At 32.3% G+C, this 72,089-nt stretch overlaps 2 protein-coding genes and 1 long non-coding RNA gene across 5 annotated transcripts; 1 reads left to right on the forward strand and 2 right to left on the reverse strand.

Moving 5' to 3' along the window:
• The first annotated feature begins 20,778 nt into the window (after positions 1-20,778).
• On the forward strand, positions 20,779-25,330 carry LOC108336432 (two-component response regulator ARR11). The gene is made up of 5 exons (XM_017572885.2): positions 20,779-21,000; positions 22,676-22,828; positions 22,961-23,347; positions 23,504-23,580; positions 24,107-25,330. The coding sequence occupies exons 1-5, from the start codon at positions 20,850-20,852 to the stop codon at positions 25,073-25,075; spliced, it is 1,737 nt and encodes a 578-aa protein (XP_017428374.1). The 5' UTR covers positions 20,779-20,849; the 3' UTR covers positions 25,076-25,330.
• Positions 25,331-26,122: 792 nt separating this feature from the next.
• LOC108339537 (uncharacterized) lies at positions 26,123-28,000 on the reverse strand. 3 transcript variants are annotated; one of them, XR_001833099.2, is made up of 3 exons: positions 27,108-27,980; positions 26,885-26,945; positions 26,123-26,787 (listed from the first exon to the last, which is right to left on the reverse strand). It is a non-coding gene; the product is annotated as an uncharacterized LOC108339537 (long non-coding RNA). The 3 variants fall into 3 exon arrangements; XR_008250399.1 differs by having other exon boundaries at positions 26,123-26,945; positions 27,108-28,000; XR_008250400.1 differs by having other exon boundaries at positions 26,123-26,945; positions 27,064-28,000.
• Positions 28,001-35,077: 7,077 nt separating this feature from the next.
• Positions 35,078-36,403, reverse strand: LOC108326929 (stemmadenine O-acetyltransferase). Its single transcript, XM_017560547.1, has one exon. The coding sequence runs from the start codon at positions 36,401-36,403 to the stop codon at positions 35,078-35,080; it is 1,326 nt and encodes a 441-aa protein (XP_017416036.1).
• Positions 36,404-72,089: the final 35,686 nt, after the last annotated feature.

Genomic DNA, 72,089 nt, shown 5'->3' on the forward strand with positions numbered 1-72,089 from the left:
ACAAGTCTAAGAATAAATGGGAAAAAGAAGGGAAAGAAGTGCGCATTGCTCTAGTAGTATATAATATAATATATATAATGTGGGTTATAGCTTTTCTTGATTGGATCATCTTATGTCATGGTGTAGCACGTAATGGGTCTATTGATTGTAATGCGATGGGATAATTAGATACCTATTGATTTTTATTTTGGTTTTGTTTTAGTGCAACCTCCATTAATATTTAGTAATCATCTATGGTGACTTCCAATTTCAACCCTTTATTTATTTATTTTTTATCAAATTAAGTTTATTATTTGATTTAAAGAATATATTTTACACTTGTTAGTGGTCATCATCACCTTTATTTTTGGTTTTGGTGATTAAGTTTCCACCACAACATTTACTTTTAGTTTTACAAATGATGAAGGTAGTTTGGAACCCCATAGGAGTTACATAAAAGCATCACACACTCCAATCTGCTCATAGCTTTAATTAATCTTCATATAACGTCTTGTCAAATACTGTTAATTCATTTTTATAAATTATAAATTAATATATATTTCTTTATTTATATTTTTTCAAAATTATATTTTGTCTTTCTATTAAATTATATATCTTTTTCGTTTTTATACCTATTCTCTGAAGATGATATGTGAAGCGTTTTTACGTCACAAATACAGTTTCACAATGTATTAATATAAGATATTGCAATATGACTTTCAGTATAAAAAAACTAAATAAATATATAATTTAGTTTAAGAATGAAATATAGTTCTTTTAAATAATTTGAAAATGAAAAATGTATTTAATTCAAAAATTAAAACAATTAAAAAAATATTTAGAACATGTATTACGTGGTAAGATGGCTGATTCTATAAGGTTTTGTTCATTCATTAAAATGAATTTAATCTTAATTTTTTTTATCCAATCTAATTAAATTTAATTGTATTAGGTTGAGTGAATTTAGATTTTTTTTTATCAATCCTATGCAATTAGATTATAATTGGATTGTATTGAATTCAACTATTGTGTTGAATAATTTAATTGAAAATTATCAACTCTTAAAAAAGTTATTTTAGAATAAATGTTTTTAATATATATATCGAATTTGAATTTCATAAGGCACTGTAGATTCCAATTCTAAGTGAGTTTCCTACAAAAAAATTAAATACAAACCAATACTTAGAATGTTGTTCCCATACATAGAAACAACTTAGAGATGATAAAGTGATAAAATAATCAACGTAATTCTTAAGCATGATTTTATAAACGAATATTATTTATCTGAAGAAAATATTGAATATAATAATAATAATTATTATTATTATTATAATATAGATTTATAGAAATATTAAGAATAGCTTGAATAAATTTTTCTATAAAAAAATTATATAACGAAAAAGTTAAATAAATATTTTAAAAGTTAAAATTTAATTTGATTTAAAGAGATTTAGTTTTTCATTTTTATGATTAGTTTATATATATAATAAGTTTCAATTCTACTTGTTTTAGATTATATAGTTTTTAGAAGAAAATTTATTTTTATATATTTTTTGAGTTTGATTTGTTCTTTTTGTGTTTTAATTTTTATTTATTTTAATAGATTGATTCGTCTAATGATAAAAGATAAAGGAAGTCTAGGATATAAGTGTAGTTGAAATATTTATTTAAAAGAAATGAATTTATAGAAATTATATTTTAAAGATTTTTATGTTTTTGTGTATACATAAAATTAAATTTACTTTATAAAAAACATACTGATCTTCTTAAAAAATTGATAAAGAAAAATTTGCATAGAAAGTGAAAGTATGTTACAAATTTTGAGAGTGTAAGTGTGATGATTGTTGTAAAGAGGGTCTAGAATCCTGATTTCGTCATATTTACGTAGATAGTTACAGTGAAAAAGGTTACTATTAAAGAAGAGAAAAGAGAGAAAAAAGAGACACCAATGGTTTGGAGACAAACACTCGGTAGGATATTAGTGTGCCCTGACCTGACACTGATGTTTTGTCCCTCTTCCTTTTGATGTTGTGTTCTGTCTTGGTTAGAATTAGAATGCTTCTTTTTGGAACCCATCATTTAGGGTTTGACAACATCATCGGCTTCTAAACCTGTAAATGTTGGATGCCAAAACATTTATGTCCAATAAAATTCCACCATTTAACCATAAAATAAACTTCCAAGTACGTAAAGTTGATCAGACAATAAAAATAATAATTATAATAATAATAATAATTAATAATAAGGTTTTCATGCACCCACTTTAATATTTTAATGTTTTTGGACCCAAATCATTGAGTTATTGAAATTAATTAGGGACTCAACTCAATTATTCTATTCTCCTTCTATCTCATATTAATTATGTTTATTCAATACTAGTAGTACTGGAGTGAAAGAAATGGGAAACTTTTTCAGTGATTATTTTATTAGAAGAACATAGTATGTGGTAAGAGAAAAAAAGAAAAAAGATTTTAGCATGGCATAAGCATATTGGCTAACAAGGGCATTAATATTTGTCCAATTAAATGTGGTGGGGATGCTTCATTTGCTCCATTGCCTGATTACTTTTTTGCTTAAATATATCATTCTATTTCAATTTAATTTTATCATATTATATTAGCTATGGATTATAATATCTTCAGAAAATATTATAGCCGTTTGTTTTTTTTTTTTGTGTATTTAAACATGACTTGTCTTTTTTATTTTTTTTAATATTTGTGTAAAAACAAATTTATAAAAACATAAATATGCATAAAAATATCCATTAAATATGATTGTATTATATGATTAAAAAGTAATTGGGATTCCTTTGATCGTTTTTTGAAAATTTACAAATTAGATCAAAATGGATCAAGCTAATCTTTAAATATAATAGGTTTGACGTATTTTTCAAATCTAAGCCTTAATGTATTGACACAAAATTCTTTTAAGGGTTATTCTAAATGCATGGCCCAGATTAAAACGTTACTTTAAATTCTACTTTATACTTGGAGCTTTTAACTAAAAAGATAATTATTACTAATTCGCTAATGGACCTAATTATCTTAATGTAAAAGTAGCATGACAGTACCTATAAATAAGTTAATGAAAATATAATCTAAAATAGTAAAAATTATTGTAATGATATCATAATAAAAGTTTTAAACAATAATAATAACAACTAATACAATATTACTAATTGGCTAATGGACCTAATTATCCTTAATATAAAACTAGTATGTTGTGCTGTCAAAACTGGTCATTCGGTCCAATCCAATCCGGTCCAATCCAATCCGGTCTACCAGAGGTTAGTCATTTAATAAGTCAATCCAGTTTATTTAGCGAACCGAAAAAATTTGAACTCAGTTTAATCCATCACGGGTTAGTGGTTAAACGGGTTGGTTCACTCACTCACTTAATTACAAGTCTTTTTTTTTAAATTAAAAAAATTATAATTTTTTTGTAATTCAAATTTAAATAATTTCACTCTAAAATGATGTTAAATTTCAAAGACAATTCAAAATAAAATAAAAACTAACATACAACTCAAATGTAATATAAAAATAAACCAAAAAGCGAATAGATAAGTTTATAATATTGATAATTTTGTGTAACTTATCCATTTATAAAATTAGAGTCTTGAATGGATAAATTTATGATATTTTGCTCTCTTGAAACATCTTTTTCTTTATTCTCATTTATAATACAATAAAAATATATTAACTAATAATATTGAAACAAAATTGGTCCGTATCAAAAAATTTCATTTTTTTCAAACTCAACCCAATCTGAATCCGTGGTGGATCGTATTGACTTACATGTTCTAACTCATTTTGACAACACTACTAAACAATACCTATAAATAAGTTAATGAAAATATAATCTAAAGTAGTAAAAATTATTGTAATGATATCATATATAAAAATTTAAAACGAATAACAATTACAACAATAACACAATATTGAACATTATGTTTAAGATTTTTTTTTCCTTTACAATTGTTGTAGAACACGTGAACATTGCTCCAAACTTTATGGTATTTTTTTTATGGTCTTAGGAGAAATTGTTAAGACAAATACACATGAAATTCTTAAATATTTCAAGTCTTATAATTTAATATTCAAGTTTAGGTAATTATAAATAAATATTTAATATGTTTATCTAACATGTAACAAGCTTAAGCATATTACTGAAAGTGATATTTAATCATGGCAACAAAAAAAAATAAGTCGTTGATTCAATATATAAATAATGATTAAAATACAAAAGACAAAGCAAACATAGCCATCTTAGACAACCTCACAAAAGAAGGAAATATGTGTTATAAGAATAGACACTACAAAAGTAAGAAATTGTTTGATGATCTTTTTATCCACACACAACCATATTTTTCATGATAGAAAGAAATATCCTATGTTAAGAAATATGTGTCATTTTAAGTTATAGAGAATGAAATTTGAGAAAATCTTATAGAAACAAACTTTCCTCAAAAGCATCTAAGATATAAAAAAAGTAATTTGCATTCATTTAACTTTTTAGTTGGTTTGTGTGCTTTAAAATATTATTTTAATGAGTATTTATTTTAACTATACTTATTGAACATGAGTTACCAAAATATATTAAAAATAAATTTTTAGAAACAAGTATGCTTTTTTTTATATATATTATGAGATGTGTTGACACATCTAAAGATAAAAAAAGCTCATGAGAGGTGTAGAATAAATTGATCAAAATTTTATGATAACTTTAAGACAGCCAATAATAATGAATAATCAAAACCACAAAACAAAGTCAAACATCACATGAAGATAGCAAATAAGAGCATGAAAGAGTGAAAAAAAAAGAAAAAAAAAGTCTAAAAACAAAGTCATGCATCACATGAATATGGCAAAACAATGTCAATAATAACGAATAATCAAAACAAAGTCAATAATAGCGAACAATTTCATGACATCTTTAAGACAAAGCCAATAATAACGAATTATCAAAATCAAAAAACAAAGTCAAGCCTCACCTGAAGATGGCAAAAAAGAGCATGAAAATGTGAGAAAAAAAGATAAAAGTGTAAAAACATGTCACATCCAACGCTTACAAAAAATGGCTTAGTGCGGTGAAAAGTGGCTCAATCAGAAATGATGGAAAAATGGTGTAGAGCCAACAAAAATTGAATTGCAAAAGTTTTTTCATATTTTCCACTACATGACTTTTTTGATGCAATAATCTTTATGATAATGAATAATTTAAGACAAATATACCTCTAGATATTTGATTAGATATTGCTTAAAAATATTCTCTAAATGAGTTATAAGTCATTATCTTCATGTCCTTTGAGTTTCTAGCGGCATGTAGCATCATGAGCTTCAAAAAGATTTGTTCTTCCATGCTTTTGGTCCTTGATCTTGTCAAATGTCTTTTGAATTGTAACAGTTCCTCTTCAATTTTTTCTTGTATTGGACCATCTCCTCTAGGTAGGAGTTTATATTTTCTTTTGGAAGAAAACATTTCCTTCCTAAAGTGAACCCACACCTAATCTTCGAGTTCAAACTTGATCTTCTTTCTCCCTTGGTTAGCATTAGAAGTCTACTTTTCCATTTTCTTTTCTATTTGAGCCTTTACGTTATGCAAGTTTTTGACAAAAGTATTTTTGGCAAGACCATCTTTTTTAGTCATAAAATCATATTAGGTAAAGCCAACAAATGTAAGGGATTTAGAGGATTAAAACCATATACCACTTCAAAGGGAGTCATTTGAGTAGTAGAATGAACTACCCTATTATAAGCAAACTCCACATGAGGTAACACTAGTGCAAAACTAGCGTATAACGTCACGCGTTCAACGTCCAACCACTGAATAACCAACGTTAAAAATGATCGATGACATTTTTGTAAATAAATACAATTATTAAACATCGTTAAGAATTGTAATTCGACGTAAATTTGTTATACTGGGTAAATCTTGAGAAAATGTTTGGCGCGAAGGTGAAAATATATTTACGTATGACGTCGAATTCCCTAGCGTTAGACGTCAAAAGTAAATTCAATAAAAATTTGAGCAGGAGATTGAAAATTCATTCACTTTATCTTAGCGCGTGATACCCTCTTCTCTGCTCAAACTTTTCTAGAATGAAGTTTGACGACCATCACATGTAATCTTTCTTTCATTTGTTATAAATGCATGTTAATTAACTACTTTAGGTATGATTTTCATTTGTTTTGACCGATTATTTTCGTGTTCTTGTCCTTCATAGGCGCATTCTGCTTTCTCTCTCACTGGTGGCATTACTTTATTTCGAAGAACCCACTTTTGAAGGTTAGTTTTCGTTTTCGTTTTGAAGAACTTATTTGTTGAACTTGTTGTTTTTTTTAACTTGTTTGTTGTTTTTGTTTGGTTGAACCCGTTTGTTATCGTTGTTTGTTATTGTTTATTGTTGATAATACACTACATGTTCATAGTTCATGCTTTATAAAATATCAAAAACTGAAATTTGTTGTTTTCCTTCTTTTCAAGTCTCGTAAAGTTGTAAAAAATGATCACAATTAATTTAAAAAAACAAAAAAATTGATTTACATGGAATATTGACAAAAGTCGACGTTAATTTGATTAACGTCGAATTGTTCTATGTTCGATGTCAATTTAACGTCTCTCGATATGACGTCGATCTCGAATTCGACGTGAAAGGCCAAAAACCAACGATGTTATACGATGTTTTTGTACTAGTGTAACCAATCCTCCGAAGTTCTCAATTTCTTATTTACAAAACATCTAAGCAGTTGTGACAAAGTTCTACTTACGACTTCAATTTTTCCATCCGTTTGACTATGATAAGTTGTAGATAAGAGAATTTTTGTACCTAACTTACCCACGACACTTTCCAAAAATGGCTAACAAATTTTAAATCTCTATTTGATACAATGTTCCTTGGAATGCCATATATTCTCACAACTTCCTTTAAAAATAGGTTGGTCACATGGTTGGCATTATCATTCTTGTGGCAAGGAATGAAATGGGCCATCTTTGAGAACTTGTCAACCATAACAAAAACAAAACCTTTTCCAACCAAAAACAATATTCATAGAAATGTCGGTCCAAGGAGAGTTAGGAACAAGTAAAGGCGTAAATATCCTATTGAATATAAAAGATAAAGAAAATATAAAGATAATATATCTAAAATATCCCATGTACATAGATTTAGATTAAGCTTGCTTACAAGTAAGGCCTCTATCACAAAAGGACAATGATGTTTCATTTGAGGCTAAAAGAAATAAACATGCAATATATTGGATCCCATGTTAAGACAAGATCCACTAGTGCAAAAACAGCATATAACGTCACGCGTTTTGTAAATAAATGCAATTGTAGAACGTCGAAACCCGAGTCAATTCGACGTTCTATGATGGTAATTATTTAAACCAACACGTCATTCTCTTTCTTCTTTCTTTTAAACCACCAATAGTACGTCGAATCCTATAGGAGTTCGACGTAATATTTGTCAGTCAGAAGCCAAAGAGTCACCCTTCTTAATTCTTTTTTCTTTTTACTTTTAAACAACAAATAATACGTCAAATTCTGTAAGGGCTTCGACATATTATTTGTGAGCAAGAAGCCAAAAAGTAACCCCTTTTTAATTCTTTTTTTCTTTTTTCTTTTAAACCACATATAATACGTTGAATTTTGTAAGAGCTCCGATGTATTATTTGTCAGCAAAAATTTTCCCCTTTTTAATTTGAGCGGGACATTGAAAATTCGTTTACTTTATCTTACCGTGCGAGACCCTCTTCTCTTCTCAAACTTTTCTCGAACGAAGTTTGACGACCATCACATGTAATCTTTCTTTCATTTGATACAAATGCATGTTAATTAACTACTTTATGTATAATTTTCGTTTGTTTTGACCAATTATTTTCGTGTTCTTGTCCTTCATAGGCGCATTCTGCTTTCTCTCTCACTGGTGGAAACACTTTATTCCGACGAACCCACCTTTTGAAGGTTAGTTTTCGTTTTTGTTTTCGTTTTGAAGAACTTATTTGTTGAACTTGTTTGTTGTTGTTTTTTGTTGAACTTGTTTGTTGTTGTTATTTGGTTAAACTTGTTTGTTGTTGTTGTTGTTGTTTGATTGAACTTGTTTGTTGTTTGTTATTGATACTATACTACACGTTCATAGTTCATGCTTTATAAAATACCAAAAAACTGAAATTTGTTGATTTTCTGCTTTTGAGGTCTCGTAGAATTGTAAAAAAGGATTACAATTAATTAAAAAAAATAAAAAAATTTCTTAACGTCGAATATTAACAAAATTTTATGTCAATTTGATTAACATCGAATTTTTTTAAATTCGATGTCAATTTAACGTCTCCCGATATGACGTCGACTTCGAATTCGACGTGAAAAGCCAAAAAACAACAACGTTATACAATATTTTTGTACTAGGGATCGTTTAGAGACTAGACCATCTGACAACTCAGGTTTTGAAGTTTAACAAAAAGCATTAAACAAAATATCATTTTGAATGAAAGCTTATTTTAAAGAAATAATGTCTAAGAGAAAAATATTTTGGAACATCTTTACTAGACCAAAACTAGCTTATAATAATAATTTCTAGACTATAGTGTCTGACCGACAAAGCTTTATAAACAATGTCTAATGAAAGGAAGCGTCTTTATTAAAGAATCATCTAATAGACGGTATGTGTTACAAACAATGTTTTACTTGCAAGCATCTTACTAAAAGAAATGTCTACCTCAATGCTAACACTGAAGCTTAAAATATGTTTTATTCAAACAATGTTAATTCAAGCAAGCGTCTTATGGAATGTATTATATAAAGAATGGTCGTTGAATGCTATAACTCTCAAACAGTTTTTCAACATAAAGCATCTAATGTTTTTACATCATATGTTGAATGCTTTATTAAACGATACATTTATTAATGAGATGACAAAAGATAAAATGTTTTGAACATGCAATACAACTTAACATTTATCAATGTTCAAAATATTTAATGCATGTACGATAAAGTGTTTCGATGCTTGTATACCTTGTTATTGATATTTGTATAGATCACAAAAAGTACAAAGACTTGATCAAAATCACTACACATAAGATAAAAGGCATTAAGAGATGAAGAATATTTTGGGAGTGTTTCCTTTAAAGTCTTCTACTTTAACACATCTTACAAGATCTGTTTTGATAAAGCACTATATCTTTACAAAGTAGACTTGAGTCTGACTTCTCACCTAAAAAGGCTACCAGCTCTACATGAAGTCAACCTCTTTGCCCAACGAGTAAAGCCCAACCAATGACTCGTCACCCATCGAGTGAAGATCACCCAACGAATGTTTTAAATTGTGATGACTCAAAACTAAACCCTCACCTAGCAAACTTACAAAATTAAAAACGATTACAAATGCACTTAAATTGCTTTAAATTATTCTATAAGTGAGCTATAAGTTATGATCTTCATATAATTTGAGTTTTAATAACATGTAGAGTCTTAAACTTTAAAGAGATATGTTCTTCCAGAATTTTGGTCCTTGAACTTTTCATAAGTTCTTTGAATTGTAATGGTTTCTCCTCAAGTTAGTGATTCCACAAAGGTGACTTCTTAGAGAACCAAAACTCGTGGAACAACTCCCAACCATGCATAACACCTTTTTTTCACACTTCTTTTCATCTTTTCTTTAATTTTTTTAAATTACCATTCATTTAAGATGTGTAATGCCCATCCATGAAGTGTTAAGCCTTTAGGGTTGATTCTGCTATAATTTCTTAACTATAATATGAGGGTAGATGGAATAAATTGTTCTTTTGAATCTTATTGGGATTTACTTTTATCTATGTATTTTATCTCCTAATAAAATAAAAGTAATGATGTATACATTATACCAAGTTAGTATAGTGTTAAATCTACCTAACATAACAATCATGAGTAAAAGAGTTTTAAATTTTAATTGAGAAGTTACTTTAGTTAAAGTTATAAATTTCATGTGATTAGATGACTTTTGACCAATAATTCATAATTTACTTTGATTAAAGGTGAAGACTTTAACAAGAATTAAAAAAAATTACTTTAGTTAATTAACGTTTTACTTGATAAAAGAATAAACATGATTACGTATAATAATATTTAATTGAGAAATTACTTTGGTTAAATTTGGTTAGATTTATTCTTTTCTTTGAGCTCTTTTCTCTGTTTTTCTCTTTAGGATGGATATGTCGTTGTATGTTTTGCGCACTTTGGCTATCCTCTATTCTATCCTATTGATTTTCTTCTTGAGAGATCTTCTATTTATAGGCTTTATGAAGATTTGTCCGTTAGACTATGTTTGTAGTTCGTAGCCTTAATGCTTGTGTTTTCTCTTACTTCTTTTCATAGCAGCCGTTGTGTAAGTCAACTTTGTCAGAGCAGACATGCTTTTTCAATCCTTTGATTGAAGTAGGTTGTACGATCTTTTTAGACTTTGCTTCAAGTGAGGAACATTCCATGATTATCTCTTTTGTCTATAACATCCACATTTGATATTTATTCTGTAGCACTATGGATGCGTGTAGAATAACTTATATGCAAAATTAGAGTAAATTTTGCATGCAACAGATATGACTTTTCTTATCACTTTTGTTGTTTTTGAACGTTGGACATTTAATGTCATTTAATGCTCGCTTAGAACAACAAAATGCTTTCTGATTTCCTACCGTCAGGTAGCGTTTTACAATTAAGCTTTGTTAATTTGAAGATACCAAACATATAGATACTTCATCACAATATGACGTGTCTGTTTAGCTCATGGTATCATCTTAACTCAAGTAAACGCTTCTTTTTCTTTTGTCTCTTTGTAGAGAGATAATGTTGAGCTTGCTCAGGCTTTATGTCTTTTAACAATTATGTCTTTTAATTGAGCATTGAGCGTTGAACTTAGTACTCTCTTAGACATCTTTAGACAAGACATCATTTAGTCAAACGTCTAATTGTTTTAGCCTAAGTGTTTTTCTATTTCCTAGGACCTAAGTGTTTTCCTATGATTTCTATGTTTGGGGTTCAGGTTCCTATTTTTGTTTGTTTGGGGTTTTCGCTCTATGTTTTTATCCTAGGTTACTTTCTAATCTCTAACCCATTTTAATGTTATTTGATTAAACTTCAAAACATGAGATCATTTGTTCATATAGATAATTTTGTCTTTAACACCGAGTTTCCTTATTATTAGGACCGAACTCTTTATGGACCACCATTAGATGTAGAGTTGAAGGTAATATATGACCATGATAGATTACGCAGTGTTAGAACCCTTTTGGGTTACCGTTACATATTTTTGAGTAGTTTATCATAAGGTTATGATATGTTAATGTTGTGTAGGGATTGGTTAAAATGATGTTATAATGTTTTGGGGTTGGTTGAGCTATATAAATATTGCTATCATGATGTGAAAGGTTGATATCAAGTATATATGTTATTATGATGGTTGCCATATTGATTATTTTGTGTTATGTGGTTTTACCGGGTTGTTCCCTATATTACAATATGTTTTCGGTGTGGCTAGGTGTTCCCATGCATGTCCACAAAATAATTGAGTTGTGTGTGGTTGTTGTATAGTGATTTTAGTAAATGTAATGTTGATTCTGGATGTTTTGGGTGCATTCTAGAGTACTGCCATGCTGAAATGATGATTGTCAACTTGTGTTCCTATGTTATCATGATGTTTAATGATTGTATTAATGGTTAATTAGTGTGTTATAGTGTTTCTATGCATTGTTGGGTTGTTATGGGTTAGATGGGGTGAGGTACCGGGCTGACCGAGCTATGGTTGGGCTGTCCATTGTGTCTGGTTGAGCTGATTGGGTTGTCCAGGTCTAGGATTTTTTGGACCTCCATTTTGAGGTATTGGAGCTCGAATTTGGACGTTCTTAGGATTGTTTGGGACATTTTTTATGTTGGTTGTCCTCTTGGTGATGTGGGAGGTGTTGTGTGTATTATTTGTGTTTTGGTCGAGTTGTATGGTCCTGTTGTTTGGTGACCTCAGTTTCGAGGGTTTTGAAATTGTGTTTTAGTGTGGTTTAGGTTAGCTTGGGGTTTTTTAACACCTAGACGAGCTTTTTAAGGTGTTGGCGAGCTCTTTGAGTAATTTGTCGAGCTAGTATAGGTGAGGTCGAGTTGTTTAAATTACTTTCTGAGTTGTGTGATGTGATTGTCAAGTTATTGTAGGTGTGTGCCAATTTTTTTGGAGTTTATGTGGAGTTGGTTAAATTTTTTTTCCTTATTATTATCCAATAAGCCATGTTATATGTAGACAGTGTTGAGACGATGGATTATATATTGTCTTACGTACTCCCTAGCCGTCATGTGAGAAAGTCCTTGGTTTGGTGAGCATGCCTTGTTTTAATGAACTAGCAAGCCCCGTGTTAGTGTGTTGGCCTTGTTTTGGAGAACAAGTAAGACCCAAGTTGGTGTGTGGGCCCCATTTTGGTGAACGGGAAAGTCCTACATTGGTGCGTAGGCCCGATTTTAGTGAACTGGTCGTGTGTGCTAGAGTACGGAAGATGACATATAGTGATAATGATTGGTGGTTGTGACATGGTTTGTTTGGATTAGAGTTTGGATTAACAATGTGTTATTGTGCTGTGAATTTGATTTAAGTAGGAGTGTTATGAGCTTATACTTTAATGAATAATTGCATTATTATATGTATTTTTTATGTTGATTTTTAGCTCACTCTTGCATTTGTGGTGACGGTTTCCATATACGATGATCGTATCCATATGGGAGCATATGATGTTACAGAGAATGTTGCTGATGTTGATAGATCGAACTACAAGTGGGGAATTATTTTTTGGGTTTTCAAAACATTGTTTCTTTTAAATAAATTATGTTGAGGAGTTTTCGTACGTTGTTTCAAGTGGTATTGAGATTGTTTATTATTTCCGCAAGTTTTATTTAATTTTTCGATGACGTAATAAAGTTTTAAATTTTTCACTATATTTTAATGGTATTATCTTTGTATTTATATTGATCAAATAACATTCTTATACTTTCAAGTGGTATCCTAAATCGGGGTGTTATATATGGTTTGAAGAGGCTTTGTGTACTTGGCCTGAAGAGACTATACTAAGTGTCAAGCTCAAAAGGAGTTTAATGAGCAACCTATACACTTTACATACTTTACCTAGAGAGGTCTTATGTAGCTAAATAACTAAATGACTTTATGATATCGATTATAAGCCAAAAGTGACATTAATAATACTTGTAATTTATCTTGAATAATGGAATACATTGTTGTTTAGCTTTGGAGAACTGGATATAGTCCTGTTTGCATAAACTAATATAAAATTACATTATTGATTTAGTTCTCTTACTCATGTATTGTCTCCTAGTTATTCCTCCAAAAAAGATTATGGAAAACATTATAATACAATTAACAACCTCAATTACATATGATAGACTCTTGCAAAAGTTTTCCAAATTTGTTTTAAAATAAATCTAACCCCTCCTCCTAGATTTTTTTTTCTTCAAACTTTGTTTTGCCAAAGGTTGAATGAATGTACACAACATTTAATCTAGGAGCAAATAGTTTGTCCTTCCATAAATGCATGTAGCATGGTAAAACATGCTTTTCTTCATCTAGAAACATAGAAAAAGTTGTATCAAGTGTATGATTGAGACAAAAGAAGATCTATCAAAGTATATATCATAAGTTTCTTTACTAGACTATTTATTCACATATATTTCTAGGAAACACTACAAGATATCAAGAGATAAAAAGTTTAAAGGAAGACACACAACATCCAATACAAAAATTATTTTCATATTTATTAAACTATGATTTCAAGAAAGGTTTTAACTACACGTCTTTCTAAAAGGATATTAACATAACATTGAACCTTGCAGTTAAAGCACCTTTTACTTGAATGCTAAAAATGGTTATGTCAGAACAAAAAAATATGTTTATAAAGAAATTTGAACTACACACAAGAACAAATTATTATATACTATGCATAAAATAACTTTGTAATGCTTAATATAAAGTATGCGTAAAAAGTCTTAGATTGTCTTATAAGTGAGTGTTATTTGTAAATCCTTCACTTTGTGAAATTTTTTATTATTTTTTTTTCAAAATGGAGCATAGATCATATGTATATTCTCTTTTCAAGTTTTGAATCCTTGTTTTTCAAACATATTTTTCTTTTTTTGTATAATAAGGAATGATAGTTTGAATAAACTTAAGAAATCTTACAATAGCTTATATTCAAAGAATAATTTTTTTATTTATATTAGGGAGAGATAAATGAGTAAGCCAAGAATGACTTAATGTATTCATGTAAGTCAAAAGTAGTAGTGAAAATATGTTAGTGTAAAATCCAACAATTATAGTTTTGATTTAGTGTTTTTTACAACAAAGGATAAAACTTGAACATACTTAGTCTATAAGAGCATGTATTTTATAAATAATATATCATGTTATATATACAAGTGTTTTGACTGAGAGACGATACAACACCTTGTATTATTTTCTTTGTTTGATAAGTGAAGTCTTCATTAGAAGAGAAGCACACAATCTTAAGCTTACCTTGTACTTAACTAAAATATTCTTCAAGTTTATTTTATGTCGCAAAGAATGTTTATGTCTTCTATTTACCAAGAAGATACACTAAAGCACATGTCAACATCAATATCTCTTAGGATACGAGGCTAAAGCTAGTTTAAACCAACAATTGTTATGATACAAGAATATGTCAATTCTAGTCTATTTATTTGTCACGTGTGATTTCTACTTGTGCTATGATTTGAGTACAAAGTTGTCTAACCTAGGATTGATAAGTATTGTAAACTATTAGGATTTTGTTTGAAGAGGAGTTTAACATTAATGTTGTATAGAGTGCCTTTAGTTTACCTCTACATTCTAGCTTAATTAGGCGGTGGTCATTTGAGTTTGAAGCTCTCAATGTCCAAAAAAAGGGATTTGCAATGGCTATTTCTTCTACATTATATATAGCTAACCTTTCAAAGAAGAAGATAAGAGAATAAATTGCATAGTGTTGAAACTTTGCTGAAATCATAACTCTTATCCTCTTAAGATCATAAAAGTTCTATAAGAACACTTGATGGAAACCATTCATCCACAGAACTATTGGTTAAGTGGATAAAAGAAGATGAAGCCTTATGTAAGAAGACTCTACACTTGAATAATAGAATACTTGGATTTTCTTCTTCTTCTTAGTCTTATACAAATTATATAGTTGTAATTTCTTCTTATATATTTTAAGGATTTTGTAGAGGCATAAGTGGGTTTCCTTTGGGTCTTAATTGAGCTTTGATTTGGACTTACAAGTCAACCAAATAACCCTAGAGAAATTTGACCAAAGCATGAAGAACTTTCTGCTTGAAGTAACAATCGAAAAGAGAAGCACAATCAGAGGAGCATGCGAAGGAACACAATAAGAGCATTGTCTGCTTGCAAAGGAGCATAATTGGAGGAGCATGCAAAAGAGCACAGTCTGCTTCAAATCTACGAAGGAGCACAATCTGTATTGCTTCAAATCAAATCAGTAGAAACATTTAGGTTTATGATTTTTCTTTTCTTAATATAATTTAATATTTAGAATTTGTGGGTGGGTTGGTGAGCCAACCTGACTCACCACGGGTTCAACCCAAGTGATCCGAGTTTTTAGTAGGCCAGGTTCATTTTTAGCCCATGTCAAAATTTGCAACTTCTTTTAAATTCAACCCGGCTCAAACACATAGTGAGCAGATTAACTCATGAATTTTAATCCTGACACTTTAATTATTATTTTATACTTAAATGCTTTATATTAAGACTTTTCAACTTTGTATTCAATCAATTCAATTAATCTTTTTACATAATTTTACATTTAATCTATTATAGTTAAATATAATATATTATCTTTAGAACTTTTCAACTTTATTTATTACATATTTTACCATTAACTGATTAAATTATGATATAATCAATTATCAGTTCATCATGAAATTAATCGATTATGTTAAAACATAACTAATTATTATGTTTAGATTTTGTTTGGTTATTCGTGGAACAAAATAATCTATTAGTGTTAAAAATAATGGATTATATTAACTTTGATTTGTTTTATAAATAAACTTGTAGATTTGATTATTATCAATCAATAATTATCTTACTCTAAAAATCAAGAATCTATTCAAGAAGCAAGCATATGTGTGAAAACATTCTAGTTATTAAAAGATCTTTTGAAAGATTGTGTGCAGTATATGTTTTTCCCTCAAAAGTCATTGTTCTACATTGTTTTGATTCATTACTTTAAGTTAATATGATTTTCACTATCTTGTAATATGTTTTTAAAGAGTTGTTTGGTAAGTTTCTCTAAAGTTTTGTGATATCTTTTCAGATTTGTTCAAGAGATCGGTAAGTACAATAATTGAAAATATAATTACATGTTTATCAAATTGTTGTGGTTATAATCTTGATATTCGTAAATAGTTGAATCAATCATTTTAAGGTTTTTGTTAGAAATATTATATCTTTTATCTTTCAGTTTATCTTTCAGTTAGTTTGTTATTATATATTATTTGTATTTTGGGCTTATCCCATATTTTTTTCTATTATAAATAGAGAACCCTATGTGTGTTTAACACAAGGGAGATTAATCCCATATATAATTTTCATTATATTTAACATGGTATCAGAGCAAGTTTTCTGATATCTTCCGGTGGTCTTTGCTGCCTGCCGGCGGCCGGCCGTCATGGCTGCCGGCAGTCCCTAAAAATTTCATAAGATTCATTTTCTCTTCTTCTTAAATCTCAGCACCCAGAATCAGAGACAAGTCTCCTGGGAACCACTGCCTCCTCTGAATCATCGGACCTCCCTCATCTTCGGACCTCCTTCTTCTTTCTGCGTAATTTGCCGTAGAGGGTTTCGCCTCTATATTGATGTTCTTGCCTTGTTCTTCCTTTCTTATTGTATTTGTCGCACAGATCTGTTGCGTTTATTGCATCCTTCTCCGCTGCTCTCCTTCATCCACTTCTGAAGTTGAAGTGTTTATTGCCTCCTTCTCCGCTGCTCTCCTTCATCCACTTCTGAAGTTGAAGTGTTTATTGCCTCCTTCTCCATTATTCTCCTTCATACAATTTTGAAGTTGAAGTTGAAGTGTTTATTGTCTCACTCTTGAAGAAAAATCATCTAGTTCAAAACCTAGTTTAGTTATTTCAAGCTTGGTTCATACAATTTGTATCCTCCAGCTTGAGGAGGAGTGTTAGAAATATTATATCTTTTATCTTTCAGTTTATCTTTCAGTTAGTTTGTTATTATTTATTATTTGTATTTTGGGCTTATCCCATATTTTTTTCTATTATAAATAGAGAACCCTATGTATGTTTAACACAAGGGAGATTAATCCCATATATAATTTTCACTATATTTAACATGTTAAATATACTTCCTTGTGAAGTTGAAGTTTCACAAGCACACATGTTAAATATAGTGAAAATTATATATGGGATTAATCTCCCTTGTGTTAAACATACATAGGGTTCTCTATTTATAATAGAAAAAAATATGGAATAAGCCCAAAATACAAATAATAAATAATAACAAACTAACTGAAAGATAAACTGAAAGATAAAAGATATAATATTTCTAACAGTTTTGAATAATTAATAGAATTACATGAATTTAAATGAACTTGAAACTTAACATTGTTTTTATCTATTTATTGTATTTTTTATTTCTTTGATGGAAACAAACTTACTTTCATATTAAACTTTCCACAAAAGATATTTTTTTAAAAAATATTAATATTTAAAAAAATTAAAATGTCAATTTATCCATTTTTTAATCAATAATCCAATTTTATTTACACATTCTAAATATTTTTTAAACAAAATACTTTCTTCTCTTTTAAGAGTTGCTAATTGATCGTATATTAGGAAGTAGTTGTTCTACCATTTCTACTATAAAACACAATTTTTATGTGTTTTTTCTTTTATACAAATATTGGTCAAAGTAGAAGTTATTAAAAAGGAAACATACAATCACTGAAATTAAAAGAAAAATGAATTTCTAAAAAGAAAGGGTTAGTTTTTTGGTATCTGTTTGATAGCTTGAACTAGACTTATATAAGATTGAAAATAAGTAAATTTTGAAAACAAAATCTGTTAATTTATTATAACTTATCATTAAATAAACTATACATTATAGTTAACACACAGTAAATACATTTATAACACAACTAATTCTTTTAATTTTTCTTTCTTGCATTTTATAGTGAAAATCATGTGGCTTATTCTCTTCCATAGATGTTTCTAGTGACCTTCTTGACACTTGTCTAAGCCATATTAACCAATTTTTTTCCCATACTTTTTCTTAGTTGATTGATGTTACATCCTTCTCTATCTCTTCATCTTATATTTTATCATTTTTTAGAACTACAAATTAATCATTAACGTTCTTATTTTCAGTGCTATTGCATTTTATTTTTATCTTTTTCTTATAGAACTCAACATTTTTTTATTAATTACAGAAAATAACTAGTCAAACAATAATATAACAAATCTTTCTTTTAAGTTTGGAAAGTAATTTCTTATTTCAAATATATGATGGAAACTTTAATTTACTAGTTGATTTTTACAGATTAAATTAGACTTTAAATATAATATAACAAAAAATTTCTTTATTAAATTTATTATTTATTATTATATAATTATTTATTAATATATAATCTCCTATAAAATATAGATATCTTGACATAAAAAAATGTGTTGAAAATTAAAAAAAAAATTATATATTATTAATAAAGTTAGTATAAGTTTAAATTAAACAAAACCTCATATTTAAACTCTTAAATATATATATATATATATTCGATTTACATTCTTTTTTTATTTTTTAACATAAATTTGATTTGATTTTTTTTTTTGTTTTTGAATAACATATTTCATGGTAAATAATAGATAAATTTTGGACCGCTAAAAATACATAATAATGTTTAGGGTAAATTTATGGAAAAAAACTAACTCTTACATCCATTTTTTTTCTTAAAAGAAATTTGTAATTTTCAACTCGTATAATTATCACATTAATAGTAACATCATAATAGATTCTTTTATAACTTAGATGTATATTATTTAAAATATTGTTTTAAAATTTTTAAACAAATATCTTTTTGGAGACTATCAATCATATTATTTTTCTTTAATATAAATTATATTTAGGCTCTCATAAAGGGTAAGTGATTTTTGTTATACATATTCAGCACAAAATCAAATTGATTATTCTCTTAATGTGTGATCAACTCAATCATCTTATCTCAATTTCATAGCGTGTTTCATAAATATTATTCCTTTATAATATTACAAAATTCTAAAAATGTTCTTTAGCTTTGCATCTAAGAATGTTTCATATATTTTCTTCAATCTTAAAATCCCATTAAAATAGATCAACACGTTAAATGACACTTTTTTCTTGAACACTATGTACAAGCTAACCAAAAAGAAAAATTAAATAGAAATAAACAATTTTTTTCATCTACATCAATCTGTGGTTCATATAAAAAATAGAAACCTAAAATAAGTGAATTTTTAAAAAAAAAATTATTTTGATAAGTTTTCTTATAAAATAGATTAGGAAGTGTTGATAAAAATGTATTGGGTTGTCTAACCATATTCTCTTGTCTCTGGAATGCATTCCACGTGCCTTTCTACAAACGGTTTATCTTCCTATTTTTCGTTTTCACAAAGATACTACTAAGCAGACAAACACAGAGGTGATGTCGTCTTTATGCATACTTCTTGTCCCCTTTTCTATTAAATTCCTTTTTCCAAAAACACTATTGCTTCATGTTTCCTTTCTTCACTCTCTTCAACCTCATCATCAACAAATTCAAAACAGTTCAGTTTTTCATAACAAGGGAAAACAATTTTTCATTTTAATATATAATATATATGTTTATTAAAGAAAAAGTAAAATTAGTTTATACAAGTTACTCTAGTGCTTTCATCTAAGGTTTAAACATATATCTTTCACAAATTGTCTTAATATTTTTTATTTTATTTTTATCTCTAAATTTGTTTTCAAAACACTTTAAACTATCAAATAAAAACATGGGTAATAGGCTAAAGAAAAATAACTAAAAAAACATTAAAAATGAAAAAGTAAAAAATAAAAATAGAAATCAAAGTTTAAATAGTTAAGTTCCTCATTTAACCTTTTGAAAAAGTAGATTTTAACATGAATAAACTTTTTTTTTTCGTGAAAAGCTATTTCTCACTTTTATATTTTTAACAATATTTTATAGAAAACAAAAACTTTTTAACAAAAAAAAATTATACAGACACTTTTTATTTTGGCTCCATTTTGCAGCACAAATTATTTTTTTATTCCGTTTCTTAAAAGTTTGATTCTGTCTTCTTCCCTTGGATATGACATTTTGATATTTGAACAAATCTTCTGATACTTTTTTTTTTTTCAATCTGAACATGGCAATGCAAAACCAACCCAATGTTCTCTTCTTAGTCCATTTCTAAATTTGGCATTTTTACAGAAAAATTAATCTCATTCTCACCATGCATTCATATCCTCTTTACCCTCTTAAACTCAAAACAACTTCCTTGTTCCTATTATACACTATTCTCTTCATAACAAAAATTGGAAGATCATAACCCAAAGGCCGCATGAGCTAATGTGCGCCACTGGGACCGTTAATATTCGTCAGTGCTTTTTTGTCACAGTGCATGAAAATTTATACACACACACACACACACACACATATATATATATATATATATATATATATATATATATATATACCTGTATAATATATACATACACACACATATATTCCCTTCACCTCAAATTTTAATTTAAACCCAAAGAAGGCAAACCCATTTTTTTCTTGAACTGAGAAGCAGTGATCCTTATGACTCTTCTCTCCAAAAGCATGGACAATGGTTGCTTCTCTTCGCCACGCCATGAGGCTTTTCCAGCTGGTCTGCGAGTTCTTGTTGTTGATGATGATCCAACATGGTTGAGGATCCTTGAAAAGATGCTCAAGAAGTGTTTGTATGAAGGTTGGTTTGTTTTACTCATCATCACTGCTAATTATTATGTTACCCTTTTGTTTCTCCACTCTGCTACTGTTGTTGTGGCGTTGATTTGTTGCACAAAAGGGCTTTGACATCTATAAGCTGGATGTGATTGGATAAACTTCTCTGTAACAAACTTTTGGAAGAGAAACATAACAAGGAATAAAAGTAACTTCTCTCTAAGCTAAAATTTGTTAGTTCTTAAGTTAATTTGTATAAATTTAACCATATAAGCTCTCTAAATTTTATTTTTTAACGTTTTGATAAGCTGGTTTTAACTTGTGAAGAAACTCATTTCCTATTTTTTAGAGCTTGTGTTACGCTATTTGTCTTCTATAGCTGGATTCTGGTTTTTTACTTGCTGCATCTGAATCTTTAGTCTGTGATGGGATGTGTTCATGCTGAGCTATATTTGATAGTTGCATGCGTCTCAGTAGTGTTTTGTTTGGTCCGTTTAATTCGTTTGTTTATAATTTTGAACTGAAGTGTTTCTCAGAGTACGAAGCTGTTTTTTTTATTCCATTTTTCAGTAAGAAAAAAGTTGGGAAATTTGGATGATAGAACTTATCAAGATTGAAGGGGCTTAATCAAAAGTATCTGGGTTTGTATGTTGCCAAGAGGCTTCTGCAACACATGGATCCCTGTTATACCAATTGATTTTGAGATAAAATCTAACCTGATAGACTATTTATTAACTCATCTCAGGAATCACCAATTCTATTATGATAGGTTCGCCTATTAATCTGAACAAACAAAACTTTGTGTACACTTTCTGTGGCGTTCTGAAATGCCCAATATGTCACTACTTAGTTTAACACGACAATGGAAACACTGACAACTTAGTTGAGTTCAAATTTTCCTGTTTCTATATGGTGGTAGGTAGAGAAGAGTTTAAGCCTTCTGCTAACTTCTGTTCGTTATGCATCTTTTTGCACTTTGGGTTCAATTTATTTGCACAAAGTTGAGCTGAGCTTCAACTATTAGTCTCAGTAATTAAAGAATAGAAATCAAGAATAAGGTTTCTTCTTAATTGATGCCATGATGTTTATTGAAAGATGGCATATTAATGAACCCAAGTTACCAATATGAGGCAATTTGAATTGCCACAGTTAAGCAAAAGAACTCATTGGCATTTACATACTTTATATGTCACAAATAAAAACCCCACGCAAGTTGAAATATAATCCAACCAGTTATGTGACTCCACATAGAAAGAATGATTTAGAAGCCCTGTCCAACCAGAGATGTGACTCCATACTGAAGGAATGATTTAGAAGTCATACGAGTGTTAGTCTAAATGTCAATGGTATCAGTAAAAGCTTTCATAACATGGACAGTTCTTTTTTTTTACATTATTTAAGTCAAGTACTCTAGCAGTTTATGGAATTAGATTGGATTGAGCTATGCAAAAGCTCGAGCTCAACGATTTGTAAATGTAACATAAGGTCTTTCATGTATTTAATTCATTCGACATCTTTAGTAACTTTGAAATTCAAATCCTCCTCCTACCTCTTTATAATAATTTCTTGTTACTCTGTTCATACAAATTTTCATGAAATTAGCAAATTTTGGAAGCAAGCACATCTTATGTCCATTGTGAGCGCTCTGGTTAGGACAACAATTACTTATTTTCTTCTGACTCAGTTATTATATGTTTCAGTGACTACATGTTGTTTAGCAACAGAGGCTCTGAAAAAACTTCGAGAAAGGAAAGATGCATATGACATAGTGATCAGCGATGTGAACATGCCTGACATGGATGGCTTCAAACTTCTTGAGCAAGTTGGACTTGAGATGGATCTTCCTGTCATCAGTCAGTTCTCTTTTAATTTTATATGTTAATATTTTTCATTAAGTGATATCAAGTAATCTTTTTTATCACATTGAGTTGAAGTCTATGCTGACAATAAGTAATCTTTTGATCACATTTGGAAATGCTGTACAGTGATGTCTGTTGATGGAGAAACCAGTAGAGTAATGAAAGGTGTCCAACATGGTGCATGTGATTATCTTCTCAAGCCTATAAGGATGAAAGAACTGAGAAACATATGGCAGCACGTCTTTAGAAAAAGGATGCATGAAGCGAGAGATTTTGAAAGCCATGAGGGTTTTGAGGCCCTTCACTTGCTGATGAATGGATCAGATCAGTCCGATGATGGTAACATCTTTGCCGTAGAAGAAATTACCTCAATAAAGAAAAGAAAAGATGCAGATAGCAAGCACGATGACAAAGAATTTGGAGATCATTCTCCCACAAAGAAAGCTAGGGTAGTTTGGTCTGTGGATCTTCACCAGAAATTTGTCAAAGCCGTGAATCAAATTGGATTTGATAGTAAGTTTTCTATCAACCTTCCCAGCTAAGTGTAATTATGAATTATGACTTAGGTAAACAACACTGTAATTTCTGACCTTACTCTTTTTGTTAATATGACAAAAACCTTCTTGTCTTTTATGTACAAGAACGTAACATATAATTTATGTTTGGCAGAAGTTGGTCCCAAGAAAATTCTTGATTTGATGAGTGTTCCCTGGTTAACCAGAGAAAATGTTGCTAGTCACTTGCAGGTATATCACTTGCTCATATGCATTGCATAAGTGATACTATATTAACAGTCCTCAGCTATTATCATTGAAAGAGTGCGAAATAGGACACTTCAGTCATAACATTACTGTCAATAAACATCTGGGTATCTTAATACTCCATATTGTGCTAAAGTCATGACAGGAATTGTCTTTAAGATACTGTTTAGTTGGAGGGGAAAAATAATGAAGAGTGGAGGAATTTTGATAAAATTTCCATGTTTGGTTCAGAGGTTTGGAGGGGTGGGGAACGAAAATCTCTCCTCAACAACCTTTTCTGACCCTACAAAGTTTGGAATACTTGATTTTCCCTCCTCTTCCTTCCCCTTCTCTGAACCAAACAGTATGCATTTATTAAAGTCAGAAATAATACAACGAAGATTCAGATCCCCCTCATAAAATTAAATGTGAAGACTCGAGAGAAATAAGAGGGAGAAAACTGTTAATGGTCTTTAAGTTTGTAGTTTGAAATTCATAGGGTTCCTTGATGAGAAAAAAATTTATCCTGCAGAAATACAGGCTCTACTTGAGTAGGTTGCAAAAGGAAAATGATCAGAAATCTTCGTCAAGTGGAGTAAAGCATTCGGATTCTCCTTCAAAAGATCCAGGAAGTTTTAGTTTTCTAAACACTGCAAGCAACAAGCAACAAAGTGATGTTGTCATTGACAGCTTCAGTCATTCAGATGAAAGTTTACTACAGATGGATGCTCCAAGTCATGAAGGCGACCTCAAGAGAATCTTGTCAGAGCCTACAACCGAAAAAAGAAGATCTTCACCAAAAAGTTCACAGATGAGCCTCAATCAACCTTTTTCATCTGTAGAATCATCAGAAGCAAGCCATGCAATATTTGATTGCACCATACAAACACAGTACTCTTGGGGTGAGTTTCCAAAAGGACCACTCAAAGAAGAACAGAAGACAACTGTTCAATTAGAGGATAGCTTCAGCCAGTTGCCATTACACGGTACACGGCATCCCATTCAGGTTGATCAATCACAATCGATTGCTTCGATTAATTCTAATCCTTCTATAACAGAAGAAGAGGTTGCTCCCAGCTTAGACACCAAAACTTTATATGCTGGTTACAAGAGTGATTATGTGAGTCCTGTGAGTTCAATGGGAACTGTTGTTGACACCTTTCCTAAACAGTCCAAAAGCCTCATCCCTAATGATCAATCTCCAGAGCCCATTTTCACCTCAAATTTGGGATTGAAAACTGATGGATTTGATGTTGATTGCATTTCTGATCTGGATTTTTATCAAAGGAATCTATTATTGTGTGGTGATGCAGCTTCTGCACCTTTGGAAGAGGACCTGAATTTCTTTTTGCTGCAAACTGAATGGTACAACATGAATTTTGGGCAGCAGAATATAGATATATCAGAATGTTATGATCCAAGGCTTGTTGCTGAAGCCCCTGGCTACTTTTATGATTCTGCAGATTATTCATCCGTAGACCAAAGTCTATTCATAGCATGATTGATCCTGCCCTGCCCTTTTCTGCATCTTCAACAAAAATCCAACTAAATGCACGAAAGGAAGATTTACTGTTGCTACTTGACTTTTATTTTTCCTTTCCAAGAATATCAACTTTAGGGGGCTCGGGTATTCTTTTTCCAATCAGAAAGGATTTTGATATTGGAGCACAGATAAAAGTGGGTGATGTGTGATGACAAACATTAAGCTTATCAATAAGCTTGCTTCCTTTTAAATAATAAATGATTATTCAGAGAAGCATTTTCTTGTGTTTTGATAGAGATCTCATGTAGATTATAGATATGATTGCATTAAAATATACAACTTCAAGTAAATCTTACCTTTATAAGTTAGTTGTATAAAGTTGATTTAAAGTTAAACTAACTTTCTAAGATTGGAAGAGGTTTTATCTGAGGTTTATTGAGACTCTTATACTGGTTTTGAATAACCCTATTTCACAGATTTTGTCAAATTATAACATATAAATGGGTATAAACCTCTCTATATAAGCCACTTTTAAAGGATTTGATTATAAGATGTTCATAAGCTCTTAACACCGTATTAATCTCTTCAATCAGCCAGCTTAACTGATAGTTTTTCACCTCCGCTGTAGTGAAAAGTTTCATGGTTCAATGCATATTTTCATGATGCCTATTAAGCAGAAACGATAAAACTTCTAATGCTACCAACTTCATACAAAGGGTAAATAGTCAATTTCATCCCGGGTGAAGTACTCTCATACAAATTATTAGTAAAGATCTACACCATCTTCTTCCACTTCCAGTTTTTTCTTTTTTTTCAAATTTTCTACCTTTCCTTCATATAGAGTTTTTTTCATATTTTCTTAATAGTAACCTAAGGTGAAGACTACCCATTTTGATCCGATTTGTTTAGCCTGTGGTCTAAATAGACTTATAGTGATCCAACTATAGATTTGTAGGCTAATTGATATAAATAGGATATGGAAAAGTTCATTGAAGATGGGGTATAAGAAGAACTATGAATAAAAGCAATAATTATGGCAATGAAAAGAATAAAAAGATTTCAAAGTTTTACAAGAACAAAACTAAAATAAGTAGGAAGACACAAAAGCAAAGGAGCTTGTAAATTTTAAAGATTATAACCTAATAATCTAGAACCAGAGAAGAAGATGGTTAGGAATATAAAAAGTCACTTTTAAGTACATATGATGGTTATAAGTACCTTCACATGTTATTTTGAAGTACATGTTATTTTGAAGTATACGTGATATTCAATATATCTTTCCAAGTTTGAACAAAATCGAAATTAATTAAGTGGTACTTGAAGAACTTTTAATCTTCCTCGCAAACTCTTGGCATTGTGGTCTCTTCCCTTTCCTCCAAGCCCCAAACCCTAGTTTGCATATTTGTTTACCGCTCCAACCTCTTCCCTTCGTCCACTCACCTTCTTCCAAAGATGAGGTTGTTCGATCGCGCTTTTCACGTGCAGGGGGAAGTTGCGGAGTGCGGTGTCGCCGGTGACGCCTTGGGCCGGGAGGAGGTGCACCATCGTGTTTGATTTGGTGACGCTACTAGAGATGCACGAAAGATGTTCGATACAATGCCTGAGAGAAATGTTGTGACTTGGAATTATGGATGCATGGTTGACCTCTTGGGAAGAACAGGGAGATTAGAGATGAACCTGGCGGTTAATATATATTGTGGTTAAGTTGCAGCAGTTAAGTGTTTCTTGAACTGTAAAGCAGAGATTGGAGGTGAATCAGGCGGGAAAATGAATGGACTGGAAAAAAGAAGATGAAGAATAGGAAAAATGAGGAGTGAAGAGACTTACATATTGACGCGAGAGAAGTCGAGAAGGTGTGCTGTCTTCGTTTTGTTTGTTGTCCAGATGGCTGCATCGGAGCAATTTCTTAATGCAATTAGAGAATAATGTTTGCAATGATACGGGGAATTCAAAGTGATGAATTTGTTGAATTACGTTTTGGGAGCATAATAAACATAAATTTGTACCAGAAAACATTCAGAGAAATAAGGGATTTCGTGTATGTCACTACCTTCCTGCTTCTCGAAGAGCCCTGATCTGGATCTATGGTGTTGCAGTTCAACAAGATCAACAAGAAAACGATGACTTCAAAAAATTCAATAAAGGGAGCTTCTATTTGATAAATCAAACATACGTCAAGCTTAATCCTATATTTGTTTGTTCTAATTAGTACCTTGATATGGAAAACATATATTTGATAACGAATTTACATACTAAATTTGAGACGAAACGTTTCATTCATGATAACAAATGAATATTAATTAAGAATCACTACACATTGGTAAATAAGAATTGAGTGACATTCTTATTTCCCAAGCTAAAATCAAATCATTTTTCTTTATTCGAACAAGTATTAATGTGGTATAATTTGGGATTGGATTCAGCAAATTGCTACTTAGTTTGCCAAGAAGCATATTCCTGAAATAGTGAAACAGATATTTCTTTGGAACACAGAAGGAAAATTTTGGAGAGGTATACTCGATTTATAACAGGGTGAGGAAGATATTTTTGAATTTGGTGGAATTAGCCACACAAAAAATTCAGTTACAAAGACAATTGCAAGAACAGTAGAATACTTCTACAATGAAGTAAAACACATGGAAGCGAGAAAGAAATATGGCTAAAAAATGTGAAGCTTCTTTATCCTGAGTTTTCTTTCTCCCCTCTTCCCTTTGATTTTGCGGCGTTTTGGTTGCCCCCTTTTATGAGCCTCGCAGATCGGAGGAGCCTGCATGGAGGTTCCAGATTCAAAGGTGGGGTCTTGTGGCTGGCGGCATTGTTTCATGGGGTTAGATCTGTTTCTGCTTTTGGCTTCGGGGAAAATGAGGTTTTTAGGTTTTCTGATTGGGGAGCATGTTGGAGAAATGCGGGTGAAAGGAGTTTAATTTTTAGCTTTGGGTTAGATTTTATCAGTGAAGGTGTGGAAAATTGACAAGGGGTTGGTACAGTTTAACTATTTTTATGTTCTTATAGCTTTTAGTAAGATGGTCTACCATGGAAGAACGAAAAAATGATGATGTCTTCTTCGTTCTTCACCCTTCACAATACACTTTCAAGCAAATTTTACCAATCAACTTAATAATGCAACGTGGCAAGAGATAGGAAGCAGAGCTGTGAACACACGTGTAGAGATGTTAACCACATCAGCAGGTTTTTAAAGATGTTAGTTTTGAAGGACCAAAAATTAAGATTTCCTTAAGGAGGAGGACTAAAATGTACCTTACTTTGAAAAAGGGACTAAAAACAATCCACTTGATAGTTAAGGGACTAAAAACATATTTAACCCTACTTCACGTATCACTTTCCTATTTTAAGGGAAATCATGTGCTTCATGTAACTAACTTCGTGTGTTTCTCCTTAAATCAAGGAAATTACTCGTGTTCAATTAAAATCATGTAACAACCCAATTAATAATTAAGAATAAGTATTAAATATAAGACTAGTGATACATAAGTATAATTCAAAACCTACATCACATATATCTTCATATGATGTAGTTGGTGCAATATTTGGAAAAGAGCACCATGTCAGGTTATAAAGGAGTCTCACGTGGATTTTATCCCACCTTTACTTTTAAGAAATACAATGCAAGATCATTAAGTGGTATGAACTTTGCTTCATCTAGTTCAACTTCAGCAAATATGGAGATAAGGTTGTGAGGATGGAAAATGATCTGTGAACTGTAAAAACCCAAATACAACATTGCTTACCTACATTGCTTCTCGAGAATATGTTCTACAACATATTGCTGCAATGGTTGTTGGTTTGGTACATTCTTCTATTAATGAGGTATAATTTACTTAACAAAATTATTTAAACTTCTTATAAGATATAAAATAATTTAATTTAAAACATTTATTTTATTTGAAGATTTTCAAAGATATAAAAGGGTTTAATAATATTTTAAAATATTTGTTTCATTTAAAAGATCTTCTAAGAATTAGGATTTGGTGAATAATATTTTAATTAATAAGATATTAAACAAGATAAATTAGTTACAAAAGGTGTATAAACTAGATTAGATTTCATGAAATATAATAATATATTTAATTTATTTTTCTAGTTAATATCCTCTTAAAAGATAGGTGGGTTTTTGTATTGAGAGATTGACTATAAATAAGTGAGTTGGTGTAACATCCTAAATTTTTAATAGTATTAACATTATTATAAGATAGATCATGTAGCAATAAACTAGAACAGACACGAAGAAAGCATATATGAACTTTTACATTTATTCAAGAGTGACCATAATAGTATAACATATACCAGAAGAGAAAATAAAATATTATTCAACAACTCTTTACATGTGAGACTTAAAGTGTAGATAGAAGTTTATCAAAAGAGTCTATACACAACTATAAACATATACACATCATCAAAATCTACAAAGTCTAAGACTAGTCTTCTACTCCATCACCACCACCTAACATTTTATCCAAAGACAGATCCTTATCTGCTCACATCATAGTGATGATTATTGCAACCCAAGAGATGAGCAAACACAAACACAAAGAAAAGGGTAAGCTAGTTTATCAAAGAATAGACATAACATCATTAAATAATTCAATTATTAGTCATCAAAGAGTATTCTTATATCAATACATACACTTACATGTACTAATATCAAACTATAGAGGCTTTGCCTTTGAGGTGGTATAACAACAACAACAACAACATTTTCAACAACACTTCGCCACACTCCTAGGTTAATCCTTTCAAACATCTATGGCTAACAAATAACCAATAGACTAGGGACCTCCTACTACTCTCCACCACATAACCATCCTTCTCTTCTTGAGACTAGAGGTTATTAAGAGCGTCAAAATAACCTCTAATTACTAGCTTCCTATATCAATACATACTCTTACATACATAACCATTTAAAGGAATTCTCCTTGAACTCCTTATAACCATCATTCCATTCAAACATATGTCCCAAACCTTATAACAGATAATACAACAAAACATTATAATATTTAAAACTATAAACATGAAAAAAATGTTGAGAAACATCCAAGAACGCAGACTCACTCGCCCAACTAATAGTTTCTACTCGCCCAGCGAGAGGCAAGACAGTGGCTCTCCCAAGCTAAGTGAGTTGGCTCACTTAGCCCCTACAACACTCTGCCAAACACCCTAAATATTCGCCTAGCGAGCTCCTCCATTCGCCTAACTAGCGCCAAAACAGCAAGCTTCCCAAGCTAAGTGAGCTGGCTCGCCCAACTTCTGGAACTCATTTCCAAAACTCCTATACTCTCACTAAAACTGCAAAATTAGCACTTCTAAACCACCCATTACCTATTCTAATCACTTTTACCAACTTATAACACTCTTAAATCGGATTATAAACCATTTTAGACCTAAACAAAAGTGTATAACTTATCTTAAACTAATGATAAGTTGTTTACAACAAGATATCAACTCAAAAACAACTAAATTATCAACTTAGATACCAAATCACATTTATCTATTCTAACTCATTTTTAAGTAACTTAGGTACTCTAACAAGTCAGAAATGACTTACTAATATACCCCAAACCTTTCATTTTGACATAGAACCTATGATTCAAAATTTCACTAGTTCAAAACCCCAAAATACACTTAAAAACCAACACAAAACATTAACAAAATGTTATCAACCCTATCTAAACCAGATTTCAATTTAATTATTCATTATAACCAATCTCAAATAACCTTTAAACATACTTTAAAAATGTAATATATTTTGACTTAGAACACTTACAACTCAACCTAGTTCACTTCTCTTCCACATTTAAACCAAATTCAACACCATAAATCAACTCAACACAATAATTCTTCATACAATTAGAGCTACACACAGAATCACTCAGCATAAAAAATCATCATATGATCAAATTCATATTCAACAAAAAAAATTATTAGCTAGCATTTCAAGCATAAACATCTTAAATACTATCAATTCAAAATTTATAAATTAACATAGAATAGAACTAGCTTCTCATACCTTTAAAGGAGCTACCCAACTAAACACAGCTCGCTGCTCTTGCTTCGAGCTCAAGAAACTCTAAAGAAACCTACAAACCACAAGAACATGATTAGAGCAAGTCCTTAAGACCTCTAATCAACAAAGAGATAGATAGAATACAAATCTAACACATGCGAAGAGAACCCCTACACATGAATTTGATTGAAGAATTAAAGGAAAAAGGAGCAGAAACTTACTGGCTCTATAGGAAAACAATCAATTTGAGTTGGGATAATGGTAAAACAATCAAATCCAAAAGTCTTTTAGTGGGTTAAAGAGTGAAAAGGAAACTTGAGTGATTTTGAAGAAAAGTGTGTAGAAGAGACATAGAGTTTAAATTAAAGGTTAAAGGGTTGGTCTATTCATGAACATGATGACATGGCAGAAGTAGAAAATGATCTTCTAGGAAAGCTCCTGATGAAATTAAACAGGTTGAATAGAGGATTATTTGTTAGAGTAGGAGTTAAGAGTATTTAGTTTCTAGTGTCATGTTTCATTATATATTAATCTAAATGATGCACTAGAGATCATTGGAGGAGATAGGATGTTGAATACTTCAATCATACAACTATGATGTATGTAAGATTTTTCATTATATTTCATTGTATTCCATATTTATCCTTAATTATCTTGCTATAGCTACATAGACACAGTCATTGTGGACCAAGGTCAAGCTTCCATATATGGATTTATTAAACTTCAAACCATTCAATCTTCTGGAAACACACTTGATCACAAGTACACTTATTTGCAAAAATTGATGTTTGAGTTAAAAAGAGAGATGTACCTTATGCCTTAGGTTGATGGGTAGGTGTTACTGAATTTAATATTTTATGAAATATTATTAAGGCTTAAATACCTACTTAGTCCCCGTGTTAATAGCTAAATTTCCGTTTAATACCCGGTTTTAAAATTGAAGACATTAGGTCCCTATATTATGAAAAGTGTATGACTTTAGTCCTGTCCGTTAAGTTAGTAGTAACGGTGTTAACTCCGCGCTGACGTGGCTACGCTTCTTTTCTCTCTCCTCTACTCTATGACAACTATCAACATCCATCTGCAAATTCAAGGTTTCATCAAAACATCCCACCGACATCAACATATCCTGGGGTTCAGACCTCTTATTTCGCCTTTCCACCATCAACACCATTAAGTGGAGGTCCTTACAATGTTTTTCGAACGTCGACAATGACTCCACCATCTTCATATCGTGGCATTTCATCCTCACATAACGTGTATCGACCGACAAGTGATTTTCAAAACCTTCAACAGTCCAACGAAAGTAATCCCACGGATGAAGACCAACAAACGCACAGTCCCACACTACAAATACCACCACAAAGGCGAGCCCAACGACAACGACGAAGACCACCTTGTGGGACTAGAGGACATAGATAGACTGTTTGCTTTCTTTATTTATAAATATGTGGTTATTTTTCATGTGCTTTTAATTAATCAATCCCAATTATATCATAAAAAACTGTTATCCTCTGATGTTATTATTGCATTCAATTATTTATAAAAAACAATTATAATAGATAATACATTCAAACAATGCTAAACCCTAAACAATATATCAAATACTTGGTGTAATTCACCAGCCAGGACACTGGTAATCGATTACAGGATTTCTGTAATCGATTACCAGATAACCAGTCTACAGACTTAGAAAATAATTTCATCTTTGCATCACCAGACTTACTGGTAATCGATTACACCATTTGCGTAATCGATTACAAGAAAGTAAATGTGAAGGCTCATACAGGACTGCTTCTAATACGTAACCAAATACCCTGGTAATCGATTACAGAGTTTTCGTAATCGATTACCCGTGGCTCTGGTAATCGATTACAAATAACCCGTAATCGATTACCAGTCCAAAACCCTAGTCTATAAATACTATTTTTTCTCTCTCCTCACGAACCCACCACACTCCCACACCAGCAGCAGCGCCTCCCACCGTTCTCCATCTTCTCCAAGCTCGAAAATCACCATATCTTCCCCCTTTTTCACTCTTTTTCACTCCAAAACACCATATTTTCACTCTCCTTTCCATTTCCTTCAATTTCCACCGATTACATTTTCAAATGGCGGGATCTTAAAAAAGGCAAAGGTTAAGGGGGTCATCTTCTACAGGTGGGGGACGTCGCCGCCGTCAAGATTCACCGGAAGAAAACTCACCGTCACCCTCACCACCACCATCACCCATTGCTGAACAACCAAATCTTCAATTTTCAACTCCTGCACTAGCGGAAAGGTATTTCTCCCTATTCAAAGACCGTCAAATCATAGAGCCAAAATATCTAGATGACGATTATTTTGAACCCGAAACTTTTGAATTTTATGGCATGGTCAAAAATTTAGGATTGGATGAATTTTGCTGCGATTTTGCTCCATATTATCCTGATTTGGTACGTGTCTTTTATAGTAACCTCAAATTTTTTGACAATGGCACAATTAAAACTGAGGTCAAGAATGTCAAAATTATTATCAAACCCAGCATTTTTGCTTCTATAGCTGATCTTCCCTCTGTTGGGTTGCCCTTTGAGGGGAAATTATTTGAGGATTGGACCAATGAATACAATATAGACATAGCCAGACAATTAATTTGTTTGCCACACAATCCCCCTACCAATAGAATTCTAGCAGGGAATATGACAGCTGAGGCTAGAGTATTACATTATACTATATGTCGTGTTTTGTTTCCACGTGTTTCTAACTTTGCACAGGCAACTGAGGAAGATCTTCTGTTAATGTGGATTATAATGACGGCAAAGCAGATAAACTGGACCCATCTCATCCGACATAGGATGAAGAAGGCTTTGAGGCCAGGTGCTCCTTTACCATATCCAACTTTGGTCACCCGCATCCTGGAACATTTTCAAGTTCCACTGGAGGATGAAATATCAGTCCCACCTTCTAGACATTGGACAATAGCAGGAGGAGTCATACAATCATTTGGATTGACCAAAAATGCTGACAACAGATGGGTGCACAGAAATTCTCCTCCTCCACCTCAACCTCAAAATGAACCACCTCCTCAACTACAACTACCACCAGTTCAACGAACTAGTAGATTTGATGAGGTCATGACAGGGATAAACGATCTCCGAACATTTGTTGGGGACAGCTTCAATAGCATGAATGCAAGATTTGAACAATTGGAGCTGAACATGGGTGACCGCTTCGATACTATTGATGCTTGAGTTGAGCATGTGGAGCACGACATTCAGTATCTGCGTCGTCATTTTGGTCCACATGGTGGACCATCTTCCTAGATGCCTTTCAATTTGTACTGTCCTTTTGTTTTCATTTTAGCTTGTTCCTTATGTAATGCACTTTTAATTCAATAAAATACTACAAATTTCATTTCTCAATTCATCTTATGATTTTCTCTTATAAGTTATACATTAAATTATATATACTCTTCCTATACAAAAAAATACATGACAATGTAATCAACAACAATGCGTGCTTACACAAATTCATATCAATACACTTAATAAACTTCACAATATGCACCACAATTACAATACAAAGTTTCAAAAACCAGCCAAACACACTGGTAATCGATTACAAGTTCTTGTAATCGCTTACCAGAATGAATCTTGCACCAAATACAACCTGGTAATCGATTACAGCACACTTGTAATCGATTACCAGTGCGTTTTTCTCATACTCTTTTGAAGTCGTGCAGGGTTGTCACGATTTCAGTACTATGTAATCGATTACCATTACGTTGTAATCGATTACAGTCATCAGAAGTCGTTTTTGGGGTGCACGACTTCAACACTGTTCATGTGAACAGTGTGAAGTCGTGTAGGGGGGGCACGACTTCTTCATTTGAAATCGTTTGGGCCCCCACGACTTCCCCATTTTGGTAATTTGGTTTGAATTTGCCTAGTTTGGTAATAAGAGAGGCAAATATGCCTAGTTTGGTAAAAAAACCTAATATGTGAATTTATTTGGGTTTCTTAGCTACCATGTTGAACTAATGGATTAAGAGAAGCATATTGAAGAAGGTGGAAGTCACGCTCGAACTTGGCCATGTCATGCTCCTCCATGTTCACAAGCGCTTCAATCCCTTCACCGTCTCTCGTATCCATCAAAACAACGCTATTCTTCACCGGACACTCGCTAGTGGTCACCCACGACGGTTTCCCCCACCCAAAATCCGCTTCGTACATCGGAAACCTGCACCAACTCGCGCAACACACCAAACTCCCACCCTCCGTAACCCTAGTAGCCTGCTTCAGACACTCCGTGATGAACCTCGAGTCCTTCTTCTTCCCTCCAAACTTCTTCCCACACGTCTCACAGAACTCGCTCAACCCTTCTTTCATTTTCACCACCAACTCCTGCAGCTCCGCCTCTTCACCCAGGTTGGACACGAAGAGAAACCAAACCAGATTCCCCAAGCTTTTTCCAGGAAGGGGAGGAACCGTTCTGTTCCGGAGGTTCACGGCGGTGCGGAACGCCGTCGTTTTGAAAGTCAACCCTAGCGATGAAACCGCGCGCTTGTAGATCAACGCACTCACAACTTCCACGCGCGTGGGGTTGTGCACGTTGCCGGAGGAGGACACCATGGCTTTGAGCGAGTCGATCTTAGCAGCCTTGAACACAAACCTTCGGCAAACGGTGTCGTTTTTCACGAAGGCAGCTTCCGGGAAAACGGGCAAGTCTTCTTGCGGGAAAAATGAAGCCCCGGGAACAGGGAAGGGTAATGATGACAACAACTCTGCTTGTTCTTCTTCTTGGTTTTGGTTATGGCGGCTGAATGTGGCCCAGTCATTGATGAAGTTGCAGAGTGTGGCGGCGTCGGCAACTTTGTGACACATGCAGACGCTTATGGCGATTCCTCCGCATGCAAAACAGTTTATCTGAATGGCTACAATGGTTGAAGAAGCTGTTTCCATGGGGTTCCACTGTAGTTGATCTGGGAACAGAGGGTCGAAGGTTTCATGGTTGGGATTGTGGAGGACCGATGAAAGGTTGCATGTGAAGGTTGTGACGAGAAAGGACACACCTTGGTCGTTGCATTCGATGGAAAGTTGGTCTCTGAGCTTCCCCGCGAAGGGGTAGTATCGTGACAGAACATGGGATAAAGATTTCTTGAGGGTTGAGATTTTGGAAGCTTGGTGGTTCTTGGAATGGTGGTTTGCAGAGTAGAACAGAAGTATTGGGATGTAGTTGCGGAAAACGATGTGGTCGATGAAGCAGAGTGGGTAGATTTTTAGGTGTGGAGGAGTTGGTGTGGAGGGTTTGATGGTTTCTCTCGATATTAACTTCATTTTTTCCATGCTTTCAATTCTCACTCATCACTCTTCTCTTCATCATACATTAATATACACTTGCAAATTTACTAATTACTAATCATCAATCATTAAGTTTATGGTTTTTTTTTTACATTCTTCAATGTCATTATTATCAACTAGTACCACCACAACCGATATAAGGTTAAAATAGTAAATATCTTAATATACTCAAATATAATATTTTATTACAATTAAAATACATAAATATATATACATAATATAACAATTTAGTCGATAATAATATGTGATAATATATAATTGATACAATCAAATTAATACTATTAAATTATAAGAACTTTAATATTGATAAGATTGTAGTCAACAAATATAAGTCATCTCTCAACAAACATAGAATTGAATTTTAATAAATTAGTTTTTATAAAAACTATATAAAAGGGTTAGAGAATTAATAAAAAAGATAAAGAAAAGATTAAATAACAAAGTAACAAAACATAGAAAGAAAGAAATTTATAAAAAGATTTAAAAAGATAAAAATAATAATAAAGAAAATAAGTTGATTTGACTCTTTTTAAAAAATAAGATTCATGTTATCTAAAAATTATTGTTCAATTAATTATTGTCTTATATTTTTAAATTAATCAATATAAATTTTCAATCAATTTGTTGGCATTCTCATTGTTAACCAAAATTAAAAGCAAGAACTTTGTACATTAATTATAGTAAATTTAATTAAAGTACAATCTCAATTAAATATTACTATGCCTAATCATGTTTATTCTTTTACCTCTTATATCAAGTAAAAAGCTAATCAACTAGTATATTTTTTATTATACATTCTCAATTATTAGAGAAAACTCATTCAATCACATATTTCTAACTTTAATCAAAGTAAATTCTCAATTAAAATTAAAAACCTTTGGACTCATGATTTATATGTTATGTAGATTTAACACTATGCTTACTTGCTATAATGTAAAAATCATTATTTTTACTTGACTAAGAAGCAAATAATATAAATAAAAATCAACCCTAGAGGCTTAGCACTCCATGAAATGTTCAAATAACATGAAAATATAAGAAGAGAGGGTGGAGAACATGTGAGAAGAGAGAGATTGGATTCCTAAGCTCCACTATGTGTTTTTCTAAGTCTCTTTATATAGAAATTGGATTCAGCTTTGTTTTAGGTTTTTCTGTTGTTGTAATATTCTTTATGATAATGTAATCTCCTATAATTATCTTCTAATAATTCAATATCTTCAAGATATATTTGATTATTGTTGAGATCTAAAATATTTGAGAAGATATTTGCTAGAATAAAAGAGATTTGGTAAATATTATGTTTTGATATTTATTGATATGGTTAAATAAGGTAATTATTTAACAATATCAAATATACATTTTCCCCAAATTATCTTTAATCATAAACATGTATCAATTATCAAAGTCCTATTAGTAGAAAAAATAGAAAAAATTGCGAGATCCAATTTTTGTTGCATGTTCTCTTTTCTTGGCTTAGCCAAATTTCTTCACCTTTTTTATGCTATGCTTGGATTGATTTCTTGTGGTCTTGATTATTTTCTATTCTTGAATTTATCTTTAAGGTATCATGACACTTTATCCAATTTATTTACACACTTCAATGAACTCAACTTAGCTGCAGTTGCACTAACGCACCTCAAAATATCCAAAGAACATTTATACAATTGAAAAGATATTTTTAACTTGCTTTTGTATCTCCTACTAAATAAACTCAATTATAACAAATTTTAATTTTAATATTCTATTAAAGTATAAAAACCAATTAAAAATTCAATATTAAAAACTAAATGAAAGCATATATTATGTTAGATTGTTAATGTTTAAAATCCAGCCGGCCTTCTTCTAATTGTTATGTATATGTAATATAAACAATTAAGACTATGTTAAGATAAAAATAAAAAATATACTTTCTGACTGTAAAAAACAAAAAATACTTAACAACCTATTTTTATATTATAATAACTTATTAATATCTTATAAATAGAAAATCTATACTATAAACATTATAAAGGAGATTCACAAGTGTATTTTTTTTTCAATTTTATCCTTATAAGTTTAAAATTAAAATAATTAATTTATCAATTTGGTCTATTTTTTTATTTGACTGTTTTATTTTAAATTAACTAATTTTTGAACGGAAATAATTATTTATTATAAAAAATACCTATAAAATAAATAAAAATATCTTTTATTATAAAAATTATTTTTATTTATTTTTATTTTTATAATTATAATTATATTATTTTTTGTAAAATAAATGTGAAGACAACGTGTGTTTCAAGTAATTGTTTTGTAAAGACACAACTTGCTGTGTCAATAAAACAACAGAAGAAGAATATCACTAGCACCTAGAAATGCACAAGAAAGCATCTTTCTTCTGTCTTTATTGATTCAATAGTAAACCCAATTGTCTACTTCACCTTACTTAAATGTGCCAAGATATACTGGAAGAGATACCAAAACAAGTGAATCGATCCAACTTATATTATAAATTATAAGTGATTAAAATATATATATACAAAGAGAAGTATTATAGCAAGTAGCACTTGGTCCAATGAACTCGAGGATCAGACACTTAAATGATCGTTTATTTTTTTTTTAAAAAAAAAGACAATTTTGAATGGTATTTATATAATGAGGGCAGTTTTTTAAAATATTAAAAAGTCATGCTTGGTACTACAAGTACAACTAAATCGAATGAGGTATTACGATTTTAGTTCATATTATTTTTTCTTGCTATAACTAAGTCAAGTTAATATGATGGTTTCAATTTATGTGATTTTTTTTGTATTTATTAAAGTCGCGTTTGGTATGACGAATTTACGTTAGTGTAAAATAGAGATATAATAATGGGTTATAACATTAATTTGTGAAGAAATAATATAATTTGTTAGAATAATGATATTTTTGTAAATACTGAAAACGAGATAATTTGTTCTTAGAAGAACTTATGTAACAATGTAGTATCTCCTTTTATTTATATCAAGCATTTTCAGTTTTTTTTTTCATTTTCGCGCTTTGAGAGCCTCTCTCTCTATTTCGATTGTGTTTTCATAGATTTTTATTTTTCTCCATTTGAAGCTCACATCTCTCACCTCTATCCTTATAAATCTTCCTTTCGTTAACATCACTATTGCATTCAAGAAAAACGATAACGGTTATTTTCGTCTATAGACAGCGGTTTCTGAACCAAAACATATATAGGCGAAGCAAAAAGTCTACCCTTTTTTGTCTCGGTTCAAAACTGAGACAAAAAAAAGGTAGGATTTTGCCTCGATTCATAGGTAGCCGAAATAGTAAAGTTTTTTCTTTTTTTATTTTTTTTCGACAGACTTTTCGTCTCGATTCCTACTTAACCGAGGCAATATGTGAGCCCCTACTGCCTTAGTTGGGACCTGAACTAAGGCAGTAGAGTATTTTTTTATTCTTCCTTTACTTTTTTGTCAGCCTTTCTGCCTCGGTTGTAACCTGAACCGATGTCATAAAGGACTTTCTGCCTCGATTATGGTCACAACCGAGGCATATTCCCCTGGTTTTTTTAAGAACAAGTTTGTCTCTACAACATTTTTAACAACTAGAATAATCCAGAACAATCCAGATGCATATATTTTTAATAAAAATTATATTAAAACATAAATCCATTCAATGTAATCATAAATCAACTTCTTACAAGCATAAATCAATTCAATGTCATAAATCAACCCAATGTACAAAGTTAAACTAATAATAAATATGCTAAGGTAGAACTTACTATATCCTAATATCTACATACTATTATACATTTGAATTATATATTTAGCAAGTGTTTTCTTTATGTGTTTAAGTGACTTCTCTGAAAGTGAAGTAGTAAAATTGAATCTCTGCATAAAATACAATGATTTCAATTAGTGTATATCAATTCTAAACTATAGAAAAAATAAAATTCAAACCAAAATATTACCGTTTCCCTTCCACTGGTAACATGTGCACGAATAATGGTCATCATCCAATACAAGATGTAGTAACCACACTCATATAACCTGGTTTGTCTATTACACTACAATATATCATCATAATTATAAAATGTTAAGTAACATCATTGGAATGGTACAAAATGTAACAAAGTATGGACTTCATCCCCTGATGCATGTGGTACCTCAGTCATATATCTGTCACAATAAATAAGATGAAAGATTAGTAAAAGACTTATAAAATACCAGACTTACTCGATATGCCATGATAAGCGGTTCGTCTCCATAACCACCCTTTCGAAAATCAACTAGTATCATACCAAATTCATTGTTAAATCAACTAGTATCAGAACAAACTAAGTTTCCCCACTAATGAAGTATAGGGACAACCTAGGTATCAATTCTTGAACTCAGTACAATTAAGTTCAAAGTGTTTGGTTAAAATCTTGTTATTTTACTAACTATTTACTAATTACTAAGCAGGTGGGGAAAATTAATAAAAGAAATGTAATTTTAAAATGAAAAAAACAAACAAACTAAAATTTGCTTAAAAGAAAGAAATATAAAATGAAATGAAAGAAAAGATGTTAGCATTTTAAACTACCTAAAACAGCAACAGAACCTAAACTAAAATGAGAATTCAATGCAACTAAAATGACCTAAAACTAGAACTGTAAACAAGTAACTCAATTTGGAAATTAAAAGCTAAACAAATCCTAAAAGTCAAATGAATATGTGCATGTATGAAGTTTCTGAAGATAATGATTTACAATCTAAAGTAAAGAAAAGTCAACAAGGAACACCAAGAACTAATGATCAAAAGCAAAGAATCATAGGAGAAACTCAAGAATCAGAACCAAAGGTGCAATGATTAGTGCATAAAAGCATTCGGTTGCAACTTCTGGGACATCCTGTAAAGTTTTACCCTCTCTAGGGTAACTATGTCCCAATCCAGAACCTAATTTGTGCAATTGGATACTCTTGTACCAAACCATAACAAATTTGATTCTAATACAAAATTTTAATCAAAATCAAATACACAACCTAACCTAAATACAAAATTGAAACTTAATGCTAAGTCACAAGATATTAGACGCACAAAATTAAATTCCATACCAAACAGATTCCAACTCTCTTTATCCAAAGCATTAGAAATCAAGACCTAATTCATTTACCACCATTAGATGTAACCAAACAGATTAAAATTGCAATTGAATTAAGAAAACAAGTAAATTGTGTAACATCAAATTCAAAACCAGAAAGTAATTGTGTTAGGATATTTATCTTATTTTATCATCATTACAGTGTGTCAAGGGTTACCCTATTTATCATGATTATATTGTGTCTAGGATTACCCTATTTATCATGATTATATTGTGTCTAGGGTTACCCTATTTATCATGTACTTATGTATCAATTTATTCCTATAAATAGAAGATTGTGAGAGGGATCAATCAAGCCCTCTAGAATTATTTTACAGTTCAATCTTAAGTTGGTATCAGAGCGGGTCGATCCCGCTCTGGTTTCTGTCTCGTAATATATATCTGTCCGGCACCATAGTTCTTCGTCGCCCGCCACCGTCCGCCGCTGCCCGCTGCCGGCCACCGTCGGCCACCGTCGACCACCGTCCGTCGTCGGCCACCGTCGTCCGTCGTCGGCCACCGTCCGATCACCGTCGCCGCCGGCCACCGCCCGCCGTTGCCGGCCACCGTCGTCCATCACTGTCACAGTTTCCTTCATCTAAACCCTTAGGGTTTTCTTGTTCCTCGCTAGTACTATTCGTCTTCTTCAAAAATGGCATCTAGCAGTACTCTTTCCTTCTCTAGAAGTCCATCAATTACCTCCGAGAAGCTAAATGGAAAAAATTATTTGTCATGGTCTGCTGCCATTGAGATGTGGTTCCTTGGCCAAGGGCATTATGACCACCTTGAGCGAGATGGAAGCCATGTGCCTACTGAAAAAGATGATCAGTGGAAACAAGTAGATTTCCAGTTGTGTGCCCTGTTATGGCAATCAGTGGAACCCAAACTTCTTGTATCTTTGAGGGCTTTCAAAACTTGTCACTCCTTTTGGAAGAAAGCCCAAAGCATTTATGCCAACGATATTCAACGTCTCTATGACACTACGAACAAGCTTGCATCTCTTAAAATGGCAGACCATGATATGGTGTCCTTCATGGCTGAAGCCCAATCTGCTGTCGAAGAACTTAGGATGTTTTTGGAAGTAGATCCATTAGAGGATATAAAAAAGAAACTAGACAAATTTTACATGGTGTTGATCCTTCGTGCCCTACATCCTGATTTTGATCATCTCAGAGATCAACTTCTAACTAGTCATGAGGTCCTTTCTATGGAAACATTGACCACTCGCCTTCTACGTGTCCCGATACCTCAAACTCAAGAAGCGCATGAACTAGTGGAAGCATCTGTCATGGTTGCCACACGAGGAAGAGGAGGATGTAGCACTAGAGGAGGAGGACGAGGAGGTCGAGGACGTCCTCAATGCACATACTGTAAAAGGATGGGTCATACTCAAGAGAATTGCTACTCCTTACATGGTTTCCCTTCCAAAACTGCCAATATTTCGAAGACTGAAACTGCCACTTCGAAGACTGAAACTTCCACTTCTATGTTTTCTGAGGACGAATATCAAGAGTATTTAAGATTAAAGTCTAACAGCTTGGCACAACCATCTCAATCTCCCAATACATCAACAGCCTGCATTTCTCAATCTATGGAAGGTCACAATTCATGGGTAATTGACTCAGGTGCTTCTGATCACATTTCTGGTAATACCTCTTTGTTCTCATCTATTTCCTTTCGAGAAAAACCTCATTTCATAACCCTTGTAAATGGATCTAAAACTTCTTCCAAAGGAGTCGGTCATGTTTCTTTATCTCCCTCCCTCAATCTCAACTCAGTCCTTTTTGTCCCTAATTGTCCTTTTAATTTAATTCCTTAAGCCAGTTGACTAAAATGTTAAATTGTTCAATAACCTTTGATCATAAATCTTTTGTTATACATGAGCGTGGTTCAGGGAGACAGATTGGAGAAGGATATGAAGCTGGCGGATTATACCATTTTGGATCTCGTCCAAGGGTGTCCTGTGTTGCTGCTCCTAATCCTAAAGTGCTACATGATCGACTTGGCCATCCTCATTTGTCCAAATTAAAAAAAATGTGTCCTGAACTGAGTGGTCTCCAAACCTTAGAATGTGAGTCATGTCAATTAGGAAAACATGTTAGATCTTCCTTTCCTAAAAGGTCTCAATCAATATGTAATTCTAGTTTTTCCATCATCCATTCTGATATATGGGGACCTAGTCGTATCTCCTCCTTTGGTTTTAGATATTTTGTTACCTTTATTGATGAATATTCACGATGTACTTGGGTTTATCTTATGAAAAATCGTTCTAAATTGTTAACTATCTTTACATCCTTTTTGAATGAAATCAAGAATCAATTTGGTCAAGTAATCAAAATATTAAGAAGTGATCATGCAAAAGAGTATTTCTCATCCTCCTTTTCTGCCATCTTGAGTTCCCATGGTATCTTACATCAGTCTACTTGTCCTCATACACCACAGCAAAATGGTATAGCAGAACGAAAAAATAGACACTTGGTTGAAACTGCTCGTACCCTTTTGCTTGGTGCCCATATTCCTGTCCATCATTGGAGGGATGCCATCTTAACTGCATGTTATCTTATTAATAGGATGCCCTCCTCCTCTCTTAATAATAAAGTCCCTTTCTCCATTTTGTTTCCTAATGATCCTCTCTTTCATACATCTCCTCGAGTGTTTGGTTATGTATGTTTTGTTCATGACATGTCTCCAAGTCTAGACAAACTCTCCGATCGCGCTCTCAAATGTGTCTTCTTAGGCTATTCTCGACTTCAAAAAGGATATCAGTGTTACTCTCCTGAAACTAAGAAGTATTACATGTCTGCCAATGTCACATTCTTTGAACAAACTCCTTACTTCTCTCCATCTGTTCAGGATGTTTCTATCCTCCAGCAGGTCCTTCCTATTCCAATGGCTGAGTCAAATAGCTCCACTGTCTTTATCATTCCAAGTCTTGATCACAATCCTTCTACACTTGTTTCTCCACATACTGAGATCATCCCACACAGGGCCCCAATGGATAGTCCACCTCCCCAAGACAATGGTGAATCTCCTACTTCATATTCTTCTCCCTCGTCACCTCCTCCCACGCCTCCTGGTGCAAATGATTCAGCATGGCCTGTTGCCCTCAGAAAAGGTACTCGTTCCACTGGAAACCCTCATCCCATTTATAATTTTCTAAGCTATCATCGATTGTCGCCCTCCTAATTTTCTCTTTTATCCTCAGTGTCCTCTATTGTTATACCCAAGAATGTGAAAGAAGCACTTGATCATCCTGTATGGCGACAAGCTATGATTGCAGAAATGCAGGCTCTTGACCACAATAATACTTGGGAGCTGGTGCCCCTTCCCCCAGGAAAAAAGGCAGTTGGTTGTCGATGGGTGTATGCAGTTAAAGTTGGCCCTGATGGTGAAATTGATCGGCTCAAAGCTCGACTTGTTGTAAAAGGTTACACTCAAGTTTATGGTCTTGATTATTGTGACACTTTCTCTCCTGTAGCCAAGATGACTACTATTCGTCTCTTCTTTGCCATGGCAGCCATTCGTCACTGGCCACTTCATCAATTGGATATCAAGAATGCCTTCCTACATGGTGATCTTGAGGAAGAAGTTTATATGGAGCAACCTCCTGGGTTTGTTGCTCAGGGGGAGTCTGGTATGGTATGCAAATTGCATCGATCTCTATATGGCCTCAAGCAATCCCCACGTGCTTGGTTTGGAAAGTTTAGCTCCATTGTTCAAAAATTTGGGCTAAAACGCAATGAAGCAGACCATTCAGTTTTTTATTGTCATTCTTCTCTCGGGAAATGTGTTTACTTAATAGTATATATTGATGATATTGTCATTACAGGAAATGATGCTGTTGGAATATCTCAACTAAAAAAGTACTTGTGTAGACATTTTCAAACCAAGGATCTTGGAAGTCTCAAATACTTCTTAGGCATTGAAGTAGCGCAATCAAAAGATGGAGTTGTAATCTTCCAAAGGAAGTATGCTCTTGATATATTACAAGAAACAGGCATGATTGATTGTAGACCGGTAGATAGTCCCATGGACCCAAACCAGAAATTAAGGACAGAAGAAGGTGAATTATTCTCTGATCCAGAGAGGTATAGGAGGCTGGTTGGAAAACTGATTTATCTCACTATTACAAGGCCAGATCTATCCTTTGCAGTTAGAGTGGTTAGTCAGTTCATCCAGGCTCCATGTGTTGACCATTGGAATGCTCTCATTCGCATTCTAAGGTATGTAAAGAAGGCTCCCGAGCAAGGATTGTTATATGAAGATAAAGGAAGCATTCAGGTCTCTGGGTATTGTGTATTTCTGGGGGGAAACATTATTTCATGGAAAAGTAAGAAACAAAATGTAGTAGCTCGATCAACTGCGGAAGCCGAGTATAGGGCAATGACATCACTAACATGTGAACTTATATGGGTGAAACAATTCCTTCAAGAGGTTAAATTTTGTGACATCCATACTATGAAGATGTATTGCGACAATCAAGCTGCTCTCCACATTGCATCAAATCCAGTGTTTCACGAGAGGACTAAACATATAGAAATTGATTGTCATTTTGTTCGTGAAAAGTTGTTAACCAAAGAAATATGTACTGAGTTTATTGGGACAAACGATCAACTCGCAGATGTATTGACCAAGTCATTAAGGGGTCCTCAGATTGAGTTTATTTGTTCTAAGCTTGGTACATACAATTTGTATGCTCCAGCTTGAGGGGGAGTGTTAGGATATTTATCCTATTTTATCATATTATAGTGTGTCAAGGGTTACCCTATTTGTCATGATTATATTGTGTCTAGGATTACCCTATTTATCATGATTATATTGTGTCTAGGGTTACCCTATTTATCATGTACATATGTATCAATTTATTCTTATAAATAGAAGATTGTGAGAGGGATCAATCAAGCCCTCTAGAATTATTTTACAATTCAATCTTAAGTAACTGAAATTTCAATAGAAGGAGAATGAAGATTACAAGAGAAAAGCACCGATAGAATGGACCGAGCCAACCATGGGCTGTCACCACCATGATTTCCCAATCAAAATCCAAAGAATCCAAATCTATTCTACAGAAAACAAGTAAAATCCTAAAGCTAATGAATTGATCAAACCCTATAACCTGTTCACGGTGTTTGTCACCCACCGTTACTCAACACTTGCGCTCTCGAATTGTCTCTCACGAGTGGAGTCTGTCACCCTCCACCATTCACCACACGCTCTCTCTCAGAATTCTCGCGGAGCCTCTCACCCTCCAAGTTACACTTACATACATTGTCTACTTTTTCTTTATATAGAGAAAACGAAAGGGAAAAAAATGGGAAAGGGGAAGAAGACCCCTTGAAGCTTTAGACTTCCTCAGATCAGACGGCCTTTGTTCATCATCCTCTCGAAGCCCTCTGATCATCTTCTCTTTGGTCAACTTCTTCTTCGGGCAGCATCTTCTCCGGGCAGGATCGCGACTCCGTCTTCTCCTCTCTTTCTTGCATTCTCGCACATAAGCCCTAGCTCAAGGGAGTGATTTTCTTTCCAAATGAATTGATACATCATGAACCCCAAGGAAGGCAGCAGCTGCCAAGTCATCCATTACGCACCAAAACTGCGTCGTTCCACTTAAGCCCAATTTCCATGCCAGCGTATAGCAATAGCAGCAGCGTTTGAGGGCCTATTTTTCTTCCAAAAATCAGCGCCCCCATTCATTAAAGCAGTAGCAGCCCAATCAGCGACCTAACTTGTGCAATAACAGCAAGACAACAGCGTCAAATCTCTGGCCCAATCCAGCCCCCTCAATTCCAACTTCTCAAAGCACCATCAGCACCAGCCCAAAACATTTTAACTTGGCCTAATCTGTAATAAAAAAAATCAATCAACAAATAAGAAAAGAAGAATAGTTAAGCAATGAAAAATAATACATTTTTATTGAAAGATTTTTAGAAAAAAAAATACTAATTTCCTAATTATTAACAAAGACTAAAAAAATACTCTTAAAAATCTATTTTTAACTAAAATTCTACAAATCTAAAGAATTAAAGGAAAAATCTAAAACTATCCTAATTCTAAGCAATTAAAAACTAAAGAATCTTCATAAAAGAATTTTAACATTAGAAAAATAGGCAAATTTAAAGTGTTATCATTCATCTATTTTGACACTATTCTTATTGTCAATCCACTTACATTTGAACAGTACAACAGAAAACTTAGTGTAATCAACCTCCCATATTTCTTCTATTCTACCATAATATCGCATTGATCCAACTACAAGATTTTGATCTTTGGATGTGGAAAATTTTAGCAACTCAGCTTCTAGACGGACGCCACTATTTTGTACTATGCTTTTATCATCCAAAGTCTTTGTATAGAATGTGCAATTATTAATTTCATAACATGTACAACATACAACATCAAACTTTAAACCATTTTCTAGCCACAACAAAGTGTCAAAAGACCGTGATTCTTTCAAAACTTCATATTTGAACCAGGACAAGAATGTTTTGTTATGCTCCATCAACTTCTATTCTTTGATTGTCTTGGATACTTGTCCTTCACAATGGCTTTGTGTGCTTGCAAAATTGGGATCACCTAAAATGTGTTGTTTGATATGTACAAATGTGCTTGCATCAATTCTTCACGACTTTTCATCACCACATGCACACATAAGATACTTTTACTTGTAGAACATCTATTCAATCATGATGTCCGAGGAACTCCTATCGGATTTGCTATAATCATATAATCAGAACAAAACTCGATACTTTCTTCAACAATATACCTTTCAATCATTGAACATTATGAAAGATATTGATTTTTGACGTACCCTTTCAAAATCTTCATATAATGCTCAATAAGATACATCCATCTTGAGTATATTGGTCCACACAACTTGATTTCTCTTACCAATTGAACAAGTAAATGCACCATGATGTCAAAAAAGGATGGAGGGAAAAAAATTTCTAGTTGACACAAGATGATAATAATGTCGCCTTGAAGTTCATCTAACTTTGTAGGATAGATGACTTTACTACAAATTGACGAGAAAAATGAGCATAGTCGAGTTATGGTCTGCCTAACTTTTTTGGGCAAAATTCTACGAATTGCCATCGGTAACAATTGTTGCATTAAGACGTGAAAATCGTGAGACTTTAGTCCAACAAGCTTTAAGTCCTACATTCACACTAAGCTCTTAATATTTAAAAAGTATCCTTGTGGTATCTTGATACTCTTTAAACAAAGGCAAAGTTTATCTTTTCTTGTCTGGACATTGTGTAAGATGCAAGCGGAAAATAAGTATGTTTACCAATCTCTCTTGGTGCCAACTCTTCTCGGACATTCATTTCAACCAAATCGAAACAAGCATTCACTCCATCTTTTGTTTTTCCTTGGATGTTGAGTAGTGTACCAATCGAGCTATCACACACATTCTTCTCTACATGCATCACATCTATGCAATGTCTAACATCTAACTTTGACCAATATGGAAGTTCAAAGAATATTGATTTCTTCTTCTAAGGGGTCGTTACTAATGACTTCTTGGATGTTTTCCCAAATACATTATGCACTTTATTAACTTTTTCAAGAACTTCAAGGCTAGTAAGTGGAATTGGTGCATCGTCTTTCTCTTGTTGTCCATTGAATGTTTTTTTTAACCTTCGAGATGGATGATTAGATTGTAAAAATCTCCGATGACGCATATACATTGTCTTCCTTCCGTGTTTTAATTAATGAGCTGCAGTGTTTTCTTCGCATATAGGACATGCTTTATGACCCTTTACATTGTACCCCGACAAATTATCATAAGTTGGGAAGTCATTAATGGTACAAAATAACATGGCATGCATCATGAAAGTTTCAGAAGCAAAGGCATCAAATATTTCAATCCCATCAACCCACAAAAACTTCAAGTCTTCAACTATCAGCATTGACAACATGTACTTTCTTTTCATGCATAATCCAGGATATAAGTTGTAAATTATCAGTATAACAGGCCAACAACTATGATTTGTACTTAAATTACCAAATGAGTTCATTCCATCAGTAGCTAAACCAAACCTAAGATTTCTACATTCTTCACCAAATTGGGAAATTATTGATCAATATTTTTCCATTGCTTTGAATCAGCTGGATGACGAAGCAGCATGCCGGTTGTTCTCTCATCTGCATGTCACCTAAGATTTTTAGTGTCTTTCAGATTTGTGAACAAACGCTTAAGTCTGGCCACGAGTTACAGGTACCAAACTACTTTTAAAGCAAACCCATTTTTTTAGTGACCATTATCTTTACTGTTGTTTTTTTACTTGTATCGTGATAACCCACATTTCGGACACTTTGTCAAAACTCCATACTCATTTCTATATAATATGCAATCATTCGGACATGCATGTATCCGTTTATACTCCATACCCATCGGACAAAGAATTTTTTTTGCATCACAATTACGAATGGGTAATGTATTTCCATCTAGCAGCATTTCATTCAACAATGACAACAATTATGTAAAACTCTTATCAGTTCATCCATTGGTCGCCTTTAAATTCATGAACCTTAACACTACTGATAATCGTGTGAACTTAGTTGAACCAACACACAAAGGAGTCTCTACATCAGTGGACATCGTTTCATACACATGCGCTTGGGCAAAAGCTTATGCGCCAACGTCACAAATCATGTCCTCTAAGTTGTCTTCTTCCGATCGATCTTCCATATCCATGGTGGAATCATATACATTTTCAGTTGGAGAGACAGTTGGAAAGTCTATTAATTCGTCGTGCCATATCCATCTAGTATAACTTTGTACCAAAACCATCAGAGATAAGATGTTCCCTAATATCGGTTGCGTTTAACTTTCTCCCATTCAAACAGTTGACACAAGAACATCTAAACTTGACTTCATCGTCACTTGTACTCTCATTACGTTGCACAAACTGTATAAATTTTTCTACCCCTCTCCCGTACTCAGTGTTGATGCGTGGTAAATTAATCCAATGTCGATCTATACGCATATTTACTGAAATTGTTTACACAATTTCAATAATCTTGAATGATAACTTTGATCATTTTTGTATTCAAGATGTGACCTTATCCCATTCAAGAAGATTCACCTTTTTTAGTTTATTAAACATATAAATTTTAAACAACACATCTAAAATTTCACGAAATTTTGCAAGCATTTCGCATTGGTCTTCAGGTTACACGAATTGAAAGTTATTATAAATCACAATCAAATATGCACCCGAAGATCAATACAAAACACAACTGCAAATTTTCATAAAATTTAAGACATGTACAATAAAATTTATATGTATTAATAAACTATGAAAAAGTTATTACTCTTCTTAAATTGTCCAACTGGATAATTCAAGATTCCATAATTGTAAATTAATATTACCATCTCCTTTCTATTCACTTTCAAAAGTATATGTTCAAAAAAATCTAGAGATAGTAAATAATTTTTGCATTGAATCCAAACAGGAAACTAAGGCTAATTCACAACAACAATATATTCAACCAAACAAATAATTACATATGCAACATAAAATATATTCAACCAAACAATATATTCAAACAAACAAATAATTACATATTCATATTAAAAGGAAAAAATTAAGAATAGGAACCTTGGAGCACGAAAGTCGGTCAACAATGAAGAATGTCCTTCACCACAAAAATATAATATCTAGACAAAAACAAACAAAATATTAATTAGTCTCATGATTCCTAACCTCCTTAAATTTATTTTATCACCATATCAACCAAAGTAATACAAACAATTCAAAATATTATTTTCTAATTTGTATATCTTTAATTAAAAAATATACCAATTTGCATTATCAATCAATTTACATTATCAACTAATTTAAGACAAATAATTCAAAATTCTATTCCCCTAATTTCTATATCCCTAATTCAAAAATGTATACCAATTTACGTTATCAATCAATTTACATTATCAACTAATTTAACACAAACAATTCAAAATTTTATTCACCTAATTTTAATATCCTTAATTCATATGGTTAAACCCTCTATCTCCCTTTGTATGGATTATCATAAACAAACACTACCATCGTTATTTCCATCAATCTGAAAAGGAACAAAAAATGGTGCAAGCAAAGAGAACTTACCACGTGAAGAAAGGAGAATCGTTGCTATTACAACAAAAGTTGTCGGCCACGTCGACGGACGGCGGAAAACGGTGGACGAAGCATAGGGAGGCACGACAATGGAGGCAGAGGCGCTGCGAGGGAGGCGAAGGCGGAGGTGTTGCCTGGGTGGTGCATGCACAGGCGTAGGAAGAGGTGCAGACATGGTGTCGAAGATGTTGGTGAAAGCAGGGAGCAAAGGCGCAACGCGACAAGGAGCAAAGCCAGAGCGCGACGAGGCACGAGAGAGAGGCAGAGGCGCGACACAGTGAGGGAGAAGAAGAAGAACTGTGTTTGTGGAGAGGAAAATTTGTGGGGGTGTTCGTGGAGAGGAAGGAGAGTTCGCGTGAAGAGGATTAAGAAAGAAAATTGTTCACATTTTCTAACATTAGAAAACCATATTACCTCAGTTCATCTACTTAACCAAAGCAATAACACCCTATAGGCCTCAGTTAGGAGCTAAACCGAGGAATAAAAACCATATAGCATCGGTTCCCAAACAACCGATGTAGTATCATCTGAGATTAAATGAATTTGAACGTCTAGTTTTTTTGGCAGAGGGATTTGGTAGTCTCTTTTGCCTTAGTTCATAAGAGAACTGAGGCAATATTAGTTGACAAAACGTATTTAGAACGTTCAAGTACTGAGGTTGTAGGTTTGGCAAGGCATACTGCCTTAGTTCTTTGATTAATCGAGGCAATAGCACATTTTTGAAAAGTTTGTCAGATAAAAATTCTGACTTGCAGAAGAGAGAGGAGATTTGTGTAGGATTATATGCCCCGGTTCCCTTACAACCGAGGCAATAACCCATTTTCAAAAAGTTTGTCAGATGAAAAATTCTGACTTGGAGAAGAGAGAGGAGATTTCTACAGGGTTATATGCCTCGGTTCCCTTTACAGTCGAGGCAATAGCCCCCTTACGCTTTGGTTCCCTTTGAACCGAGACATATAAGTTTGCAATAACTATGAATATGCCACCACATTTTGATATGCTTCAGTTTTTCTGAAATCGAACCATATAAGGTGTGTTAAAATCCTCGTTTTTTACCAGTGCATTCATATAAAACTCGAAAAAAAAAATTAAAGTATATAATAATATAAAATAATAAAATAATAAAATAAAATAAATTAGGTTTTTATGTGGTTTTGTGTTAAAATTATTGATGGATAAATAAATTAATTTATAGTTTTATTTGTTTATTATTTTAATAATATAAGGTGTGGTTTGTATTATTTATATATGTATTTTTGTGTATGATTATCAATGAAAAGCTTGTAGTCTGGTGGTGGAGGATGGATTTGTGTTGTATCTTGTAATGGTTCTAACCCTAGTTGGACCATATTCATTTGGATTGTTTTCTTTAATGTATGCATGTGAGGCCCACTAGTGGGGTTTGTAGAGAAGGAGGAATGCATGTAAGAGAAAAGAAACGTAGGCCCAAGATGTTAACAGTAGCAAAGGGTTCTGATCATGTGAAACTTTGTATGGGAACAAGATATATGGGTGGTTTAAAACAAAAAATGTGACTAAATAAAGGTAGCGTAGTATTTTATCAAAAACAAAAATTGATATTGTTTTCGACAACAAAATAGAAAAAAAAATAACGAAAACAAAATGTATGTTTTATCTTTTAGGGTTTTAGAGAGAAAAGGAGTTTGACCAAAGAAGATTAAAAAGATAGAAGATATGTTTTAGGGTTGGTTCTTGGGAGTTCACAAATAATGTAGAGAGAAAGGGAGTCGTGAGAGAATAAGGAGAGGGCAAGGAGAAACCATGGGGAGTGCACCGTGGGAAGACATTGAAGAAGAAGAAAGACCTTGAAGAAGTGATTTTAAGGTTGAAAACGTGATGTAAAGAAAGAAGGACTAAATTCATCAAGGTAGGGGGTCTAACTTGGGTTTATCTTGGTATGTGGGTGTTGGTTTAGTTGGTGTTTCCCTTTCTTGTTTCAGTCTTGGGTATGTTGATTTGTTGTTATCTTAGTACTCTTTTCTTTTCATGTTTCTCTTTCATGGAGTCATGGGGTATTTATGATGGTTGTTTTAGCATGGGAATGTGTTTTCTTGTGGGAGTTAAAGTCACTTTGTGAGTACCGTGGTAGTTAGAGGAGTTAGCATGAGTGGGACTTTTATGAAAGATATATACAGTTGAGTGATGCTTCTATTCCATGGTGAAGCTACGGGAAAACACTAGAGGGGGAGTGGTGGTTGAATATTGTTTTCATAAATCTTTTCTTTTCAGATATTCTTTTCTGGCTAGAAGACTGATCTTGATGTACATAACACTTACAAATCAGCTATGCTTTATTTATAAACAATATTCCATGAAGATCGTTTATTGAACCGACTTAATACTTCATTGCTTGCTGATAACTTGTTGCTAACTTGAGTGTATATGAAGATCACTTCCATTATGAATTGTTAGAAAAGGATTGCCTTGTTTCTCTTACCAAGAGAGGGGTTAATTGGTGATTAATAAAAATAATTGCTTTTTAAATCTTTCGGAAATTTATAATGATCTTTAATCTATCTTAAAACTCAATGCCTACAGATAGGGAAAGAAATACAAACAGTGGGTTTATACTGGTTCGGCCTCAATGCCTACATCTAGTGTCCTTTCAATCAACCTTAGATTGAAAGCCAAATGCACTATAAAGATTTGTGTTTTTAAAGCAAGGCTTGTACAGAGATCACTTTTCAAGTGTAACTTCCTCTCTAACTCACTAATCTAATATAGCCAATAACAAAACCCTGCAACAAGAACAATCCTCTCCTACAGTCACCCTTTGAGACACCTCTCAAAGTCCAAAGAACTCCTCGCTCTTCTTCCTAGCAGCACGCACAGGGAACAATACAATCTAAGATTGCCAAACACGAAGTCTGATCAGTCAATAGTACACCTTAGTAGTGCGATAGTAAATCAACAATGAAAACCATAATCTATTCTTCAAGAAACCTTCAAGATTATCAACTTCTGTACATCTTATTTCTTGGAGCGTCTTCAACACACCTATATCTCTTTTCTCAATTCACAAATATCAGATATGAAAGTTTAGAAATGATTAAGTCATTAGAATAGTGTGCAGTGTGTCAATATATAGTTTTCTCATATCAGACGCAAACTAATCGATTACGTAAGTAATGTAATCGGTTACATTAATAACAGATGTAACAGAATTACAGTTCAAACAGTTCTAATTGAATGCACATTTAATGTAATCGATTTCCAATTAATGCTAGTTAGCATATTTGAAAATATGACCGTTAACACGGTTATGACTTAGCATGAAAACAATTTTCAAATAATAAGAGACATAATTGATTACATGAATAGTGTAATCGATTAAGCACAACACTTAGGCCTTTTGAAAACATTTTTCTTCAAAACTCATCACAACACATTTCAAAAAGATATCTACAAAGACACGAGTTTTAATCGATTTTACACTTAATGTAATCAGTTAAAACTTGTTGTTTTGCCACAATTTAAAACAAAAGTTATCTGATGAACTTAATTGATTATAATATCACTATAATTGATTATTTCATACAAAGTTGCTTTGTGTTTGTGGTCTTATCATACAAAAACATTTAGTATGATAACGAAACATTTATATACCAACATATGTATCAATCACAAATACACATTTCTGTTGTGTCATAAAAACATATGTGTTGTTACAATCAATGTGTTGTCATCATAAAAAACCAAACACATCAAGGAATAGGTTTAACACTCATATTTCTCTCCCTATCAACAGGAGTCAATCATTTTCTAGATAGACTACAACACACAAACAATTTTATAGAGTTGTCAACTCGCGGGCCAACCTGGTCTACCACGGATTTGAGCCGAGTTGGGTTTGAAAAAATTGTATTTTTTTTATGCGGGTCAGATTTAAACTGGCACATTTAAACCCGGCTCGTGTGAGTTGAACCCGTAATGGGTCGGGTTGGCCCACCAACCCACCTACCTAATTTTATTTTATTAAAATTTAATTTTAATTTTATAAAAATATATTTATTATTTTGTTTTTGCTTGAAAAAATTATTTAAGTTTTTGCTGGAAAAAATTATTTAAGTTTCTTATTTTCAAAATTAATTAAACACCCATGTTGGGAGTGAAATTTGTTTAGATTTGAATTATAGAAAGTTTGTAATTTTTTTTTATTTAAAAAAAATGTAATTAAGTGATCTAGTGAGCCAACCCGTTTACCCACCAACCCGTGGTGTTGTCGGGCCGTATTCGAATTTTTCTGGCTCGCTAATAAAGGAGCCGGGTTGGGTTGGCTCACTAAGTGACCAACCCGTGGTGGGCTGGGCCGGGTGGCCCGTTTTGACAGCTCTACAATTTTATAATGTTCACTCAATTGAGCTACATCCAGTTCTCCTCTAAATTAACTTAAAGGGTTTCATTAAGTATTCAATGAAGTACATTTGAGTGCTTTAAACCACCCTTAGTGTACCTAGTCCTATTGAGTAATCATTGTTACTTTTGACTAGTTGAGTTTCACTCACTCCTGATTGCGTAGTATTATTTACCACTCCTGGTATCCCTAGACGTTTTTGGTATCATTCTAATACATCATCTAGTTGAGTTTAACCCACTCTTGGATGTGAAGTATTCTTCACCTCCCTTGGTATCCCTGATCAGCAAATAACATCTAGTTACCCTAGACCAGTTGAGTATTCTCACCACTCCTAGTATCCTCAATCAGTAAATAACCTTCCGTTACCCTAGACTAGATGAGTATTTGTACCACTCCTAGTATACTCAATCAGCGAATAACCTTTAGTTACCCTAGACTGGATGAGTATTTGCACTACTCTTGATCCTCAATCAGCAAATAACCTTTAGTTACCTTAGATTGGATGAGTATTCACACCACTCCTAGTATCCCTGATCAGCAAATAACCTTCTTTTACCCTAGATCAATTGAGTATTCGCACCACTCCTAAGACTAGACAACTCTGCCTAGATTTCCTTAACTCTCCTGAGTTAAGTTACAAGTGTTTTGATTCTCTCCATAATTGCAATCAATGATTTCTTACCAATCGTTTAGACTATTACTCTCACGGAGATAATATATGTTCTATACAATACAGTCTAAACACTCGTAGGTGTTTCTCTCATCACTCTTGTTAAGAAAAAATTTGTGTGCCTAAATGCTCTCATGTTTTGAAGTTTAATCAAATAACATTAAACGAAATAATAATATGAAAATAACATAGGAAGAAACATAAAACTTAGAACCAAAATCCCAACATAGAAAAACCTTAAGGAAAACACCTAGGACTTTAGGAAACAGAAAAACAATTAAGTCAAAACACCCAAACGCCATGCTAAATGATTAAGTCATACCTAAAGGGTATTCAGTTTAACTCTTAGGAAAATGAAACAATGTCAAGACAATGTCATTGACAAAAACACTCTAAAAGACTAAAACTTAAAACACCAAAGAAAACAAACAACTTTAAACGCTATCTATAAAAAGAGGCAAAATCACAAGAAGCGTTTACTCAATCTAAATGATACGGTAAGCTAAACTATTACTTCGTCTAACGATGAAGTCTTTACTCAACACTTAGTATTTTTAGAAAAAAAAGCATAATTATTAAATGTTCCCTCAATGGTAAGAAATCAAAAAGCACTATGTTGTTCTGAGCAAGCATTAAATGACATTAAATTCTCAACATTCAAAAACAACAAAAGTGATAAGAGAAAAGACATATTTGCTGCATGCACAAACTACTCTATTATTTGCAGATAAGCTACTTTACACGCATCCACAAGCTTCAAATTAAAATATCAGAAGTGGACGTTAAAGACAAAAAAGATATTCACATAATGTTCTTTACTTTAAACGGTGTCTAAAAGAAATTACAACCTACTTCACACAAAGTACTGAAAAAGCATGCATGCTCTGACAAGTTGACTTTAACCAACGACTGTTACACAATTAGAAAGAGAAAACACAAGAATCAAGGCCAAGAGCTTAGTCTAACGGACACTTATCCAAAATCCTTTAAATAGAAGATTATTCAAATGAAGAATCAAGTGGATAACATACAACGAAATATTCATCCTTTGAGAAACGTTCAAAAGAAAAGCACAAAAAGAGCTTAAGAAAAAGAAAACACCTTAGCAAAGAAAGAGAAGAAGAGAAAAGAAGAAATGCAATACTCTTGAGCTTCATTGTAATATTGCTTACTGATTGTAAGAAAGAGAAAACGAAGAAAAAGGGAGAAACACCTGCAACTATTTCGACTGGATTGTATTGTAATTACATCCTCTCTACGAGAGTAATAGTCTGAACGACTTGTAAGCAATCGTTGATTGCAATTCTAAAGAGAATTAAAACACTTGTTGAACTCAGTTGAGTTAAGGAAATCTAGGCAAGGTTGCTTAGTACCAGGAGTGGTGTGAATATTAATCCAGTATAGGTAACAAAAGGTTATTCGCTTATTGGGAAGACTAGGAGTGGTGATAATAGTCATCCAATATAGGGTAAACTGAGGTTAGTCGCTGACTGAGAATACCAGGTTATGAATCACTATTTTGTACTATTCACTTAGCTTTTCGCACCGAATTATGTTAGTGAATTGTGTTTAATTCTCCATTATTGTCTCATTTACACTATTTGGGCTTAATTTGACTAACAATTCTTATTTTAATTAATTTGAATTATTTGAGCCTAATTATTCCAATTATTATTTGCAGGACAAGTGTGGAAACATATTTTGGGACTTCAAGAGGGCTGCCACGCCATCTAATTTAATTTAGTAATTTTATTTATTTTAGTTTTGACCAAATTTTATTTTTAGGCCTATTTTTGGTAATATTTTGTAAGAAGCCCATATAGAGGACATTTTTGTCTTTTGTCCTTTAAAAAACCCCAAATCAGATTTGGGAACCTCTCTCTCCCTCATTTTCGTTTTTCTCTCTAGGTTTTGGAGCATTGGTGCGTTTTTCCACCCCCCCCCCCTTTTTAGGGTTTAGGTTCTTTCTTTCCCTTTCTTTGTAATGAATCATTTACGTTTTCAAGTGCAAATTTAATTTCGTTTCTTGCTTCCATTTACGTTTCCAATTCCGTTTCTATATGCAATTTTGTTTTGCCCATTTCAATTTGTGTTTTGTGCTTTCAATTGCGTTTCAATTATGTTTTGCTTGGATTTGGTTGCTTATTTGTCATTTTTGTTTTTGATGTTGTGTTCCAGAATTAATTTCATCTTCGTTTTGCTGTTGTAATTTCATCCCAATGATAGCTTAAGTGTGTTTGGTTGGTCATGAGCAAAATTGCATTGTTTCCATGAGATTTCTGAGTTGGAAGTGTGTTTTTGCTACTCTGATTTGGTTCAATATTCAATCTGTTTTGTGCTCGTGATTGGGTATAGGCTTAGTTGCCTAATTGGTGTTTAATTTTCGCTTAATTGATTAGACTGTATGGTGCAGAATTGATTGACCTTGTGCATTGCATTTGCTTAGTTTCCAATTATGAAAACATGGTTAGTATTCGCTTAGTTGGTTAACTTATGTTGGATTAGGAGTTAGAGTAGTGTTTATTAGTTGTTAATCTGTTATTGGAAGCATTGTAATTGAGTTAGTGACCAATCATTTTTAATCTGTGTTGAATTCATGTTTTAATTTGGTTCATTTCACTACACAAAATCCCTTCACAACCCCCCTTCCACCAAGTGTTTGATCTAATGATTGAACCAATATTTGGTCCTTGAGAGATGACCTAGGAGTCACTTCCTAGTTTATACTGCACTTTAATTGCATATTAATTTGATTTGGGTACGGCCTTGATCACCAGGAGTAGTGTGAATACTCAGTTGTAATCTTGTTGGAGATTATAGTGGAACCCTTTGCGGAGGAGACTAGATGTAGCTCAGTTGGAGTGAACCAGTATAAAAATATTTGTGCATTTATTTCTTCTCTTGTCTAAACACTTCTCTTGTAAAACCTACAACTTTACTTTTATTTCTGAACACAAGAACTTTCCACACTAAACTATTATTCTTCAACAAAGGAAGTTCTTACAAATTCTGCAGTATACGTTTTGAATAGCACTGGAGTAACTAAGCGTTTATTAGAAAAACTCGACAACATGCTATATTAGAAGGGTTGCGGAAAGAATCTTTTCATTAACACTATTCACCCCCCTTATAGTGTTTTTCATGTACTTTAACTATTTTCTCTCTACTTACAAAAGTAAGCAAATATTACAATGAAGCTTGAGAGTACTACTTGACTTCTCTTTTTCCCTTCTCTCTCTTCTTAAAAGTAAGTAGATATTACAATGAACTTTGAGAGGACTTCTCAGTATTTCACTTTATTACTCTCTCTTCTTTCTTCTTACAAAATTAAGCTAATATTCTGATGAAGCTTGAGAGTATTTCTTTTCTTGAACTCTTCTTTTTCTCTATATCCTTGGTTAGAGGAGTTTTACTCTAATAGATCAAAGAGATTTTCTTGCTCAATGTTGACGATGCTTTTTCTTCATATCCTTCTCTCTTTTTCATAATGATCTTCTTCTCCTATTGATCTTCTATTTATACACGTTAATGATATAGCCGTTTTGACGATTCTTGTCTTGAGATTTGATAATATGACTATTTGACTAAGCTTGTTTGGAGATCTAATCACTTATGGCTATTGGTGTAGGTGTCTGTCATAAGATGGAGTCTTTTTGTCAAAGCAGACATGTTTTTCATAATTTTATCAAAAGCATATTAGACTTCTCATTTGGCACAACTTTTGATCAATAAATCAATCTTCTTTTATCTCCTTCTTTCCAACGTTCATTTTTTATTCTTATAAGATAGAGCAGATGAAGGCTTGTGGTAACTATCCTACACAAGATAGAACGTGTATCTATATAACAAGTATATTCTATTACTTATTTTCTTTCATGTTTTTGACTATTGAGCATTTACTATTTTTTTAGAGTTTGTTCAAGGTTTTATGTTTTCTATTATTTCACTAAGAGTGTGTTTGATATCGTTTAGCCTACAAGAGACCTTTTCTTGGTTAGTATTTTACTTGTTGTTTTCAGTATTTGTTAAAAGTAGGTTGTACTTCTCTTTTAGGTCACGTATTTTGTGATTGTCATCCTTATTACTGACACATATTTCGGGTTTAGGTGGATGTGTGTAGTGTAAATCATTGGTAAAGAATATAGTAGATTATGCATGCAATAGATATGTCTTATCTTTTATCATTTTTGTTGTTTTTTAAGGTTAAACATTTAATGTCATTTAATGCTTGCTCAGAACAACAAAGTGCTTTTCATTTTCTACACTTGAGGTAGCGTTTGACAATTAAGCTTTTCCTCTAAAGATACCAACCGTTGAGTAAGAACTTCATCGTTGGACGAAGTAACAGTTTTAGCTCATGGTATCATCTAGACAGATGTAAACGCTTCTTTCCTTTTTAAAGCAGTATCATTTAACAGGTTATGTTTTCTTTTGTGTTTCTAGTTTAAGTTGTTTAGGATGTTTTTGTCATAGGCAGAGTCTTTATACTTTTTCTATTTTCTTGAGAGTTCAACTGAATACCTCTTGGGTACAATATAGCTTGCGCATTTAGCATAACTCTCTTAGACGTTTTGACTTAATAGTCGTTTAACATTTTGTCTGGGTGTTTTGACTTAAGTGTTTTTGTGTTTTGTACAATCCTAAGTGTTTTCATTTTGTTGGGGATTTGAGCCTAATTCTTATGTTTTATTTGTGTTTTTCTACAATCCTATTTTTCTTGTGTTCCTAAGTATTTCTTAGGTGTTAGACTTTTATCTTGGGAGGTCGTCTACCAACATTTCTTCCTAGTGGATTTAATATATTAGATTTGTTGTGTGGATACTTGTTCTTTCAGACTTATGGTTTCTTTCCTAGTTGTTGATAGGGGAGCTAGTCCCTATACATTTTGGTTTTTGATGATGAATATATTTAAATGATTAGAAATGGTTTTAATCATTCTTACACAAAAAAAATGGCATAATAAATGTTTTATATCTTTAACATGTTAGTGCTACTAGATGTTTGAATCCATTCATGATTAGTAAATCAAGACTAAAACATATTAGAAATCAAGTTTCTGGTAATATTAATCGATTAGATAAATGGTATAATCCATTACATTAAGCCAAAACTCTTAGATTGTATAACAGGTGCAAATTACTCTGTTATAATCGATTATATATATTGTATAATTGGTTAAAACAGAAAGAAAGGTATAATCTATTATATAAGTAACATAATCTGTTAAGGAAGGAAAATGGATGACTAATAAGCCTAAGTGTCAATATAATCGATTATATAAATTCAATAATTGATTAAAACAGAGCATAAGGTCTAATCCATTATACAAATAACCTAATTTGTTAGGTTAGTTGAAAAAGGCAGTTATAGGCCTATGATGGGGGAAGAACCTTCAAGTTTCGTCGTTGATGCTCCGTCATCAATGCTCGATGGGGGAAGAACATTCAAGTTTCGCCTATGATCTATGGACAGGCTCTGGACGACTTTGGGTGTCTGAAGCTTTCCATTAAGGTCGAATGCACACAAGTGACTTTTCTGAACCATATTCAACTCCAAATCAGAATGTACACACCCAGATTTCAAAGGATTTAGAAAGGAAGAACCAATGGGGGTTGAGGCTTCACATTCATTAGTGGGGTTTCCCTTGGGTACAACAGGCTTTTCTTTAAGCCAAGGCAACCTTCAATCCTGAAATTTATCATATTCAACTATTATCTGAATGCTTTGAAATTTGGCATCTTTTGACAATCTAAATTAGGGCCAGATGCAATACTTTTCCATAACATTGATGGTGAAGTCCTAGAACTTTTCAGGTCAGAGTCAAAACCAAGCTGATGAGAAGAACGTGGGCATGAAGCATGACTAGGTCTAAGCCCAGCACCACTTGTGGGATTATGCCTTCCACCAAAGCTATCCTTATTTGTTCTCATGTCAGAGGGGCTACAGTGGAATTGTTAGCGTGGAATAACAAACCAAGAGGGTTTTTAATACGAACGTGTGCCTTTTAATTTCTACTCAATTAAACTTACCAAGCAAATAATAAAGACAAATAAAGAGAGTAAGGTTGAGAGAAATTTGCACAGATGATTTTATCCTAGTTCGGATCTTACTAATCCTACGTCCAGTCGCTTATTCAAAACAAGATAAACAATTTACTACTCACAAAACAATTACAAATTACAATCACAAAGAAACAATTTGTAAAAGTTTAGAAATCACCTCTCTTGATACCACAAGAGATGAACCTGCACCTCCTTTGAGTCTTCACAAAGGATGAACACCTCCTCCAAATACTTCACGAAGGATGAACTTCCTCTTTCGAGCACCTCCTTAGACACACCAAGGATGAATAGGCTATTTCCTCTGTCACCGTAGCAGCACTTCACCAGCTCCACAGACACGAGTTTCACAAGCCGAACAAGAACACACAAGTCTCAATGATTTTTGAGTACTAGAGCACAAGGGAAGAGTTACTGTTGATGGAAAATGAGAGCCTATTTATAGACTCACACAAATACTCTTTCGTTCTTTGTTTCTAGCCATTTAACGCTTTTAATCGATTAATACAAGTGTTAATCCATTAAAATGAGTACAACGGCTAGTTTTCAAAAGTCAGAAAACTCCAACGGTCATCTTTAATCGATTATTTTAAGGATTAATCGATTAACTAATCGATTAAAATAGGTATTAATCGATTATTTCCATGCCAGTTGAGTTTTCAGCACCTGCAACGTTTTAATCGATTAGTACTTGATTTAATCGATTAAAACCGTGTGTTTTGATTCTGAACAACAAATATAAAGTATGAAAGTACAAGAATCAAAACCTACTACAAATCTAAGTTCTAAACCTTAAACTATAATTATTACAAAAGCTTTTTATAACAAAAACAAGTCTTCAAAGGATCTTCATGAATCTTGATATATCTTGACTTGATTTGGACATCATCAAAACTTCACCTTCATCATTTTGCTAACATCTCAGTCCTGAGACAATTTGATTGGTGGAATGGAAATATGAAGAGTTGTTAGCTTCTTTCAACTTCTTACTTATCGATTCAATTGAAACAGATTGGCTTTCTATATCCTTAAATATAACAAGGGAACCCAAGTTACTACCATTTTGCCCTGTAAAATTAGCAATCCACTAAAATTGGTTATAAATGGTTTCTCAACAGTGTTATAAACAACCATAGAAATTCCATTTATGGTAGAAGTTGACATTGCGAGCTCTTTGATAGCCTTTTCATTTTCAAGAGATTCATCTTCACTATCAATGTATTCATTGTAACACCCCTAGGGTGCCATGTGTAAGTAAAGTACTTCCATTAATTAGAGAATATAAATAACTTTGATACCATCACACTATAGAGAAAACTTAAAAGTTTGTTACCTTCTCAAGAATAAAATAAAATACGCATAAATAATAATTAATCCAATTACAACTTGAAGTAATGTACTAAAAATCCACAATAGGATTTATTTAAATAAATAAATGTTTTGAAATCCCGCTAATAATTCCCCACTCGTTTATCGCTCTACACAACATCACCATCATCAACAATATCCTCTGCAACATCTCTGCTCTCGTATAAATACGATCATCGCAGATGGAAATCATCACCATATATACAAGGGTGAGCTAACATAATCAACATAAAAATCATATATAACAATATAATTATAATAATACAATTTATCAAATAACCTCTAAACTCATAACACCCCTACATAAATCAAATTCACAACACAATAACACATTGTTAATCTAATTAACTCCCACTTAGACAAACCATACCACCACTTCCCAAGCACTATCACCATATGTTTTCTTCCTTACGACAACAAACACGACCTGTTTACCTAAACAGGGCCTATGCACCAATGCAGGACTTTCCGGTTCACCAAAATCGGGCCTACGCACCAACACAGGACTATCTGGTTCACCAAAATCGGGCCTACACACCAACGCGGGACTTTCTCATTCACTAAAATCAGGCCAACACACCAATGTAGGACTTCCTCGCGTCATCATCCATGGAGTACGTAAGAAACCAGATGATTCATAGTCACCTACTAACATGACTTATCGAATAACCCTTAAGGAAAACAACTTACCCACTCATGTTCCACTCGACACACAGTCCAATTAACTTAGTAACAAACACGACCTGTTTACCTAAACCCTTCCTTCTAATGAACCTCCAAACACGTCCACCGGTAATCCTTAGTGTGACACGCAAAAATTCTCACTCTCTCAAAATCTACCTCATGGTGCCCAGGGTTTTTTTTTTCTTTTTTATTTTCTTTCTCCCTCTTCCCCCTAATATATCCTTAAAATTTTATCCAATATATCAAAAACAAATCCCCTAATGATAGAATTTTAAAAATATGCTTTTATCTCCTTCTAATATTATTTTCCAGTTCTTTATCTTTTTAAAACTACCCTTAAATGTAATACAAGCACCTCTAGACATAAAATAATTTATAAATAATTTCTATTTTTTTTTACATAAATTAAATTTTTGTCAATTTTTTTCTTGGATCTCACATTCATCAGCTGGAAGTTGAAGATCCAATATTTTCTTAGGCTTTATTAAGCTGAAGTAGAGTGGCAATGGTGTTTGGCAAGCCCAAAAAGTTGGAACCGTGTTTATGTAGGCTTGATACATCGGGTTGAAGAGAAGGGTGGGTTGTGATTTGTAACGAACTTCTAGCGGTTTCGAACCAAAATTGCTGGACTTAGCTGATTTTCTTTACTGAATTGATTGGTCATATTATTTTTGTGATTATTTTCTATGATAGTTATTCTTCAATTGAGCTATAAATATATGATTTCCAACTTTTTAATTTTCTTTGGACATTCTAAAATACCAGGCAAATTAAAATCTGGTTGAATTTGGAGACTTGCATATTTAAATGTTGTCAGGTTTTATGGTTGGAAGTATGTTTTTTCTTAATTGTAATTATCTTGTTGATTTGTCATGGTAGATTGATAGTGTGCTAGGAAGACGAGAAAACCCTAGTGAGCATGAGGTTATGCGAAAAATGAAAAATGAGTTTATGGTTAATTGGGATGGTTTGTGTACTAAAGATAAAGAGCGATTACTTGTTCTTGCTGCTACAAACATGCCTTTTGATCTTGATGAGGTTATTATTAGGAGGCTTCCAAAATGGTGAGCATGTTATGTTTATTGCTAACTTGTATTTACATGTTTTACAAATGTCATCCATTCTAATATAGGTATTTCTTTTTTATTATGTAGATTGATGGTTAATTTACCATATGCTCTAAACAAAGAAAAAAATTCTCAGAGTCATTTTAGCGAAAGAAGATTTGGCACCTGATGTTGATTTTGAAGCAATGGCTAATATAATTGTTGAATATTTTGGGAGTGGTCTAAAGGTTGTATTTCAATATATTTTTCATTTCTTTCTTGGTTGTTATCATTATCGAGCTAGTGAAACTGACGGAAGCGGCATTTGCGCATCGAGCCTCCCCTAAATGATATTCGTCCTCTACTGTAGTAAGACCCTTCGCGCGACCCTAACACTCCTCGCCTCCCGGACTCATTGTAAGTGGAAGAGGAACACGAATGACCCATAGATATTTTTGTGTCTTGCATCTTCAAGCTCCACGACGAATCCACTGCTTGCCAATTTTAATCCAATACAAAACGAACCCTAATTCCTTAATTGCTCATCTTTTGATTTTATAACCTCTGCATATGCCATATTTTAATTTCCACCACCAAACCTTAATTATTAAACGTTTCATATAAATAAATCTCACATAAGACCCTATGCGTATGCCACGTATTTAAAATATTTCACGAGTAAAAAATCGTACCAAATTCCATGACTTCAATAAAAAGAATTGAGTTAAAGTTATACAACTTAAATAAGCTAAATTTAACTAATGAGTGTGACGACTTCATCTATACAAAGTTGTATTGACTAACATGACTTCACTCAGTCTTCTAATATTAAAATTGTCCTCCTTTTGTACATAACCCGAAAAAATTGTCAAATCCAAAACTTTAAAGACTTATTAATTCATAAAATTATTTAAAACCAATTCTTGAAAATATAAACTTAAGCCTAAAAACCTTAATTTTAAGGTATAATTTGAATAAAATTACATAATAAAATAATAAAAGAGTAATATAAATAACTTTGATATATGTGAAAAGATAGATTTTAATCAATTGGACCAAGTTTTAAAAAAATATTTTTCTTAAAAATAATTCTAACTTCAAAAGTTTAAATAATATATATACATAAGTAAATTTTAAATAATTTTTCAATAATTAATATTTTTCTAACAATCTCACATTGTTTAGGAGTCGAGACCAAAGACAATTTAAATATTCTTTCTTTTTTTTCACCTTTTGGGACACACTCTAAGGACAAAATCGTGATGGATCACAAACTCCAAAGTGGGAAATACATCAGATGAGGGGTGATTAACCCTAATGATGTCACTCGACATACTTAGGATCATAACATTCAATACCTCAAATAAGGGGCGATTGATCCTAAATATGTCACTCAACAGACTTGAGATTGGAACATTGGTGCCCATTGTGGAGTCGATAACGAGGTTTAAGACGAACCATTGGTCTCTTAAACCCTTTATTGGGGATGAACAATCATTCCTCTTAGACCTTAAAAGTGGGGGGCTTGTTCTTACCATGCCCAATAGTCTCACATCGCTTAGGAGTCAAAATCAAAGACAGTTTAAATACTCCCACCTCCTTCCACCATCTAAGATGCCGTTTTAAGGACAAAACTATGAACGAGCACAAACTCCAAAACAGACAATACATTGGGTGAAGGGTGATTGAATATAAGGATGTCATTCAATGGACTAAGGATCGAAACATTAGCACCCACTATGGGGTCGAAAAAAGGTTCTAAAGACAAACCATCAGTTCCCTTAAGCCTCCACTGGAGATGAATCCTTATTCCTCTTAGACCTCAAATGAGGATAAGGCTAGACAAACTTACCCTAATTACACTAAATTGTGGATTATCTATACTATATTATACTAGAAAAACTAAACTATTTAAAAAAAATGAATTGTATCATTTTCTAGTTCAGTTTAAAACAATTGAACCTTTTTATATTTGTAGTTTAGTTAACTACTTTGCATAAGCTTTTATGCATTCATTATTTATGAGATGTCGCTGCTACATTTTTTAGGGATTTCTTCATATCGACGTCCCCGTTGTTCGAGCCAAACGATGTCACCTTACAAGTTTGCAAATTCAGCTTTGAACCATTATTATTTATGTTTAATGGCTTCTTTACAAGCATCAATGTGTTGATGCTATATTGTCTTGTGATTTTCATTCTCTTTCTAAAGTTTCACAATAACCACAAGGAGATAATTGAGAAAATAAACCAAAATATTCAAATTCTGCATTTTACAATACTTGAAAGTAGGTCATCGGTCTATAAGAATTCAGGAGGTGTCACCAAAATGTCGATGTTCCTATTTATACAAATTTGCTTGTTGGAACTTTGATTTTATATACTAATATGAACTTAGGTTTTGTTTGTCAATAAGGTGATTCATAGTGGTCTAGTTACACCTTTTACCATGGAATTTGGGATTTTGAAATTTTGTTTCAATGTATATCTTTTATGGGTTATGGGTATTGCTAGTAGTGCCTTTATTATTTATGAATTAGCTACAAACATATGAACTTCAATGCAAAACCTAAACTAGATGAGGTTAACAAGCCACTTTATTGATAATGACGAGAAACTTCAAAAGAAAATTTTTAATTTTTCTCAAACAACGGGACGTTCAGGGGAGCTCATATATAAACATGTTGAGGCTTGTTTGAATAATTGGAGTTGAAGCGAGTCCTTAGTATCATTGTGGATGATGTTACAACAAATGATGTTGGGGTCTAATACCTTAAAAGAAGGATGTTATCGTAGTTTGTCTTGTCTTAAAGGGAGAATATGTCCATATATATTGTTGTGCTCATATATTAAGTTTGATTGTGAAGGATGACTTGAAAGAGATCAAAGATTCAATTTCAAAAATTTGAAGTGCAACTAAATATGTGAAATATTCTCTAGCTAGATTATCTAGATTCAAGGCATGTGTTGAATAAGAGGAATTTCTTATAAACGTATTGTTTGTCTTGATCTTGAAAGTGGAATTTCTTATAAAGGAATTTCTTTGTCTTGTTAGATATGCAAGATAAGAAATTTGGTATTGAAATGACCAAAAATAATGGTGATGTGCCATTAGAAGAGGATTGAGAATTAACATTTTTAAAGATGTTTTATGGCTCTACCGTACACATTTTTTATTCTTCTTATGTCACTAGTCATATGTATATGAAGGAAGTGTTAGGAATTGGTAAAAAGATTCAACAATATTTTGAGAGTAATGATGATGAAGGGTAAGGATGACAATGAGGATACGTTAAGAATTGGTAAAAAGATTCGTCAATATTCTCATAGTAGTAATGTGAGCATAAGATTGATGACAATGAGAATGAAGGGTAAGTACAACAAACATTGGGAAAATCTTAATGGAATTTATATCTTATTATTGATTATTATTGTGTTTCACCCTAAAAGTAAGTTAGGGTTTTTTAACTACTTCATTGAGTCTCTTATTGTGTGGTAATATGCTATAGTGAGATTGGAAGTTTTCAGTGTTTAATTGATACTAAAATAAATTAGGATTAGAGTATGCCTAATGTATGTTCATTATATTTTAGAATTTAATCTATAATTGGTTGTAATGTAGTAATGAACTAGGCATGTAATTGTATATGTTTTGGGTACTACCGTGAAAATGCTTAGGTTAATTGACTATTATCCTGTAGTACTATCAAAGTATTGGTAATAATTGGTAATGAATTCGCTGGATCAAATATTGGTAAACTATATCCTGTAGTACTATCAAGTATTGGTAATGGTTGGTAGATTCACATTTTATTTTCAATTTAGCTTTTAAATATAGGTTTAATTATTTTCGAGGTCCTTAAAGCAATTAGGTCTTTGCCGTTAGTTCCGTACTAACACCGTTAAAAGAGGTGTCACGTGTTAGTTCCTATTTTTTTTTTAATTTTTTTTTAAAATAAAATTAAAAATGCCACGTGTCAAACTAATATTGTGCCACGTGGCAATGATAGTGTGACATGACACTAACAATGCCACGTGACCATAACAGTGTGACATGGCATTGAAAGTGTCATGTGTCATTGTTAGGCCAAGTGTCATTGCATTAGTCTTAATTTGGTTCCTGTATTTTTATTATGTCTCAATTTGAAACTTGTATTTTTATTTTGTCTCAATTTAGTCTTAATTTTAAAAATTAAACAATTTTGTCCCTTCTCAAACTCAAACAAAATTTAAATTGTATATAAATCTTAACAAATATTTTTATTAAAATTGATATTTTTATTAAATATTTTTAAAAGGATTAAGTTTAATTATATTTATATTTACTTAATTATATAAATGTTAATTATGTTATTTAAATATACCTATAAGCTGTCAAAACGGGCCACCTAGCCCGACACGGTCCGGCCCACCACGGTCCGGCCCACCACAGGTTGGTCACTTAGTGAGCCAACCCGACTCATTTATTAGCGAGCCAGAAAAATTCGAACCCGGCCCGACCCACAACGGGTTAGTAGGTAAACGGGTTGACTCAGTGGCTCACTTAATTACAATTTTTTTAAAATAAAAAAATTACAAACTTTCTATAATTCAAATCTAAACAAATTTCACTCCCAACATGAGTACTTAATTAATTTTGAAAATAAGGAACTTAAATAATTTTTTCAAGCAAAAACAAAATAATAAATATTTTTTTATAAAATTAAAATTAAATTTTAATAAAATAAAATTAAGTAGGTGGGTATGTGGGTCAATTCGGCCCACCACGGGTTCAACCTGCATGAGCTGGGTTTAAATGAGCCGGGTTGAAATCTCACCCGCATAAAAAAAAATACAATTTTTTCAAACCCAACCCGACTCAAACCCGTGGTGGGTCGGGTTGGCCCGCGGGTTGTGACCCATTTTGACAGCTCTACCTATAAGGGTTTAAAAAAAAGAGTGACATAATGTTGGTGTTAATTACCGTTTTCACGAAAACTCTCTCCAATTTTTTATTTAAAAAAAAAGTGAAATTTCACATCAATAATTTGTTCAAATGAGCTAAATCATTTTGAAAATTCACACCACCATGTTATGTCATTGCTTTCTTTTAACTCTTATAAGTATATTTAAAGAACATAATTAACATTTATATAATTAATTAAATAAAAATATAAACAAACTTAATCTTGTTAATAAAAATATTTGTTAAAATTTATATACAATTTAAATTTTGTTTGAATTTGGAGATGGACAAAATTGTTTAATTTTAAAAACTAGCACTAAATTGAGACAAAATAAAAATAGAAGGACAAAATTGAGACAAAATAAAAATACAAGGACCAAACTAAGACTAATGCAATGACATGTGACTTGACAGTGACACGTGGCACTGTCAGTGCCATGTCAGATTATCATTGCCACGTGGTACACTGTTTGACACGTAACATTTAAAAAAAAAATAAAAATAAAAAAATAATTAAAAAATTCTAAAAAACAAAGAACTGACACATGTTATCTCCTTTAGTTGTGTTAATACGGAACTAATGTTAATGACCTAATTATTTTAATTTTTTGAAAATAACAATCAATTGAAAAAAAAATAACTAAGAACCTAATTGAGATTTTTCAGCAAAATCAGTGACCTCAAAAATTATTAAAGCTTAAATATACTTTTTTAAATAAAAGGGAGTGAAAACACAAGCGAAAAATAATGAAAACATGTGCAATATGTGGAGGTGCATTCACTTTTCTTTATGATAACATAATAATTAAATTATTATTATTATTATTTTAATTATAATTATAAAAATAGATATAAATAAATTTTAATAGATAATTTTTTTATTTTGTAGGTAACTTCTTTATTATAAAATCTATTTCAATTTTAGAAAATCATTAAATTTTAAAAAATGATCAAATATAAAACGGTTAAATTAAAAAAAAATATTTAAAACGGATAGTTAAAGATAAAATTTGAAAAAAAATTCATATAAAAAAAAGTAGAATTATCTTTGTATAATAGATTAGTATAGATAATTATTTCACCAATTTTATACTTTTTTTTTAAATTTAAAACTTTTTTCTTTCTAAAATTTAACTATTTTTAAACAAAAAAAATTATAATAAAAAAATTTATCTAAAGGAAACTAAAAGTTACCTAAAATAAATTTTAAAAGTTATTTAAATTTACTTTTATAATTATAATAATAATAATTTTACTATTTTTTTGTTTTCTTAGAAAAAACGAAAATTAAAGAAATAATAATAATAAT

This window comes from Vigna angularis, chromosome 1 (assembly GCF_016808095.1).
Source record: "Vigna angularis cultivar LongXiaoDou No.4 chromosome 1, ASM1680809v1, whole genome shotgun sequence".
NCBI lineage: Eukaryota > Viridiplantae > Streptophyta > Magnoliopsida > Fabales > Fabaceae > Vigna > Vigna angularis.

Excerpts from the sequence above, each read along its gene's own strand:
- LOC108336432 (XM_017572885.2), top strand. The coding sequence starts at position 20,850 with ATGACTCTTCTCTCCAAAAGCATGGACAATGGTTGCTTCTCTTCGCCA. Across the intron at positions 22,829-22,960 it reads GATGGATCTTCCTGTCATCA|TGATGTCTGTTGATGGAGAA; the intron begins GTCAGTTCTCTT and ends AATGCTGTACAG. Across the intron at positions 23,348-23,503 it reads GAATCAAATTGGATTTGATA|AAGTTGGTCCCAAGAAAATT; the intron begins GTAAGTTTTCTA and ends TATGTTTGGCAG.
- LOC108326929 (XM_017560547.1), bottom strand. The coding sequence starts at position 36,403 with ATGGAAAAAATGAAGTTAATATCGAGAGAAACCATCAAACCCTCCACA.